The 71,259-nt window shown below is 40.8% G+C and overlaps 5 protein-coding genes across 9 annotated transcripts in view; 2 read left to right on the top strand and 3 right to left on the bottom strand.

Annotated features, from left to right (window-relative positions):
- dtx3 (deltex E3 ubiquitin ligase 3) overlaps positions 1 to 4,760 on the bottom strand; it is a 5,222-nt gene extending 462 nt beyond the window's left edge. The window contains exons 1-5 of one of the 4 annotated variants that reach the window (XM_078254922.1): positions 4,269 to 4,760; positions 4,039 to 4,079; positions 2,691 to 3,493; positions 1,721 to 1,938; positions 1 to 1,494 (exon numbers count right to left, since the gene is read on the bottom strand). The exon at positions 1 to 1,494 is cut by the window's left edge and continues 462 nt beyond it. In XM_078254922.1, coding sequence (XP_078111048.1) covers positions 1,419 to 1,494; positions 1,721 to 1,938; positions 2,691 to 3,493; positions 4,039 to 4,051 — 1,110 coding nt within the window. In that variant the 5' untranslated portion in view covers positions 4,052 to 4,079; positions 4,269 to 4,760 and the 3' untranslated portion in view covers positions 1 to 1,418. The remainder of the gene's footprint in view (positions 1,495 to 1,720; positions 1,939 to 2,690; positions 3,494 to 4,038; positions 4,080 to 4,268) is intronic. The other 3 variants (XM_078254921.1, XM_078254924.1, XM_078254923.1) reach the window with 3 other exon arrangements.
- Positions 4,761 to 8,282: 3,522 nt separating this feature from the next.
- On the top strand, positions 8,283 to 12,665 carry ptges3a (prostaglandin E synthase 3a (cytosolic)). Its single transcript, XM_078254920.1, has 8 exons — positions 8,283 to 8,422; positions 9,272 to 9,385; positions 9,584 to 9,653; positions 9,739 to 9,837; positions 10,099 to 10,188; positions 10,291 to 10,347; positions 10,502 to 10,529; positions 11,702 to 12,665. Coding segments are annotated over exons 1-8 (480 nt in total). The 5' UTR covers positions 8,283 to 8,420; the 3' UTR covers positions 11,722 to 12,665.
- Positions 12,666 to 15,229: 2,564 nt separating this feature from the next.
- mipa (major intrinsic protein of lens fiber a) lies at positions 15,230 to 16,566 on the top strand. The gene is made up of 4 exons (XM_078253953.1): positions 15,230 to 15,589; positions 15,929 to 16,093; positions 16,193 to 16,273; positions 16,381 to 16,566. The coding sequence occupies exons 1-4, from the start codon at positions 15,230 to 15,232 to the stop codon at positions 16,564 to 16,566; spliced, it is 792 nt and encodes a 263-aa protein (XP_078110079.1).
- A 3,199-nt stretch (positions 16,567 to 19,765) lies between these two features.
- Positions 19,766 to 39,085, bottom strand: stat6 (signal transducer and activator of transcription 6, interleukin-4 induced). Of its 2 annotated transcripts, XM_078254917.1 has the most exons (20): positions 38,643 to 39,072; positions 31,720 to 31,865; positions 31,257 to 31,401; positions 30,657 to 30,737; positions 29,970 to 30,153; positions 29,373 to 29,473; positions 28,145 to 28,293; positions 27,747 to 27,863; positions 27,366 to 27,533; positions 26,275 to 26,362; positions 26,066 to 26,188; positions 25,751 to 25,843; positions 24,304 to 24,507; positions 24,125 to 24,219; positions 23,896 to 24,029; positions 22,455 to 22,604; positions 22,292 to 22,352; positions 22,119 to 22,199; positions 20,860 to 20,961; positions 19,766 to 20,772 (listed from the first exon to the last, which is right to left on the bottom strand). In XM_078254917.1, the coding sequence occupies exons 2-20, from the start codon at positions 31,851 to 31,853 to the stop codon at positions 20,712 to 20,714; spliced, it is 2,271 nt and encodes a 756-aa protein (XP_078111043.1). In that variant the 5' UTR covers positions 31,854 to 31,865; positions 38,643 to 39,072; the 3' UTR covers positions 19,766 to 20,711. The 2 variants fall into 2 exon arrangements, with proteins under 2 accessions (XP_078111043.1, XP_078111044.1); XM_078254918.1 differs by lacking the exon at positions 25,751 to 25,843 and having other exon boundaries at positions 38,643 to 39,085.
- A 4,283-nt stretch (positions 39,086 to 43,368) lies between these two features.
- On the bottom strand, positions 43,369 to 59,906 carry fignl2 (fidgetin like 2). Its single transcript, XM_078254916.1, has 3 exons — positions 59,817 to 59,906; positions 58,094 to 58,234; positions 43,369 to 47,932 (listed from the first exon to the last, which is right to left on the bottom strand). Exons 2-3 carry the CDS (start codon positions 58,116 to 58,118, stop codon positions 45,876 to 45,878), a joined length of 2,082 nt encoding a protein of 693 aa, XP_078111042.1. The 5' UTR covers positions 58,119 to 58,234; positions 59,817 to 59,906; the 3' UTR covers positions 43,369 to 45,875.
- Positions 59,907 to 71,259: the final 11,353 nt, after the last annotated feature.

Genomic DNA, 71,259 nt, shown 5'->3' with positions numbered 1-71,259 from the left:
TATACATATTTTCATGAAATGTGTAGTATTTGTACTTAAAGCCAGATATTATAACTACAAACATAATGCTCTTTACCTATCAAGTAACAACGAAATACGCCTAAACTGCTTACCATTCATTAGTAACATCATGCTTGATTTTTTTTTATCAAAAGTGAATATAAGAAAGGCACAACAAAATAAGATCATTACCCCCACCCTAAATCAGATCAATTGTTCCCGCAACATTTTCTTTTGTTATTTTTTTCCACTGTGTATCGTAGATTATCTATTTAGATAAACAAATTTACAACAATGACCTCATTTTTAATGAGAAGATTAGCAGGCAAATCTCCCAGTTTGACAGGGACAGAGGCATAGATATTTAAAGAGCTTTTGTGCCTTTGATTTGGTTTAAGTGGTCTATATGCCCTTTTTTATTTGACATCATGATCATAAATCTGGTAATTAGATGAGCTCATTACAAACAACTGAGGTAATGGGCTCAACACCTGGGAGACATCTTGAAATAACAGGAGTGAGTGATGGCAAAAAACCCAGGGAAAAGTGCTAATACATGTTAAGAAAAAGAAATTAGAAAAGGTGCTGAAGAAAGACATAGTTTAACATTGTTTCTATGTAAGTAAAAATGGAGGGGGAAAATGAACATCCGACGCAAATGAAGAGTTCCAAGCAATTGACATCAACTTGTAGCCACCATGCTGATAGCTGCACGAACCTGTTTGCTCTGAGCACTCTTCCACACAGAAGAAGCAAAAACCATGACTCTGACTTCACTGAGAAAGAAAAGAAGACAAAAGTGCCTGTGAGTGCATTAGATTGCAATAACTTCTGAAAATGAATTATTTCTATTGAAGCAGTGCTATTCTGCCATATAACCCAAGTGCCCAGCAGGTAATTAGTAACAATCAAGACATACTTAAACGCTTCTGAGGAGATAAAACAAAGAACATGTACTTGTAAGAAATAAAGTAATCACCAGAGTAGAAATAAACATTGATATAACAAAAACTGTCTTTATAACATTTAAGTTAGATTTCCTAAATAATATATAAGTACCATGAATTGCAACTTGCCACGATGCTCTTAAATAAGTGCATCAGATATTGGCCCTGTTGCCAACAGTGACAAGTAGAGGATTGTCTAATACAAGAATGCACTGCACTCAAAGTGTTTTCTTCCACATGTAGCACTGGGTTAAGCTGACCTATGGAAGAAAAAAATTAACAAACAGAGGAATAAGTAGTGGAGTGAAGTGGGCTCTGCTGCAGCATTAGAGCGTGTCTGCTGAGGGCCTTGTCTTCAGCCGTCCTTTAAGGGACGGGCAGTTTCAGAGCACAACCTGGAGCCGAGTCATGTCCACCACAAGGACACTCGGAAAGTCCTACAAAGTCTTGGAAGAGTCATTTTTCATGCTGTCAGTCCGCCGTGATGCCTTTCTCTCTGAGCTCCTCTGTCACTCGTACCAGGTAAGTAGGGTCTGGGTAGCCAAAACTGTCAGGAGAAATAAAAAAGCTATCACTGCATCTGTATGAGCTCAGGCAGCAATAGTGCCATCTAGCCAAGGACTTCAACTGATAGTATTTCCTTGTCAGTGACTTTAATTACATCTGTCAGTCTTTACTGAGCCCTGTTCTCAGCTACAACACCTGTTAGGGAAGTTGTTGAGGCTATTACCAAATCAAATCTCAGTGGCCATTTGCTAAAAGGCCATACATACCAGCGGGGCCCGCCCCATATTGAGGTCTTGTGGTGAATGTCATTCCAGGTGATGACATTTTGCATGCCCGTAGTCATGGAGGTACCGATGGTGAAGATAAGGCGCTGTTCGAAGGCCCGGCGCAGCAGGCCCAGCACACGGTTCCCCTCAGGGCTGTCAGGGAGGTAGGCCACACGGTCTGTTCCTGGGTACCGAACACCTGGGTTTGGGTGTTCTGGCTGTTAAGGAGAAGTTAAAACATGGTTTAAAAGGACATTAACAGCTTTAAAACAACTGTCTGTCTACTGTGGTCTGGGACTCTTTGTTACTACAGTGATTGTGTTGCTTGTATTTATTCATTAGGTGTATTTTGTGACATGTGTTTTAATAGGAATGCATTTTGTGTTTGCCAACTTATAATTGCAAATACAGCCATGTTTTACTGCTGTTATAAAAAAGATACTGATGTAAACAGACCTCACCAGCATCAGAAAACTATATTTGTGTTGTGTCCCTCCCTGCATTAAAATACCTGTCAATGAATTTGAGAGCTAGTTCAGATCCTGTGTTTTGAGTTTTGGTGGTGAGGTGACTATTTTGTTTACAATTGGAACCAATTGTACCTTTAATTTGATGTATTTCCTTCTGACACTGGATATAAGTTGTTAGATATCAGTCGGGGACAAATAGGAAGATTTGTGCAGTCAAGAGGACGGGCCAGATTGCTTAAAAAGATTCAATGGTTTCATGTAGTAAACGTGCTTAGACTAAAGTAAAGTAAAATCGATTAGATGTTATGCCATACTCTTGTGCCTAAAATTTATTATTTTTGAACTCTTCAATTAAATTCTAATGTTTGATGATTTGCATTATTAATCCAAAACAACTGAGTTAAGTTTCATTAAACCCATAGATAATTAGCTAAATGATTCCAGTAACAATGAGTGGCACTTACAGTCTGCATCTGCACATGCTCTCTTGGTCTACTCACCGCCTGTAGGCCAGGAGGGAAGCTGTAGATGATGCAGATACACCCATAGCCTTCATGGCCAGGAAGCTCCAGATCAGGATCTCGCTCTACGATCATTGTACCATTAGCAGGCTGGTTCCCAATCAACAGGCCGTACACTAGCCGACACACAGGACACGCTTTCTTCACCTTAAAGGCTTGATCAAGGCAAGAGTGACAGAATGAATGGCCACACCTCTCCAAGGTAGTCTTCTCCACTATGTCCCCCATGCAGATTGAACAAGTACTGTTGTCCTCCGCCTCACTATGGGAAGCCAAGTTGGAGTCCATGTCCTTCCTCTGGGCTGCCTCGTGGAGCATGGCGCAGGCCTCCTCATCAGCAGGCTTCCTGAACCTCTGCTGCTGTCTCTGGGAGCGCCGGGGCTGGGGAGGTGGAGGCTGAAGCAGGCTCCCCTCTCCGTTTGACTCCAGGACTCCCACAAAGGGCAGCAGAGCCCTCTTCCTCTTGGGTCCCCCCTCCTGTTTACTCATTTCTTTGCGGGCACAGCGGCATAAGTCAAAGAAGGCTTTTCTTGTCTCGCTGGAGATGGGTCCATCCATCACCACAGCTCCACCATTCCTGGAGCTTTCCACCGGCTGCAGCCTCACGGCACAGCAGCCCCCCCTCTCTCCTCGCCTAATGATACCAGCACTCATCCCCTGCTTGTGCTGGAAGTCAATGAGCCAGGGCCGCCCAGCTGCAGCCAGGTAATCCCACACCGCCTGTGAAACCAGCACCTCATCACTGCCCTGGCCAGCACGCACACTCATCTCATCAGAGGAAACTGCATGGAGAGGCACATAAAAGTCATTTTCACATTATTGTATGCAACAAAGATAGTCAAACAAACACTATTTGCACTTGTGTCAAGGTAAACCCAGTTGTAAAAGTTGCTCCCTAAGGCTATGCACTAGCCCATATTGCGATTATCAAATGCATTATGGGGAATAATGCTATCCTTTGCTCAGACATGGCTAGAAAAGTGTTTTTGTTTCTGTTGGCAGTGGTGGCTTTATTTTTTTGTCAAATATAGCTCAGGCAATTCGAATGATAAACAATATGATATCTATTTCAGCTGTTTTGTTTGCAGTATATCTGTGCATGACAAAGTAAACAGAATATATCTACATGGGCAGCTATTTGCAGTGGCTGCAGCACGTCAAAGAAATACCCAACAGTAAGTATCGCGCATTGCTGAGGACGTTATCAGCTGTTCAGAGATTCTGACTGTAAACAAAGGAAACTAAACCCCGTCATACGCGGAAAACATGAAAGTCAACCGACAGCCACATGCATACACAGTGCCACTTCTTTAGGTTGAAAGGTTACCTTGTGATCCCATAAATCCCTTCAATTGTGAATAAAGCGTCCTGTTGAACAGAAAAAGAGAGGAAGAAAAACTGAAGGACTGGAACAAACGTTATCACAGCTGTTCGGTGATGTTTTGACTGAGCCATTCTCCGCAGGAGAAAAGGGAAATTCAGCGATTTCGCAACATTAGTTTAGCCTTTGATACATTTCGCGTTAATATTTAGCCAAGTTGTTTATCCCCTGATTACCTCACCCTTTGCCGTAGCTCGTCGCTGCCTGTCAGGGAGGTTTCTGGCTGGATTAAAGAGCACAGTCCTCCATCAGAGGAGGCCTTTATTTCTGACGTGCCGCTGCAGTTTATCCGCGATAATACGTATTTTGTAGTCAAGACATGATGTCCAAACGTGTTCCCAGCTCATATCTTTAGGTTTTCAACAGCCCTTTCCCGGCTCTGGCAAATGCCATCAAGATCCTGCACCTCGTCCCCAGTCTCGCCTGTGTTTGCCTTCCTCGTACGTCCTTGGGCTAGGCGGAACATAAATAGCATTTGGAGTTAACTCTTCTTATCTGGCTCCGACCATGCTAGCTGTGTGACAGCTTTCTCCAGGCAGATAATTTGCTCTTTCTTCTCATTTTGGTTCTGTGTCTACGCTTTCAGACCACGTCCTCCCTGCTGACTGCGCAGGAGCAAACATACCCATTAATTACACGGGGACGATGGGACCTACGAGAAAGTGTGACCAGGAAGTTCGTCACTGAGCTGACATGATTGGCTGACAAATGGTGGTTGTTGTTTTTTTCATGCTGAGAGTGAATCATACTTTTGTCGTGATTAACAGCTTTAACGATAACGCAACACTCCGTACACACAAGAGTCCAGCCTACGCGCCGTCGAGGGAATACCCACTCATACAGTTGTAATGCAAATGAAGCTGTCTCTCAGGGTACACCGAATTGACTGCAATGTAGGCCTAATTGTTGATGCTTTTGACATATATTGTTTGGGAATATAACTAGAGTTTTAAGTGAGTTCGTTTTATTCCAGTTGATTATTTATTATTTATGTATTTTGTCTGTGTTTTGTTTCTTACCTACCTCCATGTCCTGGCCTATCTACCTATCTACCTACCTACCTACCTACCTACCTACCTATCTACCTATCTATCTATCAATCAATCAGTCAGTCATTAGGCTACTTAACCAAAGCTGGCTGAAGAAATTATTTTCTTAGTTGAATAATCAATTAACTGGTCATTAAGCTGTAACAAACTGATGTCTTGGTGTCATATTTTGTCAAGAACCTAAAAAGCACTCTGTGTAAAATCAGACTTTGACAAGCAGGATATTAGCACCTTGCTGTAACCAACATGTGTTGGTTGATTGTTTTTTTCACCTGTTTCGCAATCCAGGTTGTTGTTGTTTTGGTGCTTTCTGCTATGGAACCTCATGATTGGAAATTAGCAATAGCTATAAATGATGTGATGCTGTAGCCTACATTGGAGATGTGTTGCACAAATGTCTATGTTTAAGCATCTGTCCCTATTCTAATAAACATGAAATGAAATTTAAAAAAAATATTGAGAGATGGATGCAAAATTGCCTGCATTCAAAAGTTTACTTCTGATTGATCAAGTCATTCTATTTCCACACATTGAAAGTAGCCAGAAAATAATAATAATAATTCAGGGTGGGAGCAAATCTGTTTGGATGGGCTCTCCAACTAAACAAATTAAACACACAGGGGTTGTGCCTAAATCAACACAGCCCACTGCTTTTGACTTAATGCAGAGCTGTACACCTGAGTTTGACAACTTGAGCTAAGATGACAGTAGACATGTTTTCTGTCTAAGACTGATTCACAGATCTACTAATGCAATACATCTGCAAATACACTGACTTCATGGCAATATATATCAACAACTTAAACACCTACAAATTAATGATAGTAATGATTCCTTAAGCCTGATTCATATAAACTTCTGTGAAACCATGCTACTCCTCTTCTCTTCTATTTTGGTTTTTGGTTATATTTAGGAGGTGACAGTTGGCCCTGGCTGTCAAGGCCCATAGACGTTGGATCACTGTGCTTAAGAAGCTTAGCCCAGCAACATCACAAAAATATATTTTACATAATATCCCAAAACATATTTCATACTTTCATTACACTGTTTCTTTTTTCGATTTAATAAAACGTGGCACTTAGCTAAAATTCTTCAGCTAACCTGTGGAGATATTTGGTGATCTCACTCATTGTAGTATAAACATTAGATTAAAACTGCTGAGGTGTTTGACTCATTTTCCCTTACCTCCTAGTTTAACCCTTCATTGACATACTATAGTTGGCCCAACTCAACATTAGCTAAAACATGATATCTAAATGTAATTTATTGTAATGTGAGTTAATTTGAAGTTGTTAAATTTTCTGCCTGATTTTACACATTTAAAATTCACCCTAAAACCTATTTAACATGTGCTATTCTATTGATGTTGGAGAATAAAGTTAATATCTTCACAAAAAACAACTACATCCCTGAGCTGGAGATCAGAGCACAGGACGCGTCATCATATGTCATCATACGCTTTTTGGAGTCAGTCCATTGAGACCAAACTATAGTGATTGACTCTGTATAGCCTCATTTTTTTTAGCTATTACGTCAAATTAGTGTTACATTGATGTAGGATATCCAGCAGTGAATCAGATAATGTACTTATATCCTGGTAAAGCCCCCAGTGGCTGAGGCAATAGTGTCCCAGAGGTTGTTCCATTATTCATTGTACATAGAGCAGCTCTAGGATTTGTGTCTGGCTGACATCATCACTGCCTTGCCTTGACCTTTTGCTATTTAAAGGAAATGTGTCACAAATGAAACCTTGTAAAGTTCTATGTTAGGGTGGATCTTCTGTTCTTTTTTCTTCTATTCTACAGCCCTTCTTGTGGCCAACAAAAACTCCCATCTGTCAACTACCTCCAGCCTCTCATCTACAAAGTGTCTTCCCTGGTGTCCCTATCCCCCATAAGGCCTGCCATTGTTTTGGCTCTACTTCTAGTACTAGAAAGGCACACATCGGGGTGTCCTCTAGCTCACCCAGTAAGCGCGTACGCACCAGGTTGGCTGAGTCATTCGGCGGTGCGGGTTCAAATCTGACCTGCTATCCTTTGCTGCATTTCTCTCCCCCTTTCATGTCTATCTGCTGTCACTCTATAATAAAGGGAAAAAAGACCCAAAAAATAATCTTAAAAAGAAAGGCACATGATGGTCATCTTCTCTCTTGTCCAAGTCCAACTGCTTAAAGCTTCTCCCAAATTGACCCTGTTTGCTTTAAAGTTCTCAGTTAGTTTTCATGTCTTTTTCTGCTGCTTGAGTGCTTTGGCCCACTAAGAAAACCGCTAGAAGTCAAACACCACAGCAGCATGTGCATCTGTGGTTAGCCTACCTAAATTGATAAAGCTATGCTTCACTCTGATATAATGGCTGAGAGTGATGATAAAGAGGCATCTCTTAATAATAAGCCGGCTGACAAGCAATTGTTGTGAAGGGAGATCACAAGTTAACATTATAAGTTCTGAATGCACATATTCGACAGGGCACCTTTGAGGTTGTATTTTACTTGATATTTGTATTCTATGCCACTTTATTTTTCTACTCTTTTTCTATAATTTTTGACACTTATAGTTATTACTTTACAAATTAAGATTTTACATGCTAAACATATGATGCATTGTATTGTTATAGATATAAATATAGATAGGCTACAAATAGTTTCCCCTCGACATGTAGGCTAAATTATACTTACACGGATCTAATAGGCTATAATAGTAGGCCTTTATAAACGTATAACATACACGGGGGGGGGTCTGCACCGAGTAGCCTATTTTAACTTGATAAGTGCATTGTTTTAATGATACTTTTGTTTTAAATGCAGGGCTTTTGCTTCGAGTATTTCGCGGTGCGGTATTTCTACTTTTATGATTTTAGGATCTGATTTTTGCTCCCACACAAAAATGGAAGGATTCAAGGAACCTGCTATTATCAACTAGTAGACATAATTCAGTACAGTTATCATAATAGTATGTATTCATGTAACTAGGCTGGCTATCAGTCCCCTTCTGCCACACTGTCTATCATAGAGCGAGACTCGTGGTGGAGCTCTTGAGCTGCTCTGGAACACTGAGCTCACTGTCACCTACTCGTTCTAGAATTGTCTCCGACGGCTCCATGCTTCGGTCTGTGAAACGGGTCGTCACGAGAAAGGAAATCACGCGATGTTTGGACGCAAACTGCATCTGTCGTGAACATTAGGGAGTTAACCGTTTAGGTTTCAGTCATTATTTCAGGAGCTAACGCAAACACTATCCATATCGTGGTCCAACGAGGAAATTTAATTGCTAAACAGTGGAGATGTAAGTCTTGGGTTTACTATGTAGCTAGTCATTAACGGTCGTAGCTAATTAGCTACAAGTCTTGGTAGAGAGGCTCAACCAGCTAACATTAGCTAACAGAGCTAACGTTAAGCACACGAGTTAGCCTCAGGGTGCAGACATACGACTGTCAAGCCTAAGACATAGCGTATCGTTAAATCCATCGACAGCTAACGTTAATTTCCCCTCAGCCAAGTGTAATTTGGCACCACCATGTCCCAGAAGATGACAAACTAGTTTTCTTAATGTTTCGTTATCGTTAAGCTAGCAGGCTAATGTCAAGCAACACAAGGGTAACGTTAATGTTAGCACTGAAAAAGCATGATGTCATGATTAACGTTAGCTCGGAAAAGCTAAAACCAAATTACACCATACTATTAACGTTACACACGCTTGTCAGCGATACACAGTATGCCCTTGTCCAGACATTATGTTCTCACTGTGGTTCACATCCAAATAGCCATCCATCTTAACGTTACTATAAATGTAGCGTGAACTTTACCTAACTCCCTCTCATTGTGGCAAGTATTGCTTTGACACGTGTTACTATCTATCTGTAATGTAAAGGGCTTAATAATTTTCTCTAAATAAAACAGTTAATTGTTAGGCTATTGCTTTTCGGTAGGTAAAGATATAAAGGATCGCATGCGCCTTAATCTGCAATGAATGAGTGACGCTTTCGTCAACATGATTTTAACCTCAAATGTACTGCACCCTATACACGTGGGCCACCAGTGCCCCTTCCCCCCTTACCATCTCAGAATGTGGCATGGGTGATGTTATAGTGTATTAATGTCACTTTATATTCTATATTTCTACTCCTTTTTTTAGGCAGCCTGCAACAGCCAAGTGGTATGACAGACGAGACTCTGTTTTTGTAGAGTTCTGCGTGGAGGACAGTAAAGATGTAAAAGTACATTTTGACAAGTCCAAATTTGATTTCAGGTAAGTTGCAATTCATATTATGTTACATTGTTATATTCCTGAGAATTTCTTATCCTTCCCAGAATCATCTTAAAGAAAAGATGAGCCTTAAGATGCTTTTTGGAATCAGGGCCCTGATCTGTGTATAGTATAGAATGATGACCGCACAAATTGTTGGCAGTTGTAAAGGGAATATCATGACCTCTTTTCACCTTACAGCTGCATCACTGGAACAGATAACATCAAACAACAGAATACTGTGGACCTTTTCGGGGAGATTGACCCCAAAGTACGTCACCTGTAGACATAGTTGCAGTTCTAACACGTGTTTTATTCCTTAAAAGCTTTCATCCATCTCTCTCTGTTCCACACAGGGCTCTAAACACAGGCGCACTGACAGGTCTGTGTTGTGTTGTTTACGAAAAGCAGAGGCTGGGAAATCCTGGCCACGACTTACCAAAGACAAGTCAAAGGTACCTTTCATTCTTTAAAACAACAAAAACTTTTCAATCCATCTATGTCAATTCATCTTAAATAAATCTTGGTAAGCTACGAGCTTATTTATTTAACCTACATATTAAAACATCTGACTGCCTGGTAATTAAAAGCAATTCTTAGTTCTAAAAATGGTGATAATATGCCACCTAGCTAAACGGCTAAGTAGATGTCAACATAAAAAACAGCTGTAATAATCTGATTACGTGTTAAATATTGCTAAATCTATCTTCTCTTAGTGCAACTGGCTGAGTGTGGACTTCAATAATTGGAAAGACTGGGAGGATGACTCAGAAGAGGACTTGTCAAGTTTTGATAAATTCTCAGAGGTAAGCATATTGAACACTCACAGTGCCTAAATGAGTGCATGTCCAGATATATACTGTAGTGCTGCTGACATATTGATTCATGTCTCCTGTGCATTTCTCCAGATGATGAACACAATGGGAGGGGATGATATACCTGATTTAGATGGTGCAGAAGAAGAGGTATGTTTTTTTAGTACATATAGTGCTTTTTTATATGCTTTATACCCTTTAATACAGAAATATGTGTTTTGTTTGGAGAAAAGTAATTAAGTGAAATTTACCAGGAAAAGCAGTTTATGAAGAATTAATTTATTGCTTTTGCTTTTTTTTGCAGCATGATTCTGCAGACAATGACGATGAAAGTAAGTACCAGTATTATTCTAAAAGAGATGTCTGTTAATTTTAGGGCTGTCAGCATTAACGTGTTAATCGCGATGCGATTAAGGGTCGAGCATAATGCGTTCATTTTTTTTTATCGTATTAATCGCATGCCGCCATTTATTAATTTATTTTCACTTCACTCGGCTTTGCGTCGTGCCTAACCGGCTACTATTTTGCCGTACTTCCTCGTAACACATCCTGCTGCTGCAGGAATAGCAAAGCCGATTTCGGTGCCTCATTCTGGTGCCACTGATATGCCTGCGCTTCTCTCTGATGCTCACTAACACTACACTCGACAGCAGCTAACGTTAGCCTACCGCTAGCTAGTAGCTGGATTAAACACGGTTACAATGCTGAAAGCTAACGCTAAACGGTGTAAAGTGTGACTGTATTTCACTGTAGAGGATTCAACGCCAGCATGTAACAATCTGCAGCTGCCGTTGTCGGAAAAACGGAGATGGTGCGTTCATGAAACTGGTAATTTACAGCCTTGTGGCGCATTCAAAGTTGTTGTTAAATTCATATGTGTGACTAGATTAAATATATAATAAACAAATACAAATCTTAAAATCAAGTTCATAAAGTCACTTTCTTTGCATTAATTAATTCCCAATCAAGATACACTGGTAAGAATGGCTTTCCATTGTTAATATGTACTTAAAAACTGTTCTGAAATGCAAAATAATAGAATTTTAATCATGTGATAAAACATGCGATTAATCGCGATTTAACTATAGAAATTCAATGTGATTCAATGCGATTAAGAAAATGTAATCGTTTGACAGCCCTAGTTAATTTGTAATCGATAGTTTCTAGATCCCATGGGTTGAGAAGACAGCCATAATGCTAAGAAGTGCCAAGTGCATACAAATATGACTTTTCCGAATCTGTTAAGTAAGATGTAAAATGTTTGGTGGAAAGATTATATCATCCCCTCTAGTGGGTGATGATGATGTTTGCAAGGCTTGATTGTATATATCTGTTCTTGACACAGAATTCATGTAATTCAGTCAAAAAAGGAGTTGAGTAAGAGATGGTTAACTCTTGCCATAAAATCACAAATAGGTATGTTTATGTATTAGTTTGAATATGGGTGCCTTACATCCAAATCAGTCACGTACTCACACAGATCACATTCTTGTCTTTCTTCCAGAAATGCCCGACCTTGAGTAGATGAACATGGATGCCACCTCAGTAGTAAACAAAGCAAGTTAGAAGTCGGTTGAAGAGAGAGACTAGACATGAGTTGGCAGCCATGTTGGAGAAGAGTCCTCATCACTCTACTCAGTTTCCAAAGCGAAACCCCTCAAGGGAGTGACTGTTTGATACAGACATGCACAGAGATCCATAGCGACATACAGTGCTGTGCTTTGCTGTTCTGTTCTGCATGGACAATTCTGTTGAAAGGAAAATGTTATTGTTCATTGACTTTAATGACTGTAATGGGATGTGTGATGTCTTACACCTTCTCGCTCTCTCTTTCTGTTTTTTGCGATGTCAGGTTATGTATTAAACATTGTGATTTCTAATGAAAAAAAAACCCTCAAAATGCCTATTTTCCAAAAAAGTAGATTTTTTTTTTAATGACAGATTTTCCCCTTTTAATGTTTGTATTGTAAAATGCACTTATTTTGTTCGTTAATTTAAAAAGCAGGCGTTCAGCTTGAAATGGTTTTTCCAATGTATGCCAACATCTGCACATATTTAACAATGATGATTTCATTTTTAAACATTTCAGCATTTAAAATAAACATATGCTTGTGCAATTTACAGCTTTTGTTGAGATTATGATAGTGGTACAATCTTTGCATATAATCATACCATTTGCAAAGTTGAGTTTTGTTTCTCTATGCCAGTGTACAAGACATTGTAGCAGGTACAATTAATTCTCTTCCATATGCATACTGAGGTGAAGGCAGACATACTATGTAGTCTAACAAGAGTTTCTAAATAGTTACAATACAGGTTTTAAATGTTTGTTAATCAGATACACTACAACTATGCTTTGGAGGCTTGTGTGTTTGATTCAACATGTGTTGAACACTTCCATTTGTCTTATGCTGTGGGAGTTTGGATATGCATTTCTAATAAACTGTTTCAGACCATTGAATACAAGGCTTAAGTATTGAAGCATCACTTTTTCCAAGTTATAAAAAGTAACTCAATGAAGTTTACAGATAGAATACAAAAAGGAAGGAATTATTGCGTAAATGTGGGATCAGTATTCTAAAGATAAATTGCTTGCTGTGCTCTCGCTTCTTTCTAACGTTACACGGGATTCCCATCTCGTCTGTACTTTAATAGTACAAAAAGAAATGGAACCCTCATGTTCCCTAATGATGTGGATTTCCAGTGTACATTTTTTGTGTTCTTGCTGTGTGGGCTTTTTTGAAACATGGCAACTGCAGCAAATACTTCCCTCACAAGTAATTAGCAAAGATGTTACCTCCTTTTGGATTTAGTACTAAACCTAATTATCCACATGTTAAGGCCATAGATTATTCATACGAACCATAGATTGGTGACAAAGATGCTTGATTTGTGGTTTCTTGAATGAAATGGATCATTTGAAAGAAGTAAAACAAATATCCCCTGCTGAGTGTTTTTTAAATCAGCACCTCTGAAGTTGAACATAGTTTGTACTGTAAGTCCTCCATCTGATCTGTTCTGCAATACATGTTTCCACCACTGTGTGGTGAGTGTAGTCCAGAACTTCTACTCCAGTGTGAGATGTTTAGGGGCTGCTTGTGTCAGCAGTCTGGACCCAGGGAACAGGAAAGTACAATGCAAGCACCTTTTCAACATCCTCCCCTGTAAAACTAAACTGTGTGCTTAAACTCACAAAAGGTAGCTTACCACTGACTGAGGGAGTCATGAGAAGGACATAATACTCATCACAATAGAGGTGCACCAACTGGCAAACTAATAAACTTGTCAGAATCAGGACAACAGGATCAACACTATTTAACTATTATTGTTTTTCTCCAGCAAAAAAACACAATTTTCATCATATGATGGTGGTAGATTTTATTTTTTATTATTTTATGTTTTTCATGTTTTGAGGGGGATAATCTTACAAATGTCAGGCTGTTGTGTGATTGATATGATAATCACATTGAATCACAACTGCCAACATGACCTACATCTTTTGAGACATAAAAATGTCTGCTGATTACATTTTTATATTGTTCTCATGCCATTCCAACATAACTCTGGAGTATGAGTGCAGAGGCAAATGCATACAGCCAGTCTGGCCCACAGACAAGGGAACTCACACAGATTCAACAGTGATGGCAAGACAAACGGATCATAGAAACCAGCAGAAACTGTTACTGCCAGCGTTTTGTCTCTATGCATGAAAAGAGAAAAGCCGTGAGCTCAGCATAATCCTTTCAAAGGGCTGCAGCCGTCCCTCTGGCTGCCCTGGTCAGCATGATGCTCCAGTGCAGAAGCTCAATGCCAGGCCTGCTCTCCCCTCTTCCTCTCCAACCATGGATTTTCCACCGCTTTATCCGACCTGAGCCTCCAAACCCGGCCAGCACACACACACACAAAGTAAAACTGTGCCTAATCAGTTCTGCTGCCACAAACCTAATTTGTACCAATCCAGAGCACAAGTGGAGAAATTACTCTGGCTTTGTTGATCACAGCTTTGATTTGAATGAATGTGAACTGTTCATTACAGGGGAGACAATGAAAAGAAAATCATGGAAAATGCGTGAAAAGTGGACTGTAATTACTGTAAAAACATCTAAATGATTAGAAATCAAACAAAACTTCCAGTGTACTCTACTTATACCAGCTCACAGGTTCTGCCCACCAATGCCCCATGCTTTTCTATTTTCAGGTTTGATGGTTGGTGTAATACATGACATTTTCTACCCCTTTGTTTGTATTAATGCCTCAACCAGACTGTTGGTGGTACTCAGGTACAATATCTCCACCTCCAGCAGTAAAACAAGACTGGAAATAGCATAAGATGCTCCAAAGCATTTTACATGTTTACTTCTCTGCTTGTCCTCCCCATGTAAGTTCAACCTCAAGTCATAATTTCCAAAGTACTCCTTCAACTGCAGTATGTTGAGAACTTTCCTACATAAATAAGTCAATGTAATTCTCAAGGACCACTCTGATTATTTCTGGACCTGGGAGTTATTTCTACAATGAGCGGACAGAGGCAGGTCAAGGGTGGAGAAGGGTTAAATGAATTTGTTTTGATTTGTAGTATTGTGTGCTGGCCCCTCCCCTGGCCCCGGCGGGGCTGCTGTGGCCCCTGGGGTGTTATAAAAAGGCCTCTGAGCTCCCCCTGCTCTGGTAAAGAGGCTGAATGTCTGCAGGACATGCTTAACGTTTGTCTATCCATGTTCTTCTACTAACAACCACCGGGTTTGGCACATAGATGCACAGAGACTGGCGTCTTGCTCCACTCAGGAGCTCTCTATGACAGAAATCAGAATTCAGAGCAGCAGATTGTTCACAGTTGCATTAGAGTTACATGTTGAGCAGTTTATGTGTTGTTGCATTTAGCTTTTAGAGAGGCAGTTTCTGTTAGAGGGCACATTTTTCTTTTGTCATTAGTCATTGTGGAGAAACAGCATCTCCTATTAGTTGATTAGTTAGTTTTTCTGTTGACTTTTCATCCCTCCATTACTTAGAGATTGCTTTTTGACCTTTTGCCACCATGTGGGAGTTCAGGTCCATGTCGTTCTGGCGGGCTGTCTTCGCCGAGTTCTATGGCACCATGTTCTTTGTATTCTTTGGGCTGGGGGCAGCCCTCCGCTGGACCACTGGGCCCCATAATGTTCTCCATGTTGCCTTCTGCTTTGGGCTGGCGGCTGCCACCCTCATCCAGTCCATTGGCCACATCAGTGGAGGTCACATCAACCCAGCTGTTACCTTTGCCTACCTGATCGGCTCCCAGATGTCCCTGTTCCGTGCTTTCTTCTACATCGTGGCCCAGTGTCTCGGAGCACTGGCTGGTGCTGCCGTGCTCTATGGGGTCACGCCAGGCAACATGAGAGGAAACCTTGCACTTAACACAGTAAGATTACCTGCCAGTCACTATAATACCACATCTATTACTACAAGTGTGCAGACTGGCTCTGACTATTGCATTACCAATTTAGAAATGTAGAAATTTAGTATTGTACATTCATAAAACATAATTGCTAATTATGTCTTGAAAAGCAATATAGATCTAAACCTGACAAGTCTGACATAAGGTTATTTGAAGGAAAAAATCACAATGTTTTGTATGTATAAAACACTACCTCTGCCTTAAATGTAAATAATAATTTAACTGTATCTAACTAAATATAAAACCATGATGATTGTGTCTTTTTAATTCATTTAATCTTTCTTCCCCCCTCCCGTCTTTCAGCTGCAGCCAGGCATCAGCCTGGGCATGGCCACCACCATGGAGGTCTTCCTCACCCTGCAGCTTGTCGTCTGCATCTTTGCTGTGACTGATGAAAGGCGCAATGGACGCCTGGGCTCTGCTGCCCTTGCCATCGGCTTCTCTGTGCTCATGGGGCATCTTCTTGGGGTAAGAACCAACCAGAGAAAATTACATCCAAGAATCTAACCATTGTATCACGTCGTATATACACATTTACAGTATTAACCCTGGACTACTCTCACTTAGATGTATTACACTGGAGCAGGAATGAACCCAGCAAGGTCCTTCGCCCCTGCTGTCCTGCTCAGGAATTTTGTCAACCACTGGGTAAGATGATAATTTCTGTAAATCTTGTTACACTACAAACTCTTGCATAGTAATGTGACATCTTCAAACTCTTCCATTCTGCTCTTGATTTTTTCTGTTAATGGCAGGTGTACTGGGTGGGACCTATGATTGGTGGTGCCATGGGTGCTCTGCTGTATGACTTCATGCTGTTCCCCCGTGTGCGCGGCCTCTCCGAGAGGCTCGCCACACTCAAAGGCATCCGGCCTCCAGAGGCAGAGGGCCAGCAGGAGACCAGGGGAGAGCCCATTGAGCTCAAGACACAGGCCCTATAAGCCTGGAGAAGAAGATTGGCTTTCTGACCCCCCCATTCCTTACCCCTCCCCCCTCACCCCTAAATCTGCACCCTCAGCTCCAGGTCCATCCTCGGCCCACTCAGCATTTCTGCGCACATACCTCCTCCCCGCCTCCACACATGCTAACACATGTCCCAAACACCTTTGTTGTCCTCGTTCTGCATCCAGAACTGGACCTATCGAATTACAGTGAAGGGGAACCCTCAGCCCCGACCATCTCGCCTGATTTCACCTCTACCCACCCTTCCTCCTCATCCTCCTCCTCCTCCCCCTTGGACTGCAGGACAAAGATGGAGGGTTAGAAGAAGACTTGCCACTGAAGGAAGCACCCTGTGCCATGTGGTGTGGGGAGTCGGTCACTCCTGGCTGACCAGGTGGCTATAACTGCTCAGGACAGGGGCCTAGCTCGCTATCTTTCTTTTTCTTTCTCTCTTTCTGTTTTTCTCCCTATTTTGTAGTCTGCTAGGAGTGAAGCTACAGTAGAGCAGTGGACTTCTGCATGCTTTTCCATTTTGATCCGGTGTGATCTCGCCCTTCGTTTTGTTTTGTTTAATGAACTTTGGGTAAATTGCATGTACGTATTGTACTTTACCAGTATTTATTTGGCTCACATTCTTTTCTTTTTTTTCAGTTGTATGTGTGTGTGTGTGTGTGTGTGTGTGTGTGTGAAACAGAGTGGGTGTGCATGCACATCTCTGTGCATGTGTACTGTATGTGCTTGTTTTAATTGATCATTTTTACTTTTCATTGCCACAATCCTTTATCTGTATCATGATTTTTTTTAATCATACAAGCATATTTTAGGGAAAGATGCGGCCTTTTCCACACGCCCTTACTGATACTGCAAAAGTTTGATTCAATATTTAGAGTGAGCCCCTTTTTTATATCAGATGAAAATAGTTAATGCCTTTGAGTCAAGTCTTAAAGCCAAATTCATTCAGTTTAGAATTTGTGTCTCATCTAGTGAAGCACACACAGATTCATATTTATATTAAAATAAACACAAAACACAAAACTATCTGGTCATTTCTGCGCTCAGTTTTCAATGAAGTTACAATTACAAACACTTGAAATTGTATAATTGCCACAAATCTGTTACCCATTGCTTTATAAGTGGGAAATCTGCAGGTTAGCTTATACAGTATTTGTATTGAGTTACATTTTAAATTACTTTTAAATTCTGACATGAGCTTTGCTTTTAGAGCAGCCTTTATCACAGATTCATGTAAAGGTGTGTGATAGTTGGTTTGCTTTTACTTTTGCGTGTCTGCCATGGAAAAACAAAGAAAGCAAAACCTGACAAGCTGTCATGAGGAACAAGCGTTTTCTAGTTGAATTGTGTTGTTTGACACGACTGAAGGGTCTTTGTTATATCAACTCGAGGTTAGAAATGAAAGAGTGCATGAGGTGTAGTGGCTTGTTGCTGGTGTTGGCAAACACCTGGTGCCTTCTCTTTTCTACGCTGAGCTGGGTGGCTCTTTGGGAGTGAGATAGTTTTATTGGACAAGCCCCTCTCTGATATTTGGGAGAAGAGAGAAGGTCACCGTGAGGCGACTGAAATCTTAGTGTGTTTGTACAGGGTGATAAATGTACACCTTTATTTTCATACAATCTACACAAGAGAGAATGATTTTGAAGTTGAAGCTCTACATTGGCCTGGTGTCCCCTCTCTCTTCCATCCTTCCTTTATTCACCCTACCTCCTCCCTTTGTTTACGAGGCAGCCATCTTGTTCTGCTCTAATGAGGGGACATCTAAAGCTGCTGGGATGGAGGGAAGGGGACGGGGCACTGAGATAAGTTAGCATTTTGACAAATTTCACAAAAGCAGTTATTGAACCAGACATGTAAGCTGATTCTCTTTCTGCTTCCTCTACATAACCTTTTTTTCAGTGTGATTTCCCTGGCAGTGGTTGAGTAGAATTTACATTTTAGTGACATGTTGAAATTAGAATGTGTGTTCTAATGGAAAAGCTTTGTGATGTACAGTGTAAAGTTTTCTTTTTTTTTTTAAATCATTTCATGATTGTTGAAACTGGATGGATAGGAAATATAATATGCTAGTTATGCAATGTCTCCTCTTTGGCTGATGGATTATGGAAGTGAAGCCAATTGTGTTATACACCAATATGCTTTCATTTAATGGACAGCCTTTTTTGGTACCAGGCATACCTTCCCAATCACAATGCCATTGATTTATTATTTTTATATGTCAAAAAAATCCGAAAATTCTCATGTTTCCAATAATTTCTTTGTCTGTTTTCTTTTAGACCGTAGACAAATAGATTTACATGGATGGTTCCACACAGGACAGACCTACATTTGCATGTATCAAAAAAGCTAATCTTAGATATATGTAACAACTGTCATTAATGACATAATTATGACTCTTCTGAGATTTAAACCCAGTTAACATTTACAAAAACATTTGCCAATTCTGTGATACCACAGGGGCAGTGAAAGTTGTGATTAAGTCTGCAACTGCTTGTAGGACATATTCCACTATGTGCCAGGCCTCAAAAAGCTGTGATATCAATCAAAGTTGGCTTAAGGGAGATAACTACTTTTTTGTAAATAAATTCAAAAAAATATTTTTTATATATTGAGAAAAAGTAAGAATTTATTTGTCACCATAGTTGGAACATTATATGGATTGTAGAAGTAGCCTCGGGGTGATTTATCCAAAAGTCAACCCTCAAGATATAAAATGTTTTCATCCGGTAAACATACATGCAACATGGTACATCCAATACACAAATATATTATTTCATGCACAGCATTGACAGGCAAAGCTTATAAAACCAAAAGTTGGTTAATGAGCAAGATTGGTTTTGATATGGCTAAAAGCTGCTAAAATCAGATTTAGAGCTCCCACAAAGCAAAGATACTGCCCCGCCTGTCAGAATATTGTTCTTTACCCTGTAATGTTACCTATTAACTGCAATGCTAATTACTTTACTCTATATGCCTAACATGTTCTTATTCTCCAACACCAAAAAACATTGAAGGTAGTATTAACAGGTTATGTGTGACTCCAAACTAAAAAATATATATATATATATATATATATATATATATATATATATATATATATATATATATATATATATATATATATATATAGTCACATGAAATAACATCTAATTTGAGAATTTACAGCGGAATAAAGGTATGGAAATATACGGTTGATCATTTACTTTTTACTATATTTATAAGTTGTATAACTCCAAAGACTAAAGACAGATACTGATAATTTTCTTGCATGAGAGAAATTAGTTGGTATTTGATGCATTCTTAAGGGAAAAAGGCAAAACATAATTGTCTGAGATTTACAAACGAAATCTTTAACATAAACATATAACAGAAAATACACACAATTAAGTATTTTAGTAGGCAGATGTAATACAAGCATTTCCCACCACCACTTCTACCATCTGTTGTGTTGTAAGTGTCCATCAATGTGGAATAGTTTCACAAACAGTGATGGAAAAGCCTATTGTTCCTTTCATGTTCCTAATCCTCACTATGCCACAGAACGCATAGGCTCATAAACATTGGCTAAGTCTTTACCAGCCATACTGAGTGTAACAGTAATATTGGGTGTATAATAAACTATAGCTGAGGCTAAGCCATTATAAGGAATAGTGATATACAATAGGGAAATACTAATCTAAAATGCTTGCCTCATCATGGCTAAAGAAAAACATGCAACAAGGACAGAGGATGACATTACCTTAAAAAAATCATCTCTGGTGGCTGACTGTCCACTGAGTCAACAACATCAACACACACCCACAGAGAGAGAGAACAGGCTTTTAAAGGAGGTGCACAGCGATGGCATCACTTCTCGTTCTTTTCGTTTGTCCTCAGTTTGTCCTCCACTTTGTCCTTAAAATGATTTCCTACTTTCACGTAGCACCAGCTCAACATGTTGAGTCCCAGAGAAATCACATTTGTTTTTACTCAAAAGTAGATGAATCTGTAGATGGATCATAAAAGTGAAGGAAAAAAAGTTTGCTCAAACAATGGTTCTTTTTTCATATGAAGGTATGACGGACCACTTTGGCTCGGGTCTCTATCTGATGGCTGCTTTGCACTCCAAGAACAACTTTGATGGAATATCCTCCTATTGATCAAGAGTCTGGAGAAAGGTGTCTAAATCTAGATCCATATTGTTATCTGTGGAACTAGAAGACAGACACATAATGACCTCTCAACACGGTGTTAAAACAACATGGAAATGAAATGAATGCACAGACAAAATCAAAACCTACATGTGTTCAGTGAAGCCAACAGAAGGATTTGGTCTGAACTCTTCTTCCATTATGTCTTGATTGATAGACTCCTGCGGGCTGAATGGCTGCGGGAACTGATGCCTGGAAGAAACAGCAGGAACATCAGTCACTTGATTAAAGGGCATGTTTTGGAGTGAGAAGCTGACACTTGTCAAATTACAAATCAAAGGCCCCTATATTTATCACTTTGACATTATTTTAAAACGGCTGAAATAGCAACAATAATATGCATCATATTTCTTTTGGCAGCCGTAGTCAAGTACATTTGACTTGACTCAACCCAACCAGTAAAGGCAGATGGGTGTCCACCTAGAGCCTGGTTCGAGGTTTCTTCCCGTTAAAGAGGAGTTTCTCCTTGCAGCCGTCGCCGGTGCTTGCTCATGGGGGAATTTTGGGTCTCTGTAAAGTGTCATGAGATAACTTCTGTTGTGATTTGGCGCTATATAAAATACACTTGACTTGACATACTGTTTACTTTAAACATAATTTTGCTGTGCTGCTATTAAGAAGATATTTGAGTTACTACTCAGGTATTTTCTATTTTATGAGAAATGTAAGGCAAGTACACAATGTGACGCAGCACGTAGCCCAAGAGTACCACCAACTCTTACAACTTAACCTTAAATAAAGTTCAAACCAGAACTTAATTTATAATTTAGGCCAAGATTTCAAAGTTTTCTAAGATATCACGTATTTCATGCTATAGAATGATAGGAAGCAGGTGCATGTCATTTGATAAAATAGGTGCAGTTCAAAAAATTTAAACTTGGATTGGAATATTCCACTTAATACAAGTGTTATATAGCTTTAGTGAGACACTGGAACAAACACACTCAATACATGATGTGGCCAAACGCAATATTTAAGATTCAAATTTAAGATTTATTTATTAGGATAGGCACATTAATCAACATTTCTGTAAATACGCCAGTGTTAGCCAGCTGGCTTATTTTCAACTGAAGTCCTTACCTTTATGTAAGTGCATGTCTATATAAGAAATATATTATGTAACCTTGAGGTTGCTTCAGGAAAATTTGTAGGAAAGTATGTAGCATTAGGTGTGATTAAGAAAAAAGGCTTTTACTTTTAATAATAACATAAATACCTTGGTATACTTCATAAGTAGGACTTGGGCATTTGTACTTTTTATATAGGCAAAGAATTTAAGTGCCTCCTATATTAACGGAAGTGAGTTGGTGGTATGGAAATAAAGTGAAAGAGAGAAATGTGACACTTACCCGGAGAAACCACCAGTACTGAGAGGGCTTTCAGAGATGGGTGTCATACTGGGAGCCGGGGGTGAGGCTGAGACAGCTTCCCTACACACGCACGCACGCACAACAAGTTCCCTTAAAATTATTATACTTTAAGTGCATCAAATTACAATTTAATTTGTAAAATAGTCCCTTACGTGCCGACTTTAGTATGGAGAGACACAGGGATATAGCCCCCGACGGGTGACGCTTGAGGTTCTGTTTCAAACAAATAGCAGTAAAAAAAAAAGAAAACCATCTGTTAGTTGTTTTTCACTTGCGCTTACAGTAAGAACATGAATCTGACATCAAGACCATTACCCGAGTAGAATTTTTTGAAAACTTCATGTTTAGGAAATTCAGGATACAGGTATGTTATGTGGTTGATGTCCCGGATGCGGTCACCAAGGCTACGGATCTCAAGATCTCTCTTGGTGAAGGGCTGGATGTTCTGGATTTTCTGTCCCCCATCTAGGTGAAAACAAAATGTTTGATGTGTCAGTGCAAGCTCAGCCTAGACTGGGTAAACCCAGCCTGATCTGCCGGCGATTTGATTTCGCCCTGCAGCTCAGGCTGGAAACCTGTACATTTATCTATCCTGCTTCTGTTACAATTTTGCGGGGACCAATCACAAACTGGCTTATCCACCTGGCGCGCTATTGGTGGGTTTAACACGATGAAGATAGAGAAGCTACCAAGCAGCTTCTTGTTTACATTCAACATGGCGGCCACCGTTGATGCCGCTGTCGCCGCTACGTCACCCGGATCGTTGGTCTGATTGGTTCAAGGACTATCCAATTGCGTACAGAGTCATTTGAACTATGCCCGTTGATCACGCCTCTTGTGCAGTAGAAAATACAGAGCAGACTCCCCAGACTAATGTTCAATCTTAAACGATTGAGCTTGGTCTTGTGATAGCCAGACTAAGCTCAGCCAGCACAACCATGTCAATTCACTGCATACACACAAACCTGCATGAAGTTAGTGTTACACCCATTATAAACTAAGGTGTCACAGCCATAATCATGACAACCATAGAACAGCCATAATAGTCATAATCAGAGCTACAGTCTGTCTCAATCAGCCCTGGTAGCAGTCGGTGAGAGAGCTAGCTCCATTAGTTATTCATTAGTCTCGCTTTGCCAGACCCTCCTCGCTGCGGAGGAGGGTCTGGCTAGTCCACACAACATACATCAACACATCGTCATGGGCGAAGCTAAACTCTGCACGGAGCCGCTCCAAAATAGCCTCGGGAAGGAACTTGTTTTGGTGAAGCGTGTACGTTCAAAAGTTGTTTTAGTTGTGCAACAGAAAACTCAGATTGGACAGATAGTCTAGCTAGCTGTCTCAATTTACCATGCAGAGATCTGAGGAGCAGTTAACCATAGTACTCATAAATCCACCGGAGTTTAAAATTCCAACACAAAGAAAGCAGAAGGTAACAGACATCGGCGAAAAGACATGCATCCGGTGGAATTTCCTGCAGCACCGGAGCAATCCTGGAAGTGGAACTATAGTACTATAGACTAGTTATTCAATGATGCAGACTTGCAGCTGAGCAGCCCCACCTGAGTGTGCGACCAACTTGCGCTGTGCATGGTCACAACTTTCTGTTAGTGGATCAGAGGGAACGCAAAAAGTGCGAGGGATCATAAAAGAATTTCAGAAACAATTTCTTAGCAGCATCATAGTCTCAACCGGAAACAGAAAAATTTGAGGGTGAAAATAATCAAACTCAAACTGAGGCCACACCAACACTTACTCTCAGTAGCAGACACATATGCAATGGTGATGCCTCCGATCTCAGAGTCACTAAAGCGAAGCAAGAATGTTCCGTTGGGCCTGTCTTTGAGAATCAGGTGTAGATGCTGCTTCCCAATGAAACCAAATATTAGCCTAGTGGAACAAAACATTGCAAACACTTGTCGTTATTAACAGACTGTGGCTGGTTGCTAATATTTAATATTAATGTAGCAAGGGAGTCTCCTCACCCTTCGCTCCAGTAGGTCTTCAGGTGCTTCTTGGTCAGCTCCATCACTCCCTCAAACCACTGCCAGAAAGTGAATGGTCGACCCGGGAGAACCTCCTGTAGAATTGAAACTGCACTGTGAGATTTGAGTGTAGAGTATGTCAGCGTGTATAAATGGAGAGGACATACACCTGTGTGTACCTTATTAAACTGGGACCAGGAAACCATCATGTTGCTGAAGTCGTCGGCAAAGTCAGGCTTGTCAAATATCTTCTGGGCCAAGAAGTGCTGGTTGTAGTTGTCCAGATTGTGATGTGTCTGGACCTCAGCAGTGAATTTACTGTTGAGAGTGCTGTACATCATCCCCCAAGGCACACGCTCGGGCACCATGAACGGCACTCTGTCCTGATGACAACAACAAAGAGGCTGACACGACGAGAACACTGATATTCATTTACAAAAATGTCAGGGGAAGAGTGAAAGAAGAGTAGACTACAAGTGTGTAGACTTTGTCCATTTTGTTTGAGTGGTTAGGCATTTAAAAAACACAGACCACATCACACTATTTCGAGTCAACGCTTTGATTGACAAAGCAAAGAGAGCAACAAACAGGAAGCCAGTTGTAGAAATATATTGTGTTAAGAATATAACCTGGGAATCGCTTTCGCTCTCTCCTCTTGTCTGACCTGTGTAAGATAAGATATTTGCAGAATTACTGGAGCAAAGTGCTCTTGATAAACATTGGGAACAGAACGCACCAAATACATATCTAATGGTAACAGACAATCTTTAGGCCAGGAGAGGAGGATGAGAACGAGAGCGATTCCAGGGCTTGCGCACACTTCACTATCTTCTTGGGAGACAGAACGTCCAAGGTCTGTCCAACTGATTCGTGGTGACAGACACCATGGCGGAAGGAGGAACCGGCTGAAGGATAAAAGAGTAGGGCAGAGAGAGGTCTGGATCAGATCCGGAGAGACTGTGTTGGTGGTAGGGTGAGATAGTCTTAAAGGAATTCTGAACCATATGCATATGATTGTATTACTTGCAATATCATTTTTTACTAAAGATTTGTTATAACTTAAACTGAACGAATCCTGAGTATTGATTTCCTGGTCAACCAGTGAACGAACACAAAATGTAAAAGGGGAGCTTGCGAAGTGACCAAGTGGAGTCAGAAAGACTTTGGCCTTTTGAGCCAGAGCAGAATCGGTCATAGTTTTTCCTTCACCGTCCAGGCCCAAAGAGATTTTGTGCACATTTCTATAAGTCTGTGGCTCACTTCCAACTCAACATAGTAAACTGGTAAAGCTGCATACAATATTCTGTCTGATGAAATAAAGCAGAAGATATTTGTGGGAACTGATGTTTGACTATGAGTCTTAAGTGCTGAAGAGGTTTTGTGCAAACTCAGGTTTTCAGTTGATAATAATATGATAATACAATATATTAGCATTAGGGATGCAATCATGGATTTAATCTTGCACAGTGATGATTCTCCTTTAATATTGCCTTTATGGAAAACTCAAAGGGCCTTTTTCACAGCAGAGAAGAGATTATAACTTGTCAAACTGCATCACTGATAACAAAGACTAAAAAGTGAACGAACATAAAAGCAATAGCAGAGAATAAACCATTTGACACTTACTGGTTCAGAAAAAGCACAGTCCCATATGATGGTAGCCAGAGCGTTGTTGTCTTGACTACCGTGGACAATGACAACCACCGGAAGTGAGATCATCTATAATCAATGACGTCATTTTTAAGTTGGATTACTACATAGTTGTCAGCTTAGTGTATCACTGCTGTAGCCATTTAACAAAGCTTGTGTGCAGAACATCGGATGCAAATGTGTTCAATGCAATGTGATACAGGAAAAAAAACAGTATTATCATGAAGCGAAAATCATGCAATCAAGCAACAGACAGTTAAAGAACGGGCAGAACAATGTACAGGGCCAAACCTGTATCCTATAGGGAGTGTCACAGCCTGTGATAGTGATCTCTGTCGAGAACAGGATAGCAAATTTCTCCTCGGTCACAGACTCTGATCCCTTTCTGTCTGCTCGCTTGATCTTCTTGATGGACTGTTTCACCAAAATAAGATTTAAAATGTGTTAACAAGACTAAACAATAATTTAATCTAGGCTGAGAAATCTAATGCAGCACATACCATATTCCTGAATGTGGCACATGTGCTCTTGCTGGCTGTGTTGTGTTCTAAGATGGCTGTGTTGTTGATCAGTTCCCCAACATTATCACTGCAGGTAACAAAACAGTAATTCAATGTCACTTTTTCCTCTTATATAAGTTGTATAGTTAGTACCTTAATGGAAATGCTTGCTCTTGGGGGAATTACTAGAATTGTTGATGCTTTGTAAATTATAGTGTGGTCTAGACCTACTCTATCTATAAAGTGTCTCGAGATAACTCTTGTTCATGATTTGATACTATAAATAAAATTTAATTTAATTGAACCCATTTTAAAGTGTTTATTTGATTTGATTTATTTGAGAATTTGGGCTTACAGGAGACTAAACAACAACCAAGATTATAGATTACCCACAGTATCACAAATTCATGAATACATTTCAAGGGATCCAATTTACATAACAGAAATGTTTTATTATAGACACCGGGCACTGAGTTTTAGCCATTTATTTTAAATAAATCTTGCTAAAACAAAACTTCCTCATTAAAATGTTACCTTTCGACAACCAAAACCAACTAGCTAGGATCCTTTCATCATCATTAAAAAGCAGACTTCTTAGGTCATTACACATTGAAATACATACTACTAAATTAAATTATAGTTTAGGATAACAGAGGTAGAAGTTCCCCTTGCACCTAGCTAATGGCATAATTAACAATGACCAAATCAAATATATATATATATATATATATATATATATATATATATATATATATATATATATATATATATATATATATAGTATATCTTAAAAGGATTCACGTTATCTACCTATTTCAGATTGCCTAATTATTGTGTTGGAATTAAATTGTGAGTTAATTGTTTTGAGGTACTGCATAATTATTTTTGGTTATTTTGGTTTTCCCCTTCAATTTAAAAACAACAAAAAATAATTAACAGAACAAATCTAAAAACATGTTTTCACATAAAGGGTAACTACAGGGGCTAAAAAAGACCACCATGAAAACCAATTAGCGATGTGCACTATTGCTCTCCTCCTCCCTGACAGTGTGCAGTCCTTCATGTTGTGCTGTGTATACAGTATGACTCACCCAGGTACACTGCCCAGACTCCTGGCCTGCAGTTCATTAATGATTTGCGCCTTCAGCACCACAGGCTTCCCGGGAGCGACTTTTTCCCCCAGAAGATATCGCACTGTTGTCGAGAACTTCGACTGAGTCTTAATGACCTGAGGGGGCTGCTTGTCTACTACAAGAGAGCTGAAAGAGACATCAGTTACATATGTGAGGAAAATGCTTCTTGTTTAAAATATGTATGAAAGTAAGTAATTTATGTTGCTCTTTGTGAGTAAAGGAGAAGAAAAGGTTTGCACCGGAAAAGGTTTCATTTAAATGCATTTACTTTATTTCACAGCTTTCCAATTTAAAAAGAAATGTAAGTATGTAGAAAAGAAAACAATGTGACTGTGCTACCTTTGAATCAGAACCTGCAGAAGTTGCCCCAGCCTTTCCTGGAGCTCTGGGATCGGTTCCCCTATCAGCATCAACTCCTGTCTCAGCTTCCCATTCACGCCAAGCAGCTGCTCACACCTAACAGATATATAAAGATAGTGAGGTAGCAAGAAAGAAAGTAAGCCAGTAAATTAGTATTTCATAAAATATCATGTGTTTACCAAAGAATATGACTTAAGTAATATTATTATTATTATTATTATTATTATTATTACATAAAAGCTTAAAACAAAGAATTATGAGACTGGTTACTGAATGCCTTCCAGCCTCATAGCCAAGGACTCCCACAGAAAGCTGATCAACAGCAATACAATACAGACGCAGTCAACCAAAAAGGGAACAGGTGTGGTGAACCTCACCAGGTCTGCAGGGGGTTGAGGTTGTCGTCAAAGGGTTGTCCGATGGCGGCCTTGTGTTGCTCCCACCGCCACACCTTCAGCCTGCTGATCAGTCGGGTCTGACACTGGTCCAGACAGTCCACACACTCCTTGAGCAGCTGGAAACGCTTCTAAAACAACCAGCATCCAAACACATTACACTGACACACATGGGCAAACACACGGATCAATAAACATCATGCACACAAACACAGAAATATTACATACCTCCATACATACCAAAGACCACATGATTTATCTATCAATTGTTTAATGTTTAGTATATAAAATGCATAAAATTGAACCTTCTGAAATTCCCAGAGCTTAAGGTTGTTATTCATTTTGCCTGGACGTAAAAAAACAACAACCAAATGATTTAGTTTTTTAGATTAGATACAGAAAAATTGCAGATTCTATTTTTCAGAATCTACACATATTCGCCATTTCCATTTGATTATTTACAGAAAACAATTAACTATTTTAAATGTTTTCTGTCGATCAACTGGTTGGTTGATTAACTAACCAATTGTTTCAGCACTAGTTTAGGCTGATCTCATAATAATCAGTATTTATTCATACATAAAATAGCCAAGAGGCATACTTAATGATCATCTACTTTAGTGGGATAAGTAACATCTATCTATAAATCTAGATAGCTCTGTGCTTGTGTCCCCACACATGCGCAGTAAAACAGCAGGGGCAGAGAGTTGCTGAATCTGCAAAGAACTAATTGCTGTCCACCCTACATGCAAATGATGAAATAGGGGACACGCTGAATCTCTTAATGAGCCGCAGCCGAACCGCGACTGTGTTACAGGTTGAGTTTTATAAAAAAACTAATTACAAAAAAACACACATTTACTTAAGCCGTATAAAACCGCAAGAGTGCAAGTTTTGCTTTCAAATGTTTAGTTAAAGTAAAAAGAGAGGCATTATCACTCAGGACACTAGACTTAAAGGTGGAGATTTTCAACTCTAATATAATAGTGTACATGAGGCCAAGCAATATGCCCGTTCCGGGTAATGCACTAGTCAGACTGAAAGTATAATTGAACAGCATGAACCTTTAGCCTTAGAACAGCTTTTAAAAACAGTGTTTTTATAATGTGCTTTCATTGTTTTTCAGAAATCTATATATAAAATAGAATTAATAACCCCCTCGGGTGCCAGTTATGTTGGTACACAAAGGTGAATCTATTGCCAAGCTCACCGTGGCCATTGCTTTCACATTGTACTCCAGCTGCTGGATGTGATTCTGGAGTTTTTGGATTTCTGATTTTGTGGGATCCAGTCCATTCTGTTGGATCGGCCCTGTACAAACATAAATAACATCAAATGTTAAGTCCAAATGGAAAAAAATTAACATCCAGACAAATTATGAAAAGGTAACTTTTCAGAAGTAAATTCAGAAGTCTTAAATCAGAAGTCAATATATATAAAACTATAAACAAAACTGAGTAGGGCTTCAACTAACAATTATTTCTACTATTGATTAACCTGCTGAATATTTTCAGCAGGTTAATCCATTAATGATTTGGTCAGTAACATGTAAAAATGCACACCAAAGTTTCCCAGAGAGCTCATAAAACTAAACTGAAAATAAATTAAACCATGAATTAATCTTGAAAAAGAGAAATTAAAATAACATTTCTCCAATTTCAGTTTCTACGAGTAAGTGCATCACCAGAGGTTATTGACACTTAGTACTTCCGTGTGGCTATTCATAATATTTAAGATATGAACATGAAGCAGAGCGTTACTGAAGTGTTCAGTCTTCCTTGTGTTCATATGTGTTTGTGTCTCTCACCTTGTAATTCCTCATAGTTCTGCCTCTCCCAGTTGAGCTCTTCTTGCAGCTGGTGCATCTTTTGTCGGATATCCTGGACCTCCAGTACCTTTAGAACCAGGTGGTCTACATCCTGCATGTTAGGGAACGAGGACTCTCTATTCGGGTACTGTTGGTACTGTGGAGGGTTGGGCACCGGAGTACGCTACAGACATGGAACAGCACTTAATACACTTACAGTATTGGTGCTGGGGTCAGAACTGTTTTACACATTACTTGTTGCTACTATTAAAAGTAAATTAACAGTGGAAATGACCTAGAAAACAGATTTACTTTATCTATTTCTCCCTGTTGTCAAAACAAATCAATTTACACCCTCCAAAGGCCTGATATTAGACTACATTGCCAGAAGATATCGTTTAAGTAATACATTGCTTAATATAAATAAAATAAATAATACACACACAAGTAATGAATTGAATCAGGGATTTTCAAAGGGTGACACTGCAAAACCGCTGTCATTGTCAGACTATATATATATATATATATACCATTGCCTGCAAAGTAGTAGTCTTTTTCCAATGTGTCTATGTATTTGTAATGACATTAACTTGTAGTTTATTTCTTCATTCTTCAAAATACCAGACAGCTTATTAGGGTGAGGGCTGTAATTAAAATAAACACAAGACAGTATTTAAGAGCTCTTACCGTGGTGAGAAGAACCCTCTCCTTCGTGAGGATCTCCCTGACCAGCACTCCAAACTGTAGAGGCTGCTGCTGAAACATGGCCTGTGAATCAAGCACGTCTTATCAAATCTTAAAAAACGGTCCTTAATACCACCTTGTAGCTACTAGTATGCAGTGGTTTATTCAGTTAATGTCATAGACAATACATTTCTACTGGCAACAAACATATTTAAAGAAGCTTGTGCGGTTATTATGAATTTCTAAAAGACATTATTTTTTGGTATCTTGTGGTCAGTATAGTGTATAGGCTTTTATTTTTTACTTGAAGTACTTGAAGGTTGTGGGCAGCCCCGCAAACACCTTACATTACTAATGAGAAACACAATATATTCCTACATATGAAAACACCATCTTCCGGTCTTTGGTTTCAGCGATCTCAGTCACTTAAACGTGCTGTGATCACTGGCAGCAGCTTAGCATTATACATAATGGCTTGAAGAAATTGCATTTGACCTAAACTGCAAACACCAGGAAGAGTGACACTGTCCTGTTGAAACATTTCAGGGATCCAGGGTTGAACCTAAATACTATTCTGGGACAGACGTTACACAGTTCCCCTACCATGTTCCTGCTGATATTCATCAGCTTCATCCTGTCCACCACATTGGCGTTCTGCTGAGCAATCGATTGCAGCATGCTGATAGTCTGGTCCAACAGAGTCTGAGCCTTGCTCTGCTGCTCCACCTTTTCCGGCACAAAGTCGTCCCTGTGAGCATACACACAAATATACACATACATGCCCATGCATACAGTATATGTGCATGTAAACATACACACATGCATATAGACCCACACACACAAGGCCACAGAACAAGGACACAATATGCAATAAGCATGAATACGCTGTATATCATTATTTATTAATTAATTAATTAATTAAATTAATTATTATTATTATTATTATTATTATTATTATTATTATTATTATTATTATTATTATTATAGCATGTTTGTGTAACTGTTTGTGTGCACATTTATGTGTATGTCTATGTAAAGTATATGTGTGCACATGTTTGTGTCATACCATCTTTGGCTCTCAATCCATTCAGCTAAAAAATGTCTGACTTCAATGGGGAAGGCGGATGGGGGATAGAGGTTGTTTAAGGTGTCATCAGGCAGGCATGGTATCATCTGGGACATGTGTATCCATTGGGCCATGATCAAGCAGTGCTACACAAGTCAGAGTAAAATGACAATATGTATGAGTTGTACTACATTTTTAATTTACAGTGGAAACAAACAGGACAGCTTCTTGAACAAGCACCACACTGGCGTTAAAGATTAAAGCATCTTATAGGAGTTTTTCTTATGATCAACAAATCCCAAAAAAAGACAAAAACCAACAATGTGTAGGTCTGTCTCTATACTTTCCCACTTCCCTACCCTGTTTACAGCACTCAGGCCCAAGCACCTTTCTTCCTCCCGAAGATGTAAATCTTTGGAAAATGGCTAATAAATATATAGTTTTGGTTTTTAACCTCAATAATCCAACTGTCCTACCAGCAGGAGGGTCAGTACAAACTCATGCTGTAGCAGCCCACATAGCATATCAGGCATTGGATACACAGACAACATTGGTTTTGGTGTTTTCAGAGGATTTGTTGAAAATAATAATAAGAAAAAAATAAAGTTCAAAACTACTGCATCCAGGTCAAACAAACATCTGGAAAACAGCTGTGGAGAAACAGAGATATATGTCTTAAATCTGTTGCTGGCAACAAGCAAGTCTATCCTGTGAACTTTATCAGCTTCCCACATGTAGGGTGAACCTTATAATGTAAAAAGTAACAGACTCAAACTGTCTCTGAAAGCTTGGATATCTTTCTGCAGTCTGACTGTCATTATCTAAATTGAAAGTGGTTTCTTGTTTCATTCCTGATCTGAGTTATGTTTGTGTTGACTTTATAACACAACACATTTTATATCATAAAGTATCTTCAGTCTAAACACTACGCCTTTGAAAGATGAGAAGAGAGCTAATTTAATAAACAAGAACCTTATAGTTAGTCATGATATCTACTATGCAACATTGAGCAATGTTTCATAAGCCACATTCCCACTGTTTGTTCCCAACTTAGAATAACAGCTATTTGACTCTGAATACCATAGTAAATGGTTAAAATTACATTATTATTATTACTTACAATTCAATTTGCTCTTTGAGGGAGATCTAAGAATTTGAGCAGTAATGAGAATACTGTTGAGAGAACAAATCCCTCCCCCTAAAAGTAACAGTTCGACAACTTGGGAAATATGCTTCTTTGTTTTCTTGCTGAGAGTTAGATGAGAAGATTGACACCACTCTCATGTCTTTATGATACATATGAAGCTAGAACCAGGACAGGGTTAGCTTAGCTTAGCATAAAGACTAGCAGCATAGGGAGCCTGGCCCTGTCCCCAGGTAATACAATCTGCCTAGCAGCAGCACATCTAAAGTTTACTAATTGTAATGTTACTAGTGCAGTGCCGATTCAAAACGTGCCTGTTTGGAACGGGCAGATTGCTTGGCCTGTGGTATTGCTGCTTGCAGTTTTCTCCAGAACCATTGTAACTTACAGAAGGAAAATCCAATGTATACTACTCACTTACTGTGTACTTCTACTTCAGAGGAAAACATTGTACCACTACATTTACCTGATAGACAAATGTTACTGGTTACATTGCAGATTCAGATTTTACTCACAAAATATCACAATTGAAATATGATGCATTATTATTCATTCAACTATTCAGCATTGTATTAGAGTTGAAAGCTCCGCCTTGAACAGACAGTCAATTTAAGTACATTGTACTGAAGTAAACATTTAGTCCTCAGTTTAAACTCTATTCATGGGATATAAAGTTAAACTCTGGGCAAAATACTGCCCAATACAACTTAGAAGGTGAAAGCTAAGTTTAAACTGGGAGTGTGGAGTCACCCACACAGAGAGGCTTCAATAGCAAACAACCACAGTAGCCTACGAGAGGAAATTCCACAAACTGGAATGTAGACCTGTATTGGCTCCAAAACAAATTTCAGGGTGTTTTCAGTTGTGAGAGTTTAAAAGAATAAACACACTATAAGCCCCGTCATCCTCTTGCAGCCATCATTCTCCCTTAGAGCTAGGGGAGAGCCGGGACAGTTGAATCACTTTTTAATTAAACGTAATTTACAAAGCGATCATATCGCACTGAAAGCTAATATTTTCACTAGCAACCTACACCTGTCATCTGTCAAATACAGTTGCATTTTCAGCTTTGAACAAAACCGTTCAGGAATTATTAGCCTACAGCAAAAGTGGGACGTGCGTAATGTTTCATTCATCCCTCCTGGCCGGGACAATTGAAACAGCATGGGGGGACGGATGAAACATACAGTTTAAGCCATTTAAACTTCCCACAACTCCAATATTTTACTACATATCATGAATGGTACTCCCAAAAGGTGTTATTTTAGATATATTGTTGCTGGGCTATACGTCTTCGTGAATGTCTGTTAACAACTAATCGCCGTCATCATGAAGCGGTTATTGAAATATCATGCACTGTGGATGATTCTGCCATTTTTATAGCTAGAACAGTAAGTTTTCCCATTTATATCATGTTTCTATTGTGGAAAATGACGTTTCACTAGGTTTTTACGTGGGTTAGGGCACTGCACATCCAAATAAGTGCCCTTAACGACCCACAGCCCGTCAGTCTCCACAGGATAACATGGGTTATCCACCTACCTGGTGGGCTCAAATATATTTTCATCTTTCTAAAACTGCTTTTCCATGTCTCACCTCCATAAATTATTGTATAAACACAGATATTTGTGCATTTACTTAAAATACATGGAGTTACAGCCAGGTCGGGATTGTTGAAACAGCTGTTTCAATCGTCCCGACATAGATATATGCCATTATATCCTGTTTTGCTTTCCATGTAAACAAGCATGTTTAGTGGAGAACACTAAATGGACTACTGAATAAGCATGTAGTCAAACCTTTAAATGAAAAAATCTCATTAATAATCGAAAAAATTTAACTTTAACTAATTACTTTGGACCATCAAAACTCGTTTATCGCCTGTAACTCCGTGATAAAAGGAAATAACAGGAAGATATGCGGCTGATAGAAGGAGATTAACATGCTCTATGTTTTGACCTAAGAAAGTCTGTCTATCATCATTGCACTCGGAGAAAACTGGAATGTTTCATCCGTCCCGTGTTTCAATCGTCCCGGCTCTCCCCTACTCGAGTTCATGTTGGGTCAGCTCTTATGTAAAGCTGCTTTATAACTGCTAAGTTGGACCGTTTCAACCCAGTCAGTACTGGCATCAACAGACAAGCCCGGGCAAAGGCAGTTTGTTTTTCCTTTTTCTGAAATGAGAGTCTAAGGACAGAGGGTTTTTTTTAAATTTCTGATTTGTGATTTTGGGCTGTAGGCTATAAATAAAATAAAATATAGGCCTACTTGACTTGACACATTTGCTATAGCCTATATTTCCCAGATGAAGCTACACTATATAATGTAGGCCTACTAAGTTCCACCCCTAATTGAGACATTTCGAATGTGTTAAACATAAACCACCATGTCATCGAGTCTCTGTGATGCACAAAGCTTTTTGTTGAGTCTCGAAAGGCAAGTAGTGCGACATTAATACATCTCCGTGGGTGTACAATAAATATCGTGCCAGAAACATTCCTGGAGTGAATCACTCAACATCATTCCTCTCCCCATGCTTTCTGTCTGTTTCTACAATTAGGCCTATGTCTAAAATAAGAAAAATTTCATGTGAAATGTTATTAGAATTTACTGGCAGATTAGGAGAGTTTGATTAGGTCAAGGGCCTTTTAATAGTTGTATTTTTTTTTCTTTTCATCTGTACTTTTTTTCTACGTCTGTTAAAGTGACTACATTAGCCTATTTTCACACTGCCTTGGTAAATCCAAACAAAAAGAGAATTTTTAAAAGATTTAGTGACAGATATTATTTATGCAGGTATGACCGATGTAGGATCGCAACACAACTGGTGAGTGAAAACCTTCTTGAAGAATATTGCATCTAGTTGTGGGTATCCAGATGTGGCAAATAGACTAAAGTCAAGTCAGTTTTATTTGTAAAGCCCAAAACCACATATTTGTCTCTGAGGACTTTAAATGAGCAGTGTTTCCTCTATGTTGATTTGACCGTGGCGGCCCCCCACGGCAACATGTCCGCCCCCCACGGTATCAGAAATAGGGCTGCATTGTTAGAGTGCGTGGCGCGTCACCGGGCAGAAAAAGAGAGAAAGGAAAAAGATACGCTGTCCGGATAACTAGCCAGTTGAGATTGTGTGTGTGCTAAAGAAAATCCTAAAGGAAACACTGTTGAGTAATACAAAGAAAAACCTTACATCCTCAGCAGGCTGTTAATACACAGAATAAGGATGTACTCAGCACTTCAGCTAACTTTCTGGTTGAAGATATGAGTGATATGAAATAAAACTCACAATTATCAATCATATCACTATACACTATACTAACACCTTCACTTTCTACCAGCCCACCCTCACACTGCCTGTCACGTTATACAGCAAAGAAAGAAACCTCTCTTAGCTGACAATCATCAATAACCCGGCTGCAACTAACGATTATTTTCATGATCGACTAATGTCAATGTCAATCAATCATTTATTCTATAAAATATCAGAAAATAGAGGAAAACACCCAAAAGAGCAAAAGGTGACAAAAGCTAAATATTTTCAGTTTACTGTTACATAAGAAAAAGAATGTTAAGTTTTGATAATCAATTAATTGTTCAAATCATTTTTAAGCGACAATGCCAACAGTTCTTTAAGTCCAGGTTCTCAAATGAGAGGACTTTACTGCTTTTCTTTGTCTTATATGATAGTGAATACAAACAGTGAAAACCTGTTGGTTTAACAAAACAAAAAATTTCAGGACGTCACCTTGGGCTGTGGGAAAATGTTTCACTATTTTCTGACATTTTATAGACCAATAAATTAATTCATCACAGTCGTTAGTTGCAGCCTAATTTAATTATTGAGATTTAAAGCAAAAGGCAGATTTATTGCTGACTTTTGAGCAAAATGGCTGAGAGAGAAGGACTGCTGGCATCAACGTCTGACAGAAGCTGTTCAAGTGAGCAGTTACTCAAACCAAAGCACCTTATGGTGGTGAGGAGTGGTGCCCCACCAGTTACAGTAATAGAATATAGATTTTTGAATTGTGAAAAACACTGTGCAGACTTCTGTAAAACTGTTAAAGGAAAAAGGAAAAGCACACAATGCCACGTTACTGTAATTCCTAATAAACACAATTAAGAAACATGCAACACAAACCTAATTTTTATTTGGTTCCAGCAGTCCATCTCACCTCTACGGCTAACAATAAGCTTCAAAACCTAGACGAGCGTTTGAAACCTGGTTGCCAACCAACACTGTTGCCAACAGACACTGTAATCTGCTTCACTTCCTTACAGAAAGCACATTTACTGACCTTTAACAAACCACAGCTTACAAGTCAACTGCCCATATATCCTTTATCAGATAAGTGAGGCTGAACTTTCCTAAATCGTGGGTAAGATCACCAAAAGTGTCCTCTTAGCAGTAAAGAAAATGTGTGTACTGTACATGCATCAAGTCAAGTCATGTTGGGACAATCATGTTGGGACAATCTTCCCAACGAGCGCCAACGGCATCCAGTGTCGGAAAATCGTCAGTGCCTATTATTTAATAACATTCAGGATTTTACCTTTCTGTGACCTCATACAGATTTGTTATGTTACAGTGTGTTGACATGTGTATGTATATAGCACACAATGAAAAGCTTGCCTGAAAGGGGTTTACAATCTTTACATCTTCGAGTCGAATGTGGATATATACTTCTTTATCAAATTAAATCATCTGTCATTTGTAGATTCATACCAATCAAACTATTTGATTTTGTGTGTGTGTGTGTGTGTGTGTGTGTGTGTGTGTGTGTGTGTGTGTGTGCGTGCGTGCGTGCGTGCGTGCGTGCGTGTGTGTCTTGGCAGGTTCTGTTCCCACATCTCCCAAGAGTGTCTCCAGTTGCTTGTAGCCTACAGCTATTTTATGGTTTTTGGTTTTGCTGTGGAAGCAGCTGCTGTTCTCACTGAGGTGGATTATGACTCTCCTCACCTTGTTGGTAATAGCTATACATTGTCAGGCATTGCAACCTGGTTGTTAGTATTAACTGAACCGAGTTGCACATGTCTCTAATGCTGACTCTGGGAAATCTGGATAGGTTTCACAACTCACACAGACGGTTAATGTCCCGCTGCCCTAACCCCCTAACCCTAGCCCTGTATTATTGGTATGCAGCAGGGTGGATAATAGAATATTGACATTAATTACAGTTAGTTACACATTTAATGCAGCTGCATGCAGCTACATACTTCAATTCATCAGCATTTACTAGGTGACAAAGTACAGCTGCTTTAGTGTTCACTTGATATTATACTCACTACATGTTATTTAGGGATCTAATACTATATGATATGATATTAACAATTTTTTCTAACAATATTAATATATAATCAATTCCAATGTAGGGTTAAAACTATAACCAGAATTACTGTAAGCTGTACAGGATTTCCAGGAACAGTAAACATGAAACAAATGTGTTTATTGGGGCACCGAGCGTAGAGGGAGGGACTTTAGTTGATTGTTGCAGCCTTGATCATTACATAATAACACATTTCGTGAAATACGAAACAATGATTAAGAGCACAGTTAGAGCCCCCTTTTAACTGGTGAAAGTACATAATCACTTATGAGGGATGCATAAGAAGGATATAAGGCTGTATTTCAGGCCGACATACATCCTGCAACAGTTTGGTTCTTTTGTAACCAAAACATGACAGAACGCACCGTTCTCACAAGTGACAAGGCCTCAGCTGTAGGCCGCAGTATTTAACACACATGATATCAGTTCCATGAAACAATAACAATAACACTTACCTTCAGTAAGATATAGATTTCAAAACATTGAAAACCGCTCTAGTCCGTCGCCTCTTCCTCCTCCTATGTGTCCTAAGTCCTCCACCAGGCCGAATATCCTACTGAACATTTCCTGCCTTCATCACTCACTTTAACGCTGACTTTTGTCTCTTAAAAGCTGGACAGTTTCCGTCGTTTTAACCGAGGAGAAATCAATTCGGAGCACCGTGCAGTTCAACACGGACAACTTTTAACAACAGTAGAAAGTAGGTTAGGCTTAGGCTTACTTCCCTGTTACGCACTATGTGTCAGTACCGCAGGAGCGCGCTCTATTTCCTGTTCTCACGTTCAAGTTGACACATGACAGAGCTATGTCTTCAGAGGCCAGGGCTGCTGTTTAGTAATATGATGATGTCTAGTAACTGTGCATAGGGCTGTTCGCGCACAGCAGAATAAGCGACAACGTTTAACAATACGCAGCTTGTGTGGTTTATATTTGTTTGTATAGTTGTCTGTTTTGTTTACTGTTTTTATTACACGGCGCCTGAAAACGTGCACTCTGCGGCATTTAACGTCTCAAGACGGAATCAATAGATAAGGATAAATAAAGCATAGCAATAGGAGGAATTTATCTGCCGCCCTTGAAACAGAAACTACAACCGAGTCTATAGGCTTGGTAAACTTCCAGAGAACGAAACGTAGGCGGAGTATTGTAGAGTCATTTCGCAAGATACTGTTACTTCCAGTAAGTCTCTACTGAGACACATGATATCATATCTGCAGATACCAGAGCCTCCAAGTCGGACATCTTCCCAACGAGCGCCAACGGCATCCAGTGTCGGAACATCATCAGGGCCTATTATTTAATAACATTCAGGATTTTACCTTTCTGTGACCTCATACAGATTTGTTATGTTACAGTGTGTTGACATTTATGGAATAGGACTATACGTAAATATATGGACATATATATTTGCCTATATTTGGAAACATTCCCAATCAATATGCTATTGCTTGTATGCACATATCAATATATGGAAGACGTTTGACCACATGTTCTATTCCAGATATGTACATAGCGTATATGGTGACCTACCAATTAGGTATAAATTATAGAGATATAGTTTATTAATGAATGTATGAGTAGCGCAGGATGGGAATAAATACGCGTATACTTCCCACTACTCCTTTACGAATTTGTAAGATTTAACTTGTGTTTATGAGAATTTATTTTTTGAGTTTGTGTATAGGTTTATTGTTTATTTCATCTTATTGCTATTTTGGTTTGCTATTATCTTTTCTTTTTTTTTTTTTTACACTTTTTACATAAAATATAAACAACAACAATATACATTGACATATTCAGTATGTTTGTTTATTAAATACTGTATACTATTATGAACTAAAATAATGATACACAGTATGATCATTACATAATATAACACATGTAACATGCTAATAATCATGTAGTGTAGGTTTGTTCCTCAAACTAACATACTCTGGTATAAATGACATATTCTATAAATGCATTTGTGTCATATATTTCATTTTCATATGGAACAGACATTAGTGTAACCTTCAGATTTACCAAGAGGAGCCACCAGAGGTCGCTACTGTGTGTGTGTGTGTGTGTGTGTGTGTGTGTGTGTGTGTGTGTGTGTGTGTGTGTGTGTGTGTGTGTGTGTGTGTGTGTGTGTGTGTGTGTGTGTGTGTGTGTGTGCGACAGTTTAGCTTTGCTGTCTTAGGTTTTGAAATTGTAACATGGCTCTATTTGTAGAGCGAGTTACTATTCTATGTTATGTTATGGCTGTGTAAATGTGTGTTGTGTTTTATAACAGTGTAAATATTGTCATGCAGTTGGTGATTTTAAAATCCCATCAACTGGATTTAATGCTTTATCTTCTTTGTGAGGTGAGTAAATTATTTGTACATAACTTTGGCTAAATCCATACATTTTGAGAGGTTATACAGCAAAATAAATACCACAAAAAAAGACTGGATAAGATATCCATATCATACAGATAAAACTTATCTGTTGTGGTCAAATCGGAATGGTTTCATGGCACAATCTGGTCTTTCATCTTTTATCTTTTTTCTTTTTATTGGCCACATGAGGGGGCTATAGACCTGCATTAAACCTGCCTCTTATTCAATGTGTTCAATGGTCTGTTTGAAATTAGGTGCCATCATAGCAAGATCATACATGCAGACTACCCAACATAAATACAACTAACTTCACATGAAGACTTTCATTTACTATTTATTTATTCAGTGATCACATTTTAGCCATGTGAGAGGGGACAGGCCAATATATTTTACCGGGACATTCCACATGTCGAACCCAATTTCCTGAGAGTTTTGATTGACCTGTCCGATACAGAAACAATGCAGAGCTGCAAAGATTAGATCATTTCCTTTCAAACAACCTGAGCAGTTTCCTTTGTGCCATTCTTTCCTCACTTGATCAAGATTTTATGTGATGCATGTTTTCCGTGTTCTCTCTATTCTGTTCAAAACTGTCAAATGTTGCAGGGCTGATGGACTCAGTCCCAGTTATCATTAAGAGTAGACTCTTTAGTATTCAGGCCAATATTTGTGATGACAGCTACAGCATCCAGGAAGGAGCAACTATCTAATGTTAAATGACATTGATCTCATTCTCTAAAAGCAGTCTGCAGTGATAGTGCTTTCTCTGTCACAATATGCAGCACCTCCTCTGTCAAGGATGATATTTTGAGAATATTATGTGAAAGCTTTCAATTATTATTATTATTATTTAGATTTAGCTATCTGCTGGTTGCAGGTTTGGTGTTGAAACATATTATTCGGCTCACTGTTTGTGTACTGTTGTTTGCTGTATTTGGCTACCACTCCTCTGCACAGATCCCTCATCATTTTTGGGGGTCCTCTTAGGTAAAGGGCCCTTACTGCAGCTTTGCAACATCTGGAACCAATACAGCTGTGCTGGCTATCTACGGGACCAGGGGGCTCAGAGATTGTAGGGGGTGGAGGGGGTTGTGCTAGTTGCTGGTTTGGCCCTGGGGGTCCATGTGTCCCTGACTTCAAAATAGACTTGATTGCTAACAGCTGGCAGTCCTAACTCACCCAGTGTCAAAGCTCTCCTCTGATGTCAACCTTGTCAGTATCAAGGCCCGGACAATGGAAGACCAGTAGGAAGACCACGGCAAAGGTAGAGAGGAGGGCTGTGTTCCTGTGAAATTACATTCAGAGAATGACCTTTTTTTCTGAAGGTTGTTACCATAAATAACTTTCTTAGTTTTTGTCAAGCACCTCTGAATGAAGCTGAAGATGTAAATGAACACTTGTATACATACATGTATATTGTACATGTATGTATATAGATATTTAAGTTGAGTGCATGCAGAAAAAATATTCTTTATTCACAATCAGCACAAAACTAACTAAAAAAATAGTCATAAATGCATCCATGAGTACAATGCAGTGACTTGCCATTATAATAACACATATTTGACATCATCAGGTTATATAAAATGTGCTCGAAGTCCAAACAAAATACCTAATAAACCCAACTATATAAAGGTAATTATTCTGATAATTAACATGTATACCTTTTCATTATTGTGAAATGTACTTTCATCAGTTTTTATTAGACCTGTATCACAGTGAGGAAAGTGTGGCAGAGCTGTGTCCTGCTATTCCCTGCCACAGTATGAGTAAATAGGACAGAGGCTCATTAGCATCTTTTATTATCCAATTAAAAACTCTGCTCGCCTAATTACCTCCAATCAGCAGGGAGAAGAAAATGATTGACTTCCTGGAGGACTGGAATCACTTAGGACAAAAAGGACAAACTGGTTTTCAGTCGCTTACTAGATGGAAAGTGACTCACAGACTGTGGAAGTATATATCATCACAACTCTTCTTGCAGCAATACAGCCACACTGTGGAGGTAAAGCTTTTACAACTTTATTTGTGACTGTTGCAAGTACAAAAACGTGAAAAACCCCAGCCGGTATATTCAAAACTTGATCTTTTACAAAACATACCTGTCGTGTTAAGTTAGTATGTAAGATGTAAATAAGCCTCTCCTCCTCAAATACCAATGTCACATTTCCTCATGATCTAGTCTACCTTTGTAAGGTTATGTTGTTCTGTGGATTATGTTATTGAGTTTGTGACAGGAAAAGATCGGAAATAATATTTAAATAGCTGCAGAAATAATTATCCTTCATCAGAGGATGAAGGGCAGCACAAGGTTGTGCCCATAACAGAGCTATGCATCATTATTAAACAATTAATTACTCTGTCGTCAACACCACCAGCATTACTGTTCTACTGGGACTCAGTGGCAGATGTTTGGAACTCAGCTTTGACACCACTATCCATAACTGGGGATCCTGTTTCAGACCTCGACTAAACTTTCACTTCTTCGCACAGAGTTGCTCAGATTTACTTTTTCTCTCAGTTAGTCTGAGTCTTTGAAAAATGTCAGGAAAGGCTACAAATAGCACAGGGCGGGCCGCTGGGACGAGCAGTTGTTTACAGACAGTGACAGGGATGAAGGACCTCTGTGCTCTGGTGCTGGGCCTGAAGCCTCAGGGGTGTGCTAGCACTGCTTCTGTTGCTGTTCTGGATGCCACAACATACACATAAAAACACATGTGCGTGCAGGTTGGTAAACTTATGGGCACGTAGACTCGTAGACACTGTATTCTGGGGGGGGGGGGGGAAGAAATAACTGCAGTGCAATATTTACAAATTCTGTTTAATATTGTGTGATACTCTTCTTTTAAAATACAGTCTTTTCTGAGGTAGACCATTACAGTTCAAGAACATCATTATTTTTAAAACAGACATCAAAAAAGACATGAAATAAATACTTTCATGTACAATATGCCGCAAAAATGAGGTAGAAATGGTTACAGAAAATATACAATAACCAAGAACAAAGTTATCGCCATAACAGATCAAAACATGTAAAAAATAAAAGCTTGTTTTGTTGGACAAACTGTCGGGAGTAGTGGGAACAACAACAATTCCAAATGTAGCTACTTGTACCTCTAAATCATAATTATTATTTAATTTCTGTAATTACATGTGAATAAATGCTAGCGTTATTGAGACCGTGCCGCGTGTTGTTCTGCAAGTTGTAAATGTGTTTTCAGTTTCTGAGACAGTGATCAGTTTGCACAGCGGGGGTCACTCTGATTGATCTGGCTGTATGGCATGACTGAAGCCACCAGCTGGAGAGGGATGGCTGCACTGTGATATAGGGTTGCTGGACTTCAATCAGACCATTTCCACTCCAGAGGAATCGGTATAAGGGAAGGGGATAGAGAAGGTGGGGGGGTGTTGAGGATACAACGTCACATGGCCACTGGGGCTTGTGGCCAAGGGGCAATCCAATCTAATGAGATTGCACTGGGGAGCGAGAAAAGGAAAAATAATGATGAGGCAGGGAGGGAGGGAGAGACAGAGAGAGGAAAGGGTAGTGGGAAATATTACATCATTCTGTGTATACCTCCTCAGGACCATGGCAACAGTCTAATACGACAACCTCTGTACCAGCAGTCCAGTGACCGGGTTTTTCCAGCTTGTTAAAACAGAAATGTAGGACTGTTGGAAAAGGAAAGATTTGTCTGGATTGCCTACATATTGGGTTCATCCTCAATATGTACACATAAACTGTGAATTCTCAGACTTTGGGATTAGCTGAAAGCTACACATAACAACTTCATCTTTAAGCTTTATTTTTTGCATCTGTGTTTTCTTTTTGGAAGGTATTTTGTGCTCAGGTGTTCACTGTGAGTACACATGTATGATTGTGTGTGTTGTATTTACATTTTTAAATTATATTTTCCAGCTATAAAACTATAAACAGCAGACATGCATATACAGGATATGTAAACACTAAATAACATGGGGATTTGTAAGCAGTTTGTCCAACAAAAAAAGGAATATTTTCTGTATTCTACATAGCATTTCTTGAAGACAATCATCACTCCACCATAAACTACAATAAAAATAAAGGGTAAAAGAACAGAAAAGAAAACAGATTTATATATTCATATATAATACATGGATTTATGGCATCAAATATCCTTTGAAATACCTGAATTACATTCAATGTTACTCTTTGTAGCATATTCAAGTTTCTCTCCCGAGGTAAAAGCCCAACCGTAGTAGGTATTACAAGACTGTCAGGTTTCTCCTCGCTCCTTTCTCTCGCTCCGCGCCACTCTCTACTAAGACCATAAGATTACATACATTCTTTATTTCATATTTCTGAGGTAAAGAAATTCTTCCTGAGCATTTCAAACAAGACTAAATACTAAGAAAACAAAAGGAGTAAATGAAAGAGAAAACAGACTGTAGGAGATGGTGGGTGTGCAGGTGGGTATGTTTTGTTTTGTAAGTGAGATTCTCAGGAAAACTGCAGACAATGAGGAATGTGAGATCGAGAACAAATGTATGTGGAATTTAAGGACAACAACCCAACAGTAATAAAGTCATTAATACAACCAAACATGTTGAGTGTAACTGCAAGGTTTTACTTGAAAAACGTAACTCCTGGGAAGGACAGCAGCATGCTCGGATTTAATAAAAGTCTTTTGATTTTACTTTCTTTTTTGGAATAATAAGGACTAACTTTTGGTGAGAAGCTATCGAGAAAGATTCATTTATTGTGATTTTGAAGACCTGATTTTGAAGTCTGTTTTGAGAAATATAGAAACACTGCTGATTATGCATTTGGTTTGACACCTTTTTGGTCAAAAACTGTGGTCTGCTAAAATGATCCCAAGCCATTCGTACTGAATAATTAGTGACAGTCCAATGACTAAATCAACATTAGGATAACATGGAAGTGGACTGGCAATAAATAGGATCCTGAGAGTAGCAGTCAAAGGGGGGATTTTGCCAAACCCTGATTATCCATAATCTTGGACCACATCACCTAGCAACTAATAATTGATTTTGTCCCGGACCAAGGCTAATCAGGATCTCTGAGAGTTTCCAAATAGAATAAAATCTGATTTTCCTGTTGGCCAAAAGACTAATACACTACCCCACTCAACAAGGCCTATTCATCTTTCTTTTCTTTGGGAAAAATAAAATATTGCGGATATTCATACGAAAACAATCATTGAGCTTCACTGGCTCTTTTGGCTGCATAATCTGTAATTACAAAACAACAAAACATTCACCTGGCTTTCCATGTCAAAGCAAAGACAGGGTCATAATGCAGTCCGATTACAGTGACTTGTTGCTTTCTCAGTGGTTATACATCTTGCTCCACTCTATACAAGTATCCAGTTCTTTTGTGGTGGTGTGTGGGCGCACCTTGCAGAAGGCATTCTCAAAGTCTGTGAAGGCTGGGGGTTTGGAGGCTGTGGGGTGGCCATGCATGGCCCCAGTGGGAGCAGATGCTGAGGAGAGTGCCTGCTGGCTGAGCTGCAGCAGCTCCCACACTGAGAAGCCCTCTGTGCGCTGCAGCACAGCGCTCAGCTCCCTCTCGCTCAGGCTGCAGCCCTGGGGTGACAGCGCCTGCAGCAGCACCTGCCTGCGCATACCCACATCTGGCAGACCAACGTGATATCGCTTGGCAAAGCTCCGATGGACTGCATCTTGCAGCAGATCTGGCCTTCCAGTGGCACATACAAGAATCACCAGACCTGTAGTCCCCACCTGGGCTTTCTCCAGGGTGGTGGTCAGCAGACTCTGCCTCAGCCCCTCCTCTTCCATGGCCTCCACCTGGCTGAGCAGCACCACAGAAGGCTGCCGTGCCCCCGCCACCTGCAAAAGAGACCCCAGAATGTGCTCTGCCTCAGCCTTCCCTTTAGAGGCCAGCATGGCTCCACTCAACCGATAGAAGGAAGCCCCCAACTGTGAAGCCAAAGAACGGGTCAACGTTGTCTTACCCCCTCCCCGGGGACCAAACAGCAGGACGGTTCTTGGTGGTCGCATCACTGGACTGGGCCTCAACACGGGCCACAGCAGGTCCTCCTCCAGGGCAGCCTTGACATGGGTGAGCCCGGCCAGCTCACCCCAACCCAGTGCCGGGCTGCAGTCCAGTAACTCCCCATTAACAAGGTCCAACAGTCGGGGGTCTGGGCTCTTCATAGTCTCAACAGTTGGAGCACACAATGGAGAGCGTTTGTGGGCCTGGGAGCGGTGCTGCTGCTGCTGTTGCTGTTGGATGAAGCCCTGCTCTGCCCCGCCATTCTCCCCCGTCATGCCCGCTGGAGGGCTGTACTCCCCAGCTGCCCCATACTGAGGAGACACCAGGGGCTGGGAGGAGGGCTTACTGGGCTTGAAGGTTTGAGGGTCTGTGCTGCCTGAACTACTGAAGCCGTTTCCCCGGCACTCTGTTTTGTCATTCACACTGTAGGGTGAGTTCCCCCCAGCCTTTAAGGGGTCATAGCTATATTTCCTGTAATGAGACCCGTTCCCGCTCTCATCCTCTTCTACACTCATCTCAAATGCTTTTCTTTTTAATGTCCCGCCAGACTCAGATGTCCCAAGGTTGGTGCTCTGGTAACTATAACTGCCTCCTACCACTGTGGGCCTTGAGGGAACTGGAGTAGGGGCTTGTAGACCTGAGGGTAGGTAAGTTGCAGAGGGGTGGCTGTAGCTGGGGGCAAGGCTGGTATGGGGAGGATATGTGCTAGGGGGGTAGTTATAGACTGGTGTGGTAGGGCTATAGCTGGGCACTAGGGTAGGGGTGGATTGGAGAGTGTGGAGGGAGGCAGGGGGAAGTGCTGCATTGGGTTGGGGACAGTACCCTGAGGAAAGATAGGTGCCATTGTAGCTAGAGGGGTACTCGCTGGAGCCACTACAGGAGCTGCTGCCACTGTAGCCCGAGTCTGAGAGGTTACTGTTCACCACTGAAACACTACTAACCCCTGGAGGACCTGCAGATGTGGCCACAGTTTTGGAACCTGAGAGGCTGTCATGGCCTCCAGGGGGCACAAGGGAATAGGAGGCATCAGTGCTGTGTGTCAGTGGCCAGGGCTCCAGTTCAGTCTTTGGGACATTGAGGCCCCCAAAGGACCCTGGCTCTGGGTAGGTGCCTACAGTAGGTGGCCGGTCATATGGTGAGTCCAGCAGGCCAGAATACTTCTCAGCATAACGCTTCAACAGGTTGGAAGCTGTGAGAGCAGAGATATCGTCATTGGCCCAGGCGTAGTTGGAGCCGCTGCGACCGCGGCCAGGGTAGAATTCTGACTTGTGGGCCGGAGAGGAGGTGGTAGAGGAGACGTCAAGGTGCTGCTCAGGCCACTGGCTGAGAGGCTGGGCATGCTCTGGGTTCCAGTGCATCTTTAACAGACCTGACAACAGAAACACACAGAGAAAACAGGTCATATTTATCCTCTAATTACAATGATGTCAGAAACTAGGAAATTGGTGGTGAAGGAGTTATTGTATCTTAAAGAACTTGTGTGCAACGTTGTTGTCATAATATTAATCCATTTGGGTCCAGCATAACATCTACAGTATATAAGTCAAACTTTTAGCATATACCTAAAATGCAAACAGCATCCAAGGTTCCGAGTTGCCAATATATAAAAAAAGTCACATTTTGTTACAGTGAAATAGCTTTTTCAATGTTACAATATTAATTTTTAATTTGGCACACTCTGCAAGAACTGAGACACTGCAGAGAATTATAAATGACATGTTTTTTATTTTTATTTTTTGTGTGATATTTTTTGTTTATTTATTAAGTGCTTTGAGATCTGTTTTACCATGCTGTGACACAGTACCCCCTGTTTATTTCTCACAGAGACAAACTGTTTGGACTACTGTATGTCACAGCCAGGAAACCGTACTTGTTGTAAGAAACACTCCTTTCAACCAAAAATAATCTACAATAGTCTACATTCAGTTTGATATAGATTAGTAAACTAGACAGTGCAAAGTAATCGTAGTACACTCATCCATGACCAACATCCTTTGCACAGTGACACATGTCTGAGCGCCTCGTCTCCAAGCAGCCAGTGATAAGAAATGGCCTTTCTTCTGTTAAAGGAATCTTTTTTAGTGTTGCCATCATGTATGTTAGTAGAAGGAGCTCATATTTCCCAGAGAGGGAGAGAAAGGTAAAGGGGAGGTGAAGGGAGAAAGAGAAAGCTTCAGAAAAGAAAGAGAGTGAAAGCAGATCAGTAGGTTAGATGCGTTGTTTTGCAGTTTCCCAACTTATGTTGGAGTAGCGATAAGATCCTACTAATATTCCCTGTACTGCTAACATCTGCAGGTCTCCCAGAGGACCTATTGTTATCTCCCTGTGCATGTTGCTCTGAATGCCTGCTCTCTCCGCCCTGCACCCCCACCTACCACCCACCAATCCACCCACCCACCGTACTCCAGAGCTCCAAAAGCTCAGTGGCCGGCTGGACAGAGGGAGGGAGGGAGAGGGGAAGGAGTGTGTGTGTGTGTGTGTGTGTGTGTGTGTGTGTGTGTGTGTGTGTGTGTGTGTGTGTGTGTGTGTGTGTGTGTGTGGACAGTGTTGTGGAGAGAGTGAGAAAGAAAGAAAGAAAGAAAGAAAGAAAGAAAGAAAGAAAGAAAGAAAGAAAGAAAGAAAGAAAGAAAGAGGGGGTTGGGTTTGGAATTGCAGCATAGAGTGCTATTCATCAACACAGTCTCCCATGGAACATTGGGAAAGTGGAATGTCTGTTCCTCTGGCTGACTTCAGCACTGGCCGAGCTCGGATTGATCATGGCTGCTACGCACCAAGCACATCACCGAGCTAACAGCAGAGATGGAAGTCGAAAAAGAGATTTTGTGCCATGAATTGTTTTTCCTCCATGCCCCCTCATGCAAAGGTCTTATTTCCATTAAAACATTCAACTGGCATTACGTCTGAACTGTGTGGAAGATGCATATGCTTGGCTGTCTATTCCTTTGCAATGAATAATGCATCTGCTAATTTCAGCACTTTTTTAGTGTCTCTATATTCAACTATAAATTTTTACATCTGAAGAGTATATATTTGTGTGTATTATACCACAATAGAATAGTTATAGAATTGTCTATTTCATAAAGACTAGCGCTACCTCTTGCTGAGGCATTAGCTTGACATTCCATACATAGCTTGGCATTATTGAACTGTCACGATTTACCCTGAGGTGAGGACTACTCCAGCCAGAAACAGGGAGGTAAAAAGGAATATGGCAAAATCCGTCATTACTGGTCTCTCTGCCTTTTCTTCTGTGGACGCCTGATGATTCATTATTCATGGCTGTCTTCGTGTGTGGAGCCAGGCTTCTTATTGCCATTTAAATCAAATCTCAATATCCACAGCCTGCAATTCTGCTGATGCTCCCTCTAGCTCACTCCTTAACTTTGCCCTCTTTATTTACCCGCTTTCCAAACCACCCCATGTGTGTTTTCAGATTACGCCCGTTATTTATTCAGTCCAATGAGACCAGCAGACCAGATGGCCGTTGGATTACCATGTCCTTCATATTCAAATCCACTGCCTTAAATTCCCAATGGCCAAACCAGTTCAAGTACTCTCCTAAGCTTCAGTCAACCCACACACACACCACAGCAAGATGTAAAGGAATATTCTCACACTTTGTTCACTTACTACAAACATGCTGAAGACATTGTCTTGTCCACACCCAGATGACCACATATTTTTGTGGTCTGACTCGCAGGTCTTTGTTAGGCTGCAGAAACCATATATGTCCTGCAGGCCCTTCCCATCTGCAGCCCAACCAGTTTGTGAGCAGCCCCAATAATGGGGCCTGTGTGTGACAGAGATGGATGAGAGCCCAGGGGATCTCATAAAACCTGCAGCGGGGAGGGAGGGATGGAAGAGGGAGGGGAAGGAGTGGACAGCAGGCGCTTCGTCCTCTCTAAGCGGACTGGAGCGGACATTAGAGGACTGCTGTCCACTCTATCATCAGAGTAGCACCAACACAGAATGGACTTCTCTCACACTACCCCCTTGACCAACTCAATGACCAGCTGCGCATACCTGAAGAACCAAGTCACTGTTAAATCTGAGAGTAATTACTTTCTCCAAAAAAATGCATTATACTCAATAATTCTTTCTGTATGTAAACAGCAAGTTCGATGATGGTTGGCCACCATTCAATTCCCTGATGAACACAGCAGGGTTGCAGAGCAGTTTAGCCCTTTCATGTAATTAGATCTTGGCCTCTGCTGGATTGTGGTTTTTAGAGCAGTAGTGTTCCACAATAAACTGAGCAAGCTCTAATCTACACTTCTGCTTAAATCAGAGCACTCATGTAGATTAATTCACTGGAGGGGCAGGAAGAAAGCTAAGATTAGAAGTAGGAAATCAGGACAATGTGGACTTTCTGTGGGTAGCAGCAGTGCAATCATTAGGTTAACTTCAATATATATTTCAGAACGATGCTAGATTTTAAATTATCCTATCCAACACAAAATAAACATACACTGCTAAAATAATTTGTGAATTTTGTAACCCAGATGCAAATAGTCATGTTGCAACGTTTGGTATTACTTATATACTTTTCTCCAATGCTGTGACATTACTCTCTCCTGCCACACCCCATCAACTCTATCTTACTCATATTAGAGGAGGATTATGGAGTGGAAAAACACGTGTATTAAGAATGGACAAGAACATCAGTTTGTTTGAAAATAGGAATCCTGTCCTCATTCAATCATATTGGAGGCTTTTGTTGGTGTTGTCAATATAAGTAAAGCTGCTCTGTGATCCAGTCACAAAGTGGTCTGAGGAGTATTTAATATGTTTTATAATTTATCAGTTGTGCTATTGAATTTATGGTGAACAAAAATTGGTTGTAATGACCAAGTTAACATAATTTGTGAGGAGACTGCTTTTTTTATTGACCGATGGCCTTACTTGGCTGCGAGGAGGTTGATAAGAACCTTATATGTATGCACATGAAACTTCCCACTGTGTGTGGGTGTGTGTTTTTGGCCCCAGGAGAGACAGATGTTCTTCTGCTGACCGCCTTACTGTCTGTGCAGCCATTGTGGTGGACGTCCATCCAGCAGACGCGCGCGGCTCGGACAATCCAGTTGGCCATGAGACAAAGCCTGAAGGATCCTATTGTCAGGGGCCTGTCTAATTATGGAAATCTTATTAATCTATTCAGCAGCAGTCCACTGACAGCTTTTGTGTCAGCCTGGGATTTATTGATGGACCTGTGTGAGCTGCATCCTATTGTAGGAGTGTGTGATAAAGACAGTGGCACGGCTCCCTTAAGAAGAAACCAGCTTAACTTTGAGGAGGGCCTAATATTAAAATTAGACCACTTATGGCTCAGGGGGAGTATGTTAGGTTCATCTGTGATTTCTGCCCTCAAATGGTCCAATCTGCCATCTAAAATGTCACTGAATCTCATGTTGACTAGGTGAAACCGAAGTAGTTTTTGGCCTATAAAGGCTGGTAGTACACTAGACTGTGTTGTGGTTTCCTATAAAAGAAGTATTAGTGGGTGAGGTGAAACGTTATCTTGGCAGGAAGCCTGGAGACGGTGAGCTCCAGTGCCGTTTCACAGCTCCCCTGAGGTTGCTTTCCCCTTCTCCCTTCCCAGCACTTTTGTTTTCCCTGCCACAAGGAACAAAACGGACACGGATGCAACAACCCTTCTGGGACAGTCTACTATTAAACCCTGCCGATTGTGAAGAGGCTGCTTGTAAACAAGAGCACCGTGGATCAATCCAATCAGGGCTCTGTTTAGAGCTGAGTTCTACCCCCACCCACTGAGAGAAAACTGCAAACATCATACATCTCCACACAGAGGCATGAATTAGGGAGAGCAATGTGCTTGTACATAGATCTATAAACCATGTCATCTTCTGTTCCTAACTTCTTATAAAACATTAATAATCATCATGATGCAGACCTGCAGGTGTTTGCTTTGCTGGTCAACTTCACAACTACAACATATACTACACCAAGAAAAAGGCAAGAATTTACTGCAGAATTAAAACCTTGTCCTCAGTCATGACATTTATATTTAATGTGGAGAAATTGTGCAGCTTCCTCTGCTTTAAATTAATCTGCAGGCTCCAAAGACTTCCACAAAAAAGACTAATTCTGGCTGTTCGACAAGGAGGTAAAATATGTTGAAAATTCTAGGGTGTGAATTTACTTAATGTAGAAAACAAAATTCTTTCAGTACTTCTCAACAGCAAGTTGCAGAGAGGTCCGTGTCAAATTATTTTGAGAATGCTGCTCCAGCTGTTGTGGCAGTATGACAGGGACTCGATAGCATCTCAGAAACTTTAAAACTTTAAAAAGAAAAGTTTCAAATGAATGCAGTTACAATACAGAGCCAAGGACCATACCAAAGGGGAATGACAGGCAGAAAGTGAGGAGAAGGGCAGAGTGTGACAGACATTATGTTTGTGCTGATACATCACAAACTTGATGCTCTGATGACTGCATTAGTTATTTATTCAGCAAGTGCATGCTGATTAAGGAGTTATTGGATGAAACTCGCTGCTTGCTGGACAGAAATATGTAGAATAAATGATGCCTTTCTTCAAGATCTTTAAACACGTCTGTGCATTTGAACAAACATCCAATAATCTGCTTTAAACAACCAAGGACTGAGTTTGGTGTGCAAAGGGAGAAGCACTCAGAATCTCTTATTTATCAGTGTTTGTAATCTTGATTTGTTGGTCACTCTTGAAGCCCCTTAAGTCCTCTGTCCTCAAGTTCACTGTGATTTATGATACTAATATCAAGCAGGACATTCTCACTAGGCTGCTGCCGTCCTGCTGCTGCATACTACCTGTTCTGTCATAAAAACACCAATCTGAGAGTCCGGCCACATTTCACAGTATGGCAGGTGGAGACAGTGGAAAATTGTCTCTGGATGTTCTCACACTTTGGTATGAAATACACATTTTATCAGCTCTTTTAGGTTTTACCAACATACTGAAAAATGAATTCCTCACATATATTGTGGATTATGTATTTTGTATTATGTTATTCCACAGATGCTGAATAGCCTTATAGTGTTGGGTATTATCAAAAAGCTGTTAAAGGAAGTTTGTGCTGGTCAGTCCTAGAGGCCATTTCCAAAGCACATTAACACAGGGATAATGCACACAACAGACAACAGGGATCATAATTCATCAGATATGCATTATTGGGCATTGCTAGGGAAAATTATAATAAATCTTTGCGTTAGTCACAATGCTGCTATCAATCAAAAGAAACACAATCCCACACTCCCACTATGCCTCTCGCTCCCTCTGTCTCATCTGCTCCCTCTTTCATGGCCCTAAAAAGATGTAATAACAGAAGAGTGCGGGAGCTCTGGTGGGGAGTTGTCACACCTGCTGCCCGAGTGCACGAGCAGACGCAGCTCTTTTCAAACACGCCTCACCAGTCCAATCCCAGGAGGAAGGAGCCCATCTCCTGCAGTGGCATTGAGGGATGTCCTCTGCGTGTGTCTCTCTATCTCTCTCCCTATCTCTGTACAATCCTCTCTCTGTGGACAGAGCTATCTGCTCTTCATGTATCAGAATGACACTTTGATTTACTCTATTTTTCGTTTTGTTTCAGGCCAGCTGTCAGAACTGTTTTTGTCAGTGTGTGCAGCTAATAAGGTTTTATTAGGAAGTATGACAATGTTGTATTGAGAAATTTGAAGATAATAATAAAATAATACCACCCTTGTATGTAATAAAATGTTAGGGTAAAAGACAATTATTGTTCAAAACCAGTTGATAAACAGAATAAAACAAGCTTCCATGTGGTAAATCTCCAATTCATTAGCGGTCAACAAATAGTTTCATTAAAAGTTGTTGTTTTGCAGAGTGGATGGAGAGCAGCAGTAGCCAAACTCCTTGATGGAATTGGTTAAACATTGATTAATTGACGAATGTGTTTAGAATTGCTTATAATAGTGCAGCAAAAAGAAAAGTCCCATCTGAGAGCATGCTCATTTTACAGCCCTTTTCGTAGCACTCTTCAAAACTAGAAAGCCTCTGGAATAATTGCTGGATGCGTCACTTCGAACTCCCCCATCCCCCGTGCTTGCTAATGCACGTCCACAAATGGCAGAACCCTGTCCAACCCCCCCCCCCCCCCCCTCCTTAAAGAAAAACAGGGTCCCTATTTTCTGTGACTGCAGGCTGGCTTTAGGTCATTGTGTCCACTAATATATCAAAGAACAGCTGTCCTAAGGCTCTGTGATGACCAATCACCCCTTCCATCTGTTCACTCGCCCAATCTCTGTTCTATCTCCCCCTCCTCAGCTCTATCTTTTCCTTGCAACCTCCTTCTTTCCCCTGATTCTCTGCTTCTCCACCTCCCTTATTTCCCCCCCATTCCCAGTGAGCATGTTGCATTCCCTCCTTTCTGTCCATATCCCCTGGCCACTCTGTGCTCCCAGCTTATACTTTCAGCACATGGACAGCTCTGGGATTTGTTGTTTTCTGTTAAAACACACACAAATATGAGGAAACACAATATATCAACAGCCACACTTGCACTGTGGCAGTGCATTTTATGATCACTGCACTATAAACACCTAATGGCTTAACGATTATAGTATGTTTTTTCTTAAGCGTGGTCATTTACTAATTAGCTGTGCTGGTGTGAAAGAAGTTGTGTCTCATTGTCCAGCTCTGAATTGTGCTGCCTCAGGAATCCAGTGAAGTGTTGCCATCCAAATGTGCCTCACCACCTTGCTTCTTAATTGGGCCCTTAACAGGAGCGGAGGTCTCCTTAATGAGCTGATGAACCCTCAGAGAGACCAGGGCCAGTGGACTCACATGGCCCTGGGTCCCTAACCTTCTTTTCTTGTGGATACATGCAAACATACACACATACACACAACCACACACACTGGGGGCTAATTAGAGCCCATTCACACCCTACACTAATGATCCAAGCTCTTATTCACACACACTTTAGCAGGCTGTGTGTTTAAGGGCCTCAAAGGCCCCTCCAATGCAGCACTCATACCACTCTGCCTACAATAGAGATAGACGCTGGCGCAGCCCTCCAACTTGCTCCTTCAGGGGCTAGGATGAGATCTACTCTTTTTTCTATACAAACTACTTCATGACTTAGCTGAGTCATTCACAAAGACACTTGCACAAAGCATAAAAACAGAGCCAGGGAGAGAAAGGAGAGGGAGAGGGGTCAGTCAGAGGAGAGCTATAAAAACTGCCAGATCTGAACTCCTGTGTGTCGTTACTCTGTGTGTGTGTGTGTGTGTGTGTGTGTGTGTGTGTGTGTGTGTGTGTGTGTGTGTGTGTGTGTGTGTGTGTGTGTGTGTGTGTGTGTGAGTGTGTGCTATTTTAAAAGAAAAAGTATCGCTACACAAGCGGGGCCCCAGCAACAAGAGTTAGGGCACTCCTGGGTTGGCGGCCTGGGACTGATTTAAGAGTGTGTTTGAAGTGCAGATTACAGATTCTTTGCACCAAATCCCTCCAGGAGTATCCATGGCCCCTGGAATCTCTCTCAGGTTTCTTCTCAGGTCCGGCCATGGCTGCTTGCCCCAGCTTGAATTCCTCCGGACTGGCTGGAGACAAGGGCCGAGACCGCACACGCCAGGGAAGAAAGAGACACACACACACTGGCTGAACGTAGGATTTGTAATAGCAGTTCTGATAACAAAGAGTTAAGTGTGTTTGTGGATGTACCTGTCCTAACCGTGTGCATTAATACAGTGGGAAGCTCTATGTGCAGGGGCATAAATGCCTACAGCAGGAGTCAGAAGTAGCATTGGGAAGCGGGAATGCTCCACATTCCCACAAAGGGGATTCCAACATGGAAGTGAGAGTCTTCGCATGTCCTGCACATATGCAAAGTCCTTCACAGTCTGACTTTTGCTCCGCAGAACCATGACCTAAGTCTGTAAGTAAAGGCCAGTGAGCTGCAGTGTCATTAGTGAGCACAGCAGTGTGTTTGTGTGTCACTGGTCTGAGAGTAAACAACGTGACTACCTAACACTGCTGTGTGCGCTCATACGTTCCCTCTGTCCACATACAAGCACACTGACAAGCTGTTCTGAAACAATCTCACCGCTGCAGAAGCTCAGCAGAACAGAGCTACTCTGTACATGAAGAACATGAAGCTTCTGGACAGAGCAGATGAAAACCAGCATTGTGCATCCCGATCGTAAAAGCAAATCACACACAAAGGCAAGTACGTAGTGTACTGGAAGATTCCCATGAAGGACCAGCAGTGTGCCGACTCTAAAGGCATGCTAACTATTCCACCAGCAGTTTGTGACATTCTTGGATGCGCTGTCTACTTTAGCAGCAGGGAGAGTGTGTTCAGTCAGTGTGGACTAGCAGGGTGCAGGGAGCTGATGGAACAACCTCTTAAACAGGCCTTGATGGGAAGTAGAATAAGCATGCATGCTTGTTCTTGCAAATCAGTCTAATTAGATTTACAGCTATAAACATCTTTTAATGGGAAAAAAAAAAACATAGCTGGGAGAACAGGCATTAAATCAACATCATCAGGAGCCTCTTGTGAGAGGCCATGTTTTAAAACAACACACAAGGTCAACTACTTACTGGCAACAAATTTGTAATTCCATCATTTCATTTTATGGGCAGTCGAATAATAACATTGGCTATTTTAAGGGGGGAAATTTCCAAAAAGCAAACAAAGTGTCATGGTTACTGTCAAACATCGGCTCATGATGCTTTAATCTGGCTGTTTTGTCCAGTATGATTTCTCACACCCACACACTTACTTGCCTTACACAGGCTCTGCAATAAAAAAAATTGGTTGCTAAGAAAACAAATCAATAGTTTTTACCATCCATTATGAAGTAATACTTTTTAAATTAAGCATTCAGTTTGATTTCTCCCTCTTTTCTTGTAACTGCCATGCCAATAATGCTCCTTTGATGCGAGTCAAAGAGCTGGGAAAAAGGGGCTCTTGAGGCAGCGGCCACGGAGGCAGCCCCATGCTGGCCGGAAAACAATGCTGTTTTGGAGAGCCAGAGCACTGGACTCAAATGAAACCTGGTGGGAGGGTGCAAAGGGGGGAGGCCAAAACTGGACATGTCAGTTATTAGGTCAGCATTGAAGGGAGAAAAGAGAGAAGGGGAAAAAGGAGGGAGAGCAGGGGCAGTGTGTGTGGTGGTACATCCTGAGCTGTATTGGTAAAATGACACTGGCAGAACCGAGGGGTTCATTCTGCTTAAACCATCAGCCCTTCAACCTCCCTCTGTCCCTCTTCCTTCCCCCATCGGTGTCTTCCGCCTGGTGATGAAACATTCAAACAGGGTCGGTGCCCAGGGTTTAGCATTTCCACAGTACACGTCAAGGAAAAAGTCAGGTTTCTGCAATGAGGCTTGCACATTTTCACAGTTACCTTTGCATTTTTTCCTTTGTTTGCAAACTACAGAACACCGTGTACACTCACGCAAATTTTTGCAGTGGGGGCTCATTGATTCAGGCAAAGTCCAACTAAGTCAAGTGGGGCTGTTTGGTGTGACATGCAGTACGGGTAGAGAGAAAGAAGGGTGCAGTGTACTCACTATAGGGGACAATAGGACTCAGCATTCTGTGGAGCTGGTCTCAGTAAGGAGGGATGCTGTTGTGTGAATGCCAGCTAAGGTTAGCGTCCGTCCGGCTGTTGTCCATCACTAGCATGAGCTTGCACTGACAACAGAACAGCCCTGAGAGAGAGAGAGCGAGAGAGAGAGGTGAGGCAGTTATATGCTGCTGCACAATGTCTGGACAAACACTCACATGTCAACCAACCCTTTCACACAACCTCACACGGCAACACAAACCCAAACACACACACAAACACAGACCAGAATTCACCTGGAGTATGATAGAATTACTGACCAACCTGAGAAGAACCCTATCAGTTTAACACAAACAGTCTCACACACACACACACACACACACACACACACACACACACACACACACACACACACACACACACACACACACACACACACACACACACACACACACACACACACACACACACACACAGTCTGCCAAATTGACACACACAAGGGTATTCATTATAGGCAGGCATTAAGCTGATTGAGAAGCTGTGTTCAGCCTCTAAAGAGAGCTTTCTAAATCTGCCTCACAAAAAAACTCATGCATACCATTGCTCTGTGCACTGGGGCAATAGACTGCATTCTTAGGAGACCTTACACTTTTGAAGCTGCATAAGGAAAATTCAGAGGAAAAAAAGTTCACTGTAATGACATTTTACTTTTTAAGTTCTCTAATCTAAAATTTAAATCACGTTGTTCAAAAAACTAATTCATTTAACCTAATGTCTATTTTCCTAAGAGAAATATCCCTTTTCTGGTTTGGGTTGTAAATTTCAAAATGTATTCGTGGACAGGCAATTGTTTTATTCTGATATGAGGCACCTCTCTGAGCAAACCCAAAAGACTAAAACAACTCTGAAAATGACAGCCATTTAGGTTCTTTCTCAACGCACATTTTTATTCACATTGGTGCTAAGTGAGCTGCTTCAGAAAATATAGTGTAAAAACAATAGAGAGATGTCTGAAATCACCTTCAAGTTTTTAAAATCTGTGAAAACATTTTTAGCAACAAATAAACATGTTTCCCTAAATATACAGTCCATCTATTACAAAATGTGAAGCTACTGTAACTATTGAAAAAACTATCTCACAAGCAAAACATAATACAAACTCTATTAAACAACCTAACAGTATTTAACAGTAGTAAAGCAACATTATGACATGTACTGCTTTTGCACATTACACAATTTATCTTTCTTAGTATGTATACAAACACACAAGTCGGTAACCAGTTTACACATTGACTCATATACCTTTCATATTGAAGCGTAATTACACAATGATCACACGGCCGTCCCTGGACCCCAACAGGATTTACGTACAACACTGCCTACGACTACGACCCCTTTTGCTCTAACTGACAGTCAACTTTTAACACTTAGCCCAGAATAACTAACTACACTACAGCAACAAACCACAGCTTCCACTTAAAACAAACACAGCTCTGTCCTTGCAGAGTTCAGAGAGAGGCTGAGAGGAGAAGGCAGAGTTAGGAGATTTGGTTTGCTCAGGGAAATGTCTCATGGTCAGTGGCCAAAAAGAAGAGCTGCTACAACACACTCAGCTCCGGTCCTCCTCCAACTTAAGCCAGCCAGCGGAGACAAGTCAAACAGCAGGAAGATCAGCGGGCTATGACAGCAAATCAACAAAGAGATGCAGAGAAGACAGGCAGCCTTACCTATTCATGCCTGCATATCCTCCATCAGATCTGAAAGCGCTATGATAATCCCTGGAACAGACCAGACTGTGTGTGCACTGCTATGCTTTTTCCACATATGGGACACAACTCCACTCTCTCTCTCTCTCTCTCTCCCCTCCCTCCCTCCCTCTGCCTCTCTCTCTATCTCTCTAGCCAGTGACAACAGAGTAAGCACTTAGCTCCCCTCCCCCTATGGATCTCCCATCCCCCTCTCCCTCCCCTCCTTCTCTCTCTCTCCCCTCTTTATGTTTTTAAGTAAGAAGAGAGAGAGAGAGAGAGAGAGAGAGAGAGAGAGAGAGAGAGAGAGAGAGAGAAAATGAGGGGAGGGCGGCAGAGAGGGTGGATGACTGACCAATCATGCTCTGGAGGAGAGAGAGGGCGATCATACTGAAGCTTGGACACAGAGGATAGTGGAGAGAGAGAGAGAGTTTTTGGTTGGAGGGAAATGACCAGGGTAAATTTGGTTTGCCCTGGGAGGATTAAGAAAGAGCTGAAGAAACAATGCTGAGATTGTGGTGAAAACACAACAAGGAACAATGTCTTGTCTATTTTTTCTCTGACTGACTAAAACAGATTGTGATCAAGTTACTTGTAAAAATGTAATCATTTACTCATTACTTATTAAAAATGACACTCCTTGTGGCGGGGTTGGCTCAGTGGGTAGAGCAGTCACACATATACTGAAAGTTTTATGCCTTGACGCAGAGGTCCAGGGTTCGACTCTGACCTGTGACGATTTCCTGCATGTCTTTCCCCTCTCTCTCACCTAGCTGTCCTGTCAAATTAAAGATGGAAAAGCCCAAAACATTTTCGATTTTAAATTACACTAATTACTCAATGGCAGAAAAAAAGTTACATTACTTGTATAATAACTTTTTTTTAACTCAGCTTAGCTCCTTCGAAGATGCCTTTCAACAAAAGCTGCCACACCCACACGTCAGAACATCTGTATGTAAAAAATTTAGAAAACAAGACAATGTGGTTTAGCAAGCAGCTATCTTACGGAGGTATTTACTGATTAACAGCTAGCTTAACCCCTCATGACAGCTCTTCAGTCACTAGCACTCCAGAAGTCCTGTAGCCCTGATCCAGGATTGCCATACTACGTATCATGGCCTAGGGTGGTCTTCACCCAGAACCCAGACATTTGAGTCACTCAGCAGCTCATAGAATTCATAACAAGAAGGATGTTTAAATACAAACTTAATGAGGGTAGGCAATCTTCTTTACAACTTATAAATTGGGGGGAAAAAAACGTCAGATGGGTGCAACGTAACAACATGGCATGATTTACTTCGATCAAGAAACGATTCAATTAAAGTCATAACAAACTATGGAAGCACATGCTCAGTGCTGCCACTAAGCGGCCTACTGACGGTCAATGTGCGGAAACACAGAATATAGATTCTGTTCACTTGTGGCAGCACTAAGTGCACTGCAGCTAAGCAGCACCAGCGGCGATCAAGTCAGTTGAGAAGACAAAACATGCATACAACCTTGAAGTGGGAAGCTAGCCACGTCCATTCACCACCAGCCCAGTCTGTCCAATGAATGCACTTGAAGTGAAACTTATCAACCTCCAATCCAACTCCTGGTAAGACAGCAAACAAGTCCATCCCCGAAAAGTAAATGGAGCACTACTGGGATTAGTGACTGGTAAGAAAATAATTTACACATATAATACAAATAAGTTAGGGACAATTCAGCCCTTTTATCTTTTAAGCTGAGTAGGTTTATGGCATTCACAGTAAAACTTTTCAAAGAGAACAAAATCCAAAAGCTAAACATGCAATAGTTCTAGTACACACTACAATAAATAGACCATCTATCTCATGGTCAGGTGCTGTTCCAGTTTCATTTACTCGCTCTTCACACACAGCTGTCAGGCTGTTTTTAGCGCCACACTGAGGGCCACATGGTCAAGTCATCTCCTCCTGTTACACGGAGCCAGTACTCCAGTCAAGCTGCCATGTTGCACTGCCGCACAAGCTATAGGACACCAAACACACACACACACACACACACACACACACACACAGTCCACCACAATTATTACTATACAAGTGAGCACATAGTATATAGAGTGAGGAGACCAGCTGAAAATAGAGAGGGACATTGTGATCATATGTTTGGAGTCCAGAGCATCCCATGCACCTCAACATGTGAAAGCATTTTGGAGAGTGTTTGCTCTCAGAGCAGCCTGGAGGCCTGCTGACATTAAATGAATCACCCTGTACTGTAGTCATGCTAGTTTATGATGTTGTCATATAACCTTCTTACATTTATCATTTAAGGTTAATTTTCATAGTTTGGGCTATCATTATAGCCCAAAACGATAATATTAACATTATACTCACTAAGTTAACTGGTAAGATGTAGGAACACATTTCTAAAAAGAAGTCGAGTACATACATGTAAGCATGTAAGCAATTTAACACGGTTTTATATATAATTACATATAGAACCTCATGTTAGTCAACTTATATGAAACATAAAATGGAAGCAAACTGTAAAATGATCACCCAAACTGTCCATTATAAACACCATCAGTTTGCTGACCAACTTCCTGGTTCTACTTTGTTGATAGGCCTTGGCGTATCGCACATTCACACAATTTTATTGTGCAGTTTCCTGTGCAATGTTGGCTTGTTTTCAACCTCTGTGATCGTCGGACTGCTCGTATTTCGTGCTTGTCAGACTCATTGTCAGGGTGTTCCCGGGTACTTTAGTGAGTATAATGTTATAACAGATATAACTGATGGCCCAAACTACAAAAATAAAATCCAAATTGTAATAAACCATAATTATCTTTTAAACACATGGCCTCTGAAAATGCTAAGACATGTGGGTTGAACTATTTTAGTAGATGCCCAAGTGGTCAGTGACATGGCTTAAATTGGAATGTAGGGCAATAAAACCATTGAAGGAAACGCTGCAACTCATTAGAGTGGTTACAAAACTTAACACACCCAGTGAGTCCCAGTTCAGAGCCACAATTAGACTCCTTAATGTTTTCCCTAATATGGGATCCTCAATAGATTTGCTAATGGTGTCTCTGTGGGGGGTTAGGTGAGGGTACGGTTGAGTTGGGATGTTGAAAGCAGACAACTCTGGCGCTCTCTCTATCACTCTATTGCCTTATTAGTGCTGAGGCAGCAGTGTGTGGACACAGGCAGCCTGCTGAGCCCAGCATTACTGAAGCACAAAGACTTCAGGGCCCCAGGACACGAGAAAAGCCAAAAACTGAGAAAAAATAAGACTGAAAAAGAGTTTGAATGAGACAGAGACAGAACAGGTACTCCTGCACAGACTAGTTCCCAAGTCACAGGAGTGATTTTGACAGGTGTCAGTCTTAAAGATCCCGCCCCCTTCTCTGATATGCATTAAAATATTTCTGCACACTTGTGACAGCTCAGGCTCCCCAAACGTTCAGAGGACATTCAGTCCAGTGGACAATGTGGGACATGGCTTACTGTCAGGGCTTGGAGGCTGCGTAGGGGCCTGGTGGTTGGAGGTTAATGGAGAGATATGAGAGGTAGACAAAAGAGCCATGGCAGGCTGAAAATTACTCCTGAATGGACAAAGGGTACAGGTCAACACGCTAGCGTTTGACCTCATACTCCAGGGCATGTCAACTCAACACCTCCATTCAGCAGGTTGTTCCTGCAACGATGAACTATGTTGGCAGGTCAGCTGGTTTCATCAAGCTAAATTGATGAATCAGGCTTATATTTAATTAGGTTAAATAAAAATCTGCATGCAGCCCAGCCCCACAGGGTGATTAGCTAAGCAAAAAATAATGTTTAATGGCTGTATAGACATAGTTCCTCATCTTAGAGGGAGGGAGTCAAAGTTGTAGATCCTAATGAAAATACAGTAGAATCGACCTCCTGCACACCTTTACACCTAACATCAGAAAACTGGCAAAGTGCAAAGTGCTAGGCCATGTGTGTGTAAGGACAGTGATAGTGTATTCCAGCTGTCATATGCACACAGTGCGGCTTGATGAATTGGAATATAAATAGTAGGGGTGTGGTGATTTATATATTTTCAGCCAGTCACATTACATGTCTCATACCACTCAAAAAACTGGTAAATACACTGCCCAAAGAATGTATGTCAATTATGTAACCAGTGACGCCGTTTGCAGACATTGCATCTTACATTAAAATGTGTTTTGAAACATGAAGTAGTTTAACCAATATCATATCAAGCTGTTAGGGGCAATAAACATGTTATTTCCTGTCAGTTTAAAAACATATTTTTACAATCAGCTGTCAGGTAATTCAGCAAGTTTTATAAACAGCTGAAGCTAAGTGTTAATTACCTAGTCAGACTTTTGATTACCGACATGAAGTTTGATCCACAGTGTTGTTTAACCTGTCAAAACCACTCAAAAATGTAAATTCCAGAAAGAACAAGACTATTAGTGGATTATCAGTGGAAAGGCAATTATTTGTCTTGCGAACATACATAAAACCCAATGCACCTGTATTATTTAAAAGTCCATAGACATAGTAATTGACATTGTAGATAACCATTTGGTTGGTAACCACCAGTTTGGAGCCTTGGGGATCTGGGGTCTGTGAACAGCTACAGTATATAAACTAAGTTGACCAGACCTCAGGTATGAGACTTAAGGTCGGACCTCAGGAGACTAATTGTTCCCAGGATTGTGTGGCCTGGCCAGACCAAACACTACTTCAGGGAAACTAAACATTCAAATTCAAACATGTAGGCCTGTGAGCAGGAAAATATGGCAAACCAATTTTGTACATTTTGTTCTTCAAAACACACATTACAGTATATTTACTGTATTCCCTCTCCTGTGATAGCATCTACAAGCTAAATGAAGCATGAGTGTTTGAAGATACAATAAGATGTTGAAAAGCAATTCACCTGAAAGTTTATACACTTTACCTAAGCTGTGGAGTATGTGTAAGGATTGTGCATGCCTTAACCTAGCCACAAACCATCCACAAGTGTTGGTTGTGATAATCAGTTCCAGGCTCTCAAGGTTGGCCGATATCATTTCATTAGCTGACAGGCGAGTGCCAGGACTTTAACTGAGATTAGGGCAGAGTGAGAAACTTTACCCCAGCCCCAGTTGCCCTGAAGAGGGCTGGATGAGCAGTGGAGGAAGGGACAATGTGTGTGTGTGTGTGTGTGTGTGTGTGTGTGTGTGTGTGTGTATATGTGTGGGGTGGGGGGGGTAGCAGGATTATTAGTGGGAGGTTCAGCTGTTTATTATTCCAATTCTATCTCTAACAGCTGAAAATTGGAGAATTAGGTGGTGGCCCTGAGCAACCTGGGGATCAATGCAGAGGGGTTAAACCCTGTGGCACGGCTCCACACACTGACAGCGCTCACAGATACTGACACAGCACATACACACAGACAGACACATCAGATTTACCGCTCTGATGTGATAAGACACTCACAGACTTCACAGGTCGATGAATAGCTTCACACTTCGAAAAACATACAGCTGTGATAGTTGGCTGCTAAAAGCTTCAGGTTATTGTCGGAATTCTATTGAATTTTCTCCTTCAAGCTACAGCAGTGTGTCTGCAAAGCCTCAAACACAACCTAAAGTCTCTTCATTCTGTATTTGTTGCATTTACAGAGAAACTCTTGCCTTTATGCTGCCGATCATGATATGACCAGAGAGGAATCACAGAGCAACCCAGCCGAAACAAACGCGGTGAAACATAATCCAACTCTCACAATACACATGGACTTTCTCTGTCACATACACCGTTGGCATGAGCCTGTAGTGTCAGGGGGTCTCTGGTCACGTCCATGCATGCTGCGATCTGGAGAGGGACATGTGACACTGGGAACTGTGAAACCTGAACTTTTCACGCCATGTAGGCATGCAGTCTGAGGGCATAGAAACAGGTCTTTGGACATATGGAGGTTTAGGAGTTGAATTTAGACTTCAAATGGGATTCTATCTGTATCAAATTACAATATTTGTGGGTATTTTGTGTTGTTTTAGTGTCTTAGGTTTCTTTTCTGTGCTGAGGAAGTAGGTAAGCTAACAGGCAGACAAACTAGGGTAGATAAAGGGGAGAAGGTGCTGACAAGACTCAATCCTTATGCAGTCAAACATTAACTCCAGATGTGGAGATTTTCACATCAGCCCTGTGGATCAGTCCTAGTGTTTGCTGGCATTTGGATCATAGCTCTTAATGCCTCTCATGTCGGTTTACAATGAAAACAGCTAAAATCACAGGCAAAGAAAAGCAATTAGATAGTGAGCTCTGCTCGTGGGATTATTCCTCATGTTAACAGTAGATTAAAACCTATTAAAGTGTGTGTGTGTGTGTGTGTGTGTGTGTGTGTGTGTGTGTGTGTGTGTGTGTGTGTGTGTGTGCATCCTTTCAGTCTGCCAACTTTAAGCTGTAATCAAAGACATTAAGCAAATCCACTAGCTGCAGGACCCAAGACTAGTTACTATCAATATCACAAAGGTGGTCTAACCTCAGAGTTCCCTTAATCCAGCTGTGGCCACTGAATGTTGTGTGTGTCACGCTCATGTGATGCATAACTGCCATTTTCCCCTTGAATCTACAGAGGCATGCTTTTAATCAAATAAAAAATCACTGATATATCTAATGACATACAGTGGCTTGCATAAGTTTACACACCCATGCTAAAGTTGACTAAAAAGAGGAATAAAAAAACATTAATGCCTAAATTAAAAAAATGTGGAAAAATCCAATCTTTAAGGACAACAATTTTCTTTGTGAATGAATAATGTATCGTAAATAAATGTTCTTCCTTAAAATACACAGGGCATAAGTAAGTACACCCCTATGTTAAATTCCCATAGAGGCAGGCAGATTTTTATTTTTAAAGGCCAGTTATTTCATAGATCCAGGATACTATGATCCTGATAAAGTTCCCTTGGCCTTTGGAATTAAAATAGCCCCACATCATCACATACCCTTCACCATACCTAGAGACTGGCATGGGGTACTTTCCATAAGATAATTTTTTGATGCAAATCAAACCAACTATTAGGCTAACTGAAATAAAACCATGCCAATCTCTAGGTATGATGAAGGGTATGTGATGATGTGGGGCTATTTTAATTCCAAAGGCCAAGGGAACTTTATCAGGATCATAGTATCCTGGATCCATGAAATAACTGGCCTTTAAAAATAAAAATCTGCCTGTCTCTATGGGGATTTAACATAGGGGTGTACTTACTTACGCCCCCTGTATTTTAAGGAAGAACATTTATTTATTTACATTATTCATTCACAAAGAAAATTGGTGTCCTTAAAGGTCAGATTTTTCCTTTTTTTTAATTAAGGCATTAAGATCAATTTCCAAAAGATGATTTTTTTATTCCTCTTTTTAGTCAACTTTAGCATGGGTGTGTAAACTTATGCAAGCCACTGTATACTATAGGCACACTCCTCTTCATGCCTTACAAATGAGGGCAGGCTGATTAAAAATGATAACTGATGCAAAACAGAACCTTGCTTACTAAGGCAAGTTGTAACCTGATGCTACAAGTCACTGACATTCATTTGCAAATATGCTTACTTAATGAAGATGATTTCCTTAAATAATGGCATGCATTTATTCACTGTGAATAGGTCAACTGCAAATTGCATGAATGTAGTCATTATTTCAAATATCTTTCAATGGATTCCCTCTTCTGGCATAAGGCTGAACAATGACTTACAGAGCACACTGTGTACTTTCGGCCTACTCAGCTGGTTGAAAGAAACATTACCCTTGGAGTTTATTAACAGTCACAGAAGTGCAAAAGATACAGACGGTACAAAGGCAAGCTGGTACTGAAAACTGAAAAAAATCAAAACAGACTGGCTTTAATGACAAGCACCTAGCAGCAAAAATTGATTGCTTAAAATGTTACCGCAGTTATGTGTCAATTATCTGAAGTAAGAACATCTCACAATTAACTGAGAAAGAACAGGATATTGATCAAATTACCTCGATCTGGTCACTAGAGCGGTACAGGTATGTGTGAATAAAATCTGACTTAATTATAGCTTAATCACCATCCTCCCAAACCAGCAGCTATTGATAGATGTGTTTGTGGCAGAAAATACTTCTAGAAAATGTATTGAAAGTTGATTTAATTTTAAAAAGACAATTCATACATGCAGGGCAGGCATAAGGAAAATCAATGTTTGCCATCTGAATGCAAATGGGAGAGTGTGACCGAGTGCATCCAGTAACATGACTTCACTGTGAGGAAATAAGAAATATTTGTTTTAAATAACACATAATTTGGATGAGTGATTCCTTGTGTGTGCGCATGTGCATACTGCATATGAATGCATGTTTGTGTGTAATAAAGAGCGGTGCTAGAGACTCAGACCACAAAGAGCCTGATAGAGACATGAGAAAAGGCACAATATGAAGAAGCTCCCACACATACACACAGCTCTAGATAAGTGAACTGTCTGTTGAATCAGATAGGATGAATGTGTAACCACTCCAATTTTCAAAACACTGGCTTCTTACATTTTGTAATGACTGATGCTGAGTGGTTCTGTCGTACATTTTCAGCTCAAAATTGGTGGACTCAGGCTCAACCTCTGGAAAAGGAATTAGTTTCCCCTTATGTGATTGTCACAGACTCCAATAGCTCTTGTTAGTCTATAGGTGCCTCTATTTTCTCCTCCATCAACAGAGGTTGGAAGGGAGCTAATGTCTATTCTCCACTCCTTATTAAACCTTTTCTACAGGGTCTAACTCGTGCCCAGTGTTCAGGGAAACAGGGGCAACAGAGCGGGGCAGGGCTCACCGGGTGTCTTTTCTAAAGTGTCCAGCCTCTTGGAGAAGACCTGGACAAAGCAGGAGCCTGGTGAAAGCTGCCTGTTGTCCACCTAATCCTAGCTATGGCCCCGTCTCCATTGACAACGCAAACCCGAACAACGGTCTCTTTCAAGAGTCGCTCCCTTCACTGACACACTGACGTAGCAACAACAAGAAGACACTTAAGGAATGGAAAACCTTGTCCATAATCACACATGTGCTTTCTTCACAAATGATACAGGAAGAAAAGTGCATCTGTAAATGAGTGTCTAAAATAAATAGAGTTTTCCTCTAAGAAAAAGCTCTGTGAGGCAGAATTGTGAAGCCACTGGCACATAAGATCGGTCTCATCAGTCTTCCATATCTTCCCTGATGAATGCAATAAACAGAAAGCTGGGATAGCCAGTTGTACCAGACCAAAGGGTGAAATAGGCTTCATCGTGTGGTCTGGTATAAAATGATTTCTCTTCTTCGAGATCAGCTATTCTCGCCTTGCTTTTTCTATTCCTTTCAGCACATTTGCTGACCAACAGAAAAGGAAGATGAATGCTTCCATTTCAGATGCCGAGGCCCCCTTCTCTCATCTTCTTCGATCCAGATTTCACATTAAACTTGTAATAGCATACGACCCTGCAAGGCAGGATTCTCATTCAGGTGGGCCATGTTATATGAATGAGATTTGGGGAAATGCCAATATTTATGCACATACATTCACATTCCCAGCCATTCTCATCATTGAATCTTCTTTACTATTAAAAGGAAGAGCAGCTGTCATTTGATAGATCAAATTATACCGAGGAATACACAAACACGTACATGTACACATATGTGCACATACGCACATGCACAAAAGCTAAATCCACCACAAACACAAAATGTACAACCACACCACACTGTCCATACAGTAGTTAGCCTGTAATAAGCTTCTCCCCAGTGTTCTGTGCAGCACTATACAATCAGCTGACTACCCAGCTACACCTACAGTTGTTGGGAAGGTCATCTGTCAGAGAATGAACTAGGCTGTGGCCATTTGGCATCCCCAGGAGGTCTGCAGAAAGAGGAGAGACATCTCTGAAGGACACTTTCCCCTCCTCTCCTGTGCTCTAATTCAATTGTTCTGACAGGGTAGCGGTGTCCCAGTGTCTGCCAGCCCAGTAATCTCTGTGTAATTGAGTTCCCAATCAGCCATCCATCAATAATGCATCTGGTTCCATGAGGGTAGAGTCGACCACACTGCTCCAGCCCTCCGCATGAAGGAAGGAGACAAGATTCTGCTCTGACTGGCCAGAAAGATCTATTACTTCCTGGAGATCACTCACTAGACTCTGTGGCTTGTATCAGTCCTAAACACAAGCTACTTTTGAAATGGTAGTATTATAAAGTTTAGCACAAGTTCAGTCAAGAAGACTGACTATCTTCATGCTTACTCTAATTATTTACTTACTCTATTTTAGTTTCCCTCTCTCTATCCCTGCTTCCAACTCAATCAGCAGACTGAGTGCATCACTCTTTCAGTTAAATCAATCAGATTCTGCCATTCCCTCTGTGAGCCAATTATGTTGTGGCTGCCAAAGTTTAAAACTGTTCCTTTCTCCCCTGATGTCAGCTATCATTTCCGTGTCGGATTGATGCAAACCTCCTCTAGCCCATTCACCTCCAATCTTCATCACAACCAGTCTTCCAAGTTGGTCTTCCAGGGATCACCCATCCAGATCTTCAGCCCTCTTCACCCCTTCACCACCACTACTGTCTAGACTCCATTGGGAAGATATTCCTTTACGGCTCATGGCATCCCTTCCCGCCTAAAATATGACGTCATGATGGGATGTAATTGCCAAAGACTACTCATTTTTCTTCAGCTTTTCTAGTGCCAATAAAGGAATTGTATTACTCTTTAAGCATCTCTTTCATATACGTAAGTCTCCCCTTATTGAAATGTTACATCAGACAGTATCATGGCGGTGGGTAGTTTGCAGAGCTGAAAACAACTTTTGTTCAAGACAAACATAGAGATGTTCAGAAATCAGATCACGCATCAATTTTACAAACATCACAATACAATGATTCAGCATCAATGGCAATGATACAAAAAATAGATTTGAAACACTTTTATGTAGCGCACCTCTTAGGCCGCAAACAGACAGAGCACGCTTGCAGATAGCAAAACGCGAGGCGCACTGCACTGCCTTTCTTGTTAAAGGGATACTTCACCGATTTAGCATTAAGCTTTGTATCAGTAGAAACACGGTAGTATTTTCGAATCGGAAGATTTTTTGCCCTGAGGCAGTGGACTACAGCCAGTAGTAGGAGCTACTTCCACATGTTTTCAAACCGCCCGTAGGGGGTTGGACTGTCGTCTTCACCCGAAGCTTGCCGAAGCAAAACGAGTGTCAGCCATCTTGAAGCTTCGCTAAACAGTCTCCGTCTTTTCAGCAGAAAACATTTACAACAATTATGTGCATTCAAACTACCGCACGTGTACCACCGGGATACATTGGTACAGACAGGAGAATATGCAGGACACTTTATTACAGACAGAATACTCGACACATTATGCGAGCTTCGCCTGCTACGGAGACCAGCACCTCAGCCTGCTCTATGCCGCTAGCCGGTAAGG

This window comes from Sander vitreus, chromosome 7 (genome assembly GCF_031162955.1).
Source record: "Sander vitreus isolate 19-12246 chromosome 7, sanVit1, whole genome shotgun sequence".
Classification (NCBI taxonomy): Eukaryota; Metazoa; Chordata; class Actinopteri; order Perciformes; family Percidae; genus Sander; species Sander vitreus.
The sequence above is the reverse complement of the archived record's forward strand: the minus strand, read 5'-3'. Positions and strand labels throughout refer to the sequence as shown.

What these genes read in the sequence shown, in the direction of transcription:
- ptges3a (XM_078254920.1), top strand. An exon ending in AAGTCCAAATTTGATTTCAG is followed by an intron (nt 9,386 to 9,583) that starts GTAAGTTGCAAT and finishes TTCACCTTACAG; the next exon opens with CTGCATCACTGGAACAGATA. An exon ending in TCGGGGAGATTGACCCCAAA is followed by an intron (nt 9,654 to 9,738) that starts GTACGTCACCTG and finishes TGTTCCACACAG; the next exon opens with GGCTCTAAACACAGGCGCAC.
- mipa (XM_078253953.1), top strand. Translation starts at nt 15,230, where the DNA reads ATGTGGGAGTTCAGGTCCATGTCGTTCTGGCGGGCTGTCTTCGCCGAG. An exon ending in GAAACCTTGCACTTAACACA is followed by an intron (nt 15,590 to 15,928) that starts GTAAGATTACCT and finishes CCCGTCTTTCAG; the next exon opens with CTGCAGCCAGGCATCAGCCT. An exon ending in TCATGGGGCATCTTCTTGGG is followed by an intron (nt 16,094 to 16,192) that starts GTAAGAACCAAC and finishes ACTCTCACTTAG; the next exon opens with ATGTATTACACTGGAGCAGG.
- stat6 (XM_078254917.1), bottom strand. Translation starts at nt 31,853, where the DNA reads ATGGCCCAATGGATACACATGTCCCAGATGATACCATGCCTGCCTGAT. An exon ending in GTGCCACATTCAGGAATATG is followed by an intron (nt 26,189 to 26,274) that starts GTATGTGCTGCA and finishes TTGGTGAAACAG; the next exon opens with TCCATCAAGAAGATCAAGCG. An exon ending in CCTGGTCCCAGTTTAATAAG is followed by an intron (nt 24,220 to 24,303) that starts GTACACACAGGT and finishes TCAATTCTACAG; the next exon opens with GAGGTTCTCCCGGGTCGACC.
- fignl2 (XM_078254916.1), bottom strand. Translation starts at nt 58,118, where the DNA reads ATGCTGAGTCCTATTGTCCCCTATA. An exon ending in GAGTCCTATTGTCCCCTATA is followed by an intron (nt 47,933 to 58,093) that starts GTGAGTACACTG and finishes TTCTGTTGTCAG; the next exon opens with GTCTGTTAAAGATGCACTGG.